At 48.5% G+C, this 63217-nt stretch overlaps 2 protein-coding genes and 1 long non-coding RNA gene across 8 annotated transcripts; 1 reads left to right on the top strand and 2 right to left on the bottom strand.

Moving 5' to 3' along the window:
- Positions 1 to 14940: 14940 nt before the first annotated feature.
- On the bottom strand, positions 14941 to 18299 carry LOC121233618. Its single transcript, XR_005933493.1, has 3 exons — positions 17342 to 18299; positions 16877 to 16988; positions 14941 to 16191 (listed from the first exon to the last, which is right to left on the bottom strand). It is a non-coding gene; the product is annotated as an uncharacterized LOC121233618 (long non-coding RNA).
- Positions 18300 to 25714: 7415 nt separating this feature from the next.
- Positions 25715 to 43070, bottom strand: BDH1 (3-hydroxybutyrate dehydrogenase 1). Of its 2 annotated transcripts, XM_030027900.1 has the most exons (8): positions 42956 to 43070; positions 41516 to 41647; positions 38304 to 38376; positions 36719 to 36829; positions 31405 to 31546; positions 29661 to 29813; positions 27773 to 28267; positions 25715 to 26191 (listed from the first exon to the last, which is right to left on the bottom strand). In XM_030027900.1, the coding sequence occupies exons 2-7, from the start codon at positions 41596 to 41598 to the stop codon at positions 27798 to 27800; spliced, it is 1032 nt and encodes a 343-aa protein (XP_029883760.1). In that variant the 5' UTR covers positions 41599 to 41647; positions 42956 to 43070; the 3' UTR covers positions 25715 to 26191; positions 27773 to 27797. The 2 variants fall into 2 exon arrangements, with proteins under 2 accessions (XP_029883760.1, XP_029883759.1); XM_030027899.1 differs by lacking the exon at positions 25715 to 26191 and having other exon boundaries at positions 26436 to 28267.
- On the top strand, positions 42973 to 62132 carry LOC115347037 (D-beta-hydroxybutyrate dehydrogenase, mitochondrial-like). Of its 5 annotated transcripts, none has more exons than XM_030027901.2 (5): positions 42973 to 43206; positions 47148 to 47258; positions 53824 to 53965; positions 57993 to 58145; positions 59824 to 62132. In XM_030027901.2, the coding sequence occupies exons 1-5, from the start codon at positions 43099 to 43101 to the stop codon at positions 60303 to 60305; spliced, it is 996 nt and encodes a 331-aa protein (XP_029883761.1). In that variant the 5' UTR covers positions 42973 to 43098; the 3' UTR covers positions 60306 to 62132. The 5 variants fall into 5 exon arrangements, with proteins under 5 accessions (XP_029883761.1, XP_029883762.1, XP_029883763.1 ...); XM_030027904.2 differs by lacking the exon at positions 42973 to 43206 and adding an exon at positions 43488 to 43614; XM_041126634.1 differs by lacking the exon at positions 42973 to 43206 and adding an exon at positions 43623 to 46033.
- Positions 62133 to 63217: the final 1085 nt, after the last annotated feature.

The raw sequence follows: 63217 nt of genomic DNA, 5'->3' as shown, positions 1-63217 counted from the left end.
CTCCATGAATCTGCAGAGCTCATTTAAACCTTCTGCTGCCTGCTAGTGGTGTAGTGTTTTGTGTCAGGCTGGTAACTGAAAAGCCTTTTACTATCATAATTTAGCCTTACGTATAAGTGTAGTTAGTCATGGATGTGCCTTTGCAATTCAGAATTACAGAATTAAGCCTAAAAAGCACAGTCCTACAAAGGACGTAAATACACAGAAAGGGGTTTGATCTAAATGGGGCCATTTTGTGTGCCCCCACATGGTCCTGTGTCTGTCCCTGCAGTGCCACAGCAACGGTGAGAGCAGGAGCATTCCCTTTGGTTGTTGCTTCGCCAGCACTAGTACTTTTAGAGGCTGAATATTATAATGCAGTGCTAAATAATAATTAAAATTTCAGCACCTCTGCCCTATTAGGCAGCTACAAGGACACCTAGCACTGCTCAACCAGTTTGGTTTTTGTCAAGGTAGCACTGGGTTCTTGCACTGCTCCTGCAGCTGTGAGCTAGCAGTGTCTGGAGCTCAGCAACCTCTCTACAAAGCCTCGCTAATAATAATGGCACCACTGCCACACTCAGGAAGGAGATCCAAGCTTTCCTCAGCCTCTCCTGGTGTTGCCCACACCAGGTCTCTTAGGTCTTGATTGCACAGGGCAGAAATGGAGAGGCTACGTTTTGCTTATGAAGCTGTTGAGGGATTATCCGCAGGGCCTGAGCAGCACGTCATTTTGCCATTGCAGTGGGGCAGCTCACCGTGGGCACCTCTGGTCTCCAGGCTGTGTGTGCCTGTAGGACTTGACCCTCAGTTATTCCCTGCCTTCGAGCTCTTCAGTCCAAGGATCAGTCCCAAGCTGTGTCCCCCAAGGGCCCTAAGCTGACTATGCCTGTGATACTACACGTAGCTTTAGCTCTCCCAGGCAAAAGATTTAAGTCACACTGAAATACATGGATTAATTCTGCTCCCAATCTATAAACCCAGCAATGTGGAACAAGTTTTGCACCTCCTGAGCCCTGTCTCTTGGTGATGCCCCAGTTCCTGCTGGTTAATGGTCTCCATCCCTTGTGGTCACAGTGAAACTGTCAAAGAGCTCAGGCCTAGGGAAGCAACAGTTTTGGAAAGGATGCAGCAGTGATCAGAAGAACACAAGCTTCCACTGTGACACTACATCCAGACTTGACAAAGTGCTAGCTAGACAGCTAGGGAAGTATTGGAGCAAAGACATTGCTGTCCCAGACATTGCTGCAGAGCAGCACCCACCCTTCAGGAGGAAGAAATGAGCTCAGGAGTGCCAAAAAGCTTCAACAGGGAAAACTAACACAAAGAAACTCGTGAGATACCACCTCTCTGCATTTCTGTAATGTACTTGCTGCAGCCTGTCATGGGGCACAGGATGGAGGGTCCCATCTGCTCCAGCTGGGCTCCCTGGGGACAGGACACATGGGGCAGGGAAGACGATCATTACTGCGGTGACAGCAAACACCAGAAGCCACAGTGAGCTGCCCCCTTCCTCAAACAGGCCTGAACCCTTCTCACAGAACCCTGGGGTAGGGGGAAAAAATGGAAAGTGCAGCATTGTTTCCAAACCGATGACAAGCTTTCTTTCACTTAGAGCAGCAGTTACATAAATGCTTCTTGGAAGAGAAAAGTTTGCTTCTTTTTCAGGAGCCAGCAAGCAGATGCACATGCAGCATTTGGGGCAGAGGAAGGGTTTGTCCAGGGTAATCATGTTGCCCTGCAAGCACAGCAGCATTTTTCTGTTCTGCTGCCCAGCAATCCCTTGCACCCCTTGTCTCACACTCAGCAGGAATGGCCTCAGGAAGAGGCCTCTGGAAACATCTGGGTAACAAACTGATACGTGTTTGTCCTTTTTGCTAAGGGAACACTCTTGCAAAATAATAAAAACCCACTCCTCTGCAGAGAAGTTCACTTTTATATTTATGTCTAGCCACTAGTACTTGTATTCACAGAATTGCACAGTACATCAAGGCACCTTTGTTCTTCTATTTGCCTTCTTGTGTGCTTACTCCAACAATGGTTATAACTCATTACAGTGCCAGCTGAATTAATACCAAAATATTTGTACAGTGTCAAACTACTAAGTCTCCTGGAGAACCAGAAAAATATTCAAATAGGTGATTTCACCAAGTGACCTATTTCTCTAGTGAGAAGTTTTTAATAACTTTCCACATCACAAAAACAAATTTTCATATGTAAATTCACATTAATAACTTCAATTCCTAGCCCAAATTCTCATTTTTATTTTTCTCTGAAGAAGCAATTCTTTGCCAAAAGTGTGACTCTACTCTGGTCTGTAGTACACATGAGAAAGTAACAGGTAGAGAAACAGCTTTGATTTGAATCACCAAAAGCTTCCTGATGTACTTCCTAATAGAAACACAAACCAAAAGTGAGGACCTCATGAATGCATGCAATAGCTTTTCTATCAGCTGACTTTAAAAAACAGAACAGAATCATATTGGTTCAGTGGAATAAATGTTAATGTAGCACCTTGAAAGTCCACTTCTGTAAGTGCATGGTAATAATATTTGAAACATGAGGCCCAGTTCTAGCCATAAAAAAAGGTCCAAACCCCAAAACCCCACAGAGCTGTTAAAGCTAACATGAGCTGAGGAGTTCACCACCTCTCAAGAGCAATGCTTTTAAAGACCACCAAGCGGGCATACGAAGCCAGCTCAGGAAACTCTGCAATTGGCGTATTCTCCAAACAGACAAATTTGAGTCAGCCCCTCAAGACCTGGCTTCACTCCATAGTCCAGCCTAACCTAGTCTTTTTTCACACCAAAACATCACCCCCAAATCCAAACATGGTTCTTCAGGGCCAACGGCAGCAGCACAGATTGTGCATCTGGATTCCTATAGCAGTATCATTTGTTGCCTGTCAGCTTCCCCCCCCCCCCCCCATCTGACACTTCCAGGTTAGACGAATTTCTTCTAAAGTAAGAGTACCTGTGAACAAGGGTGTCCTTTAGTGTAAACCCAGAAACATCAGACCTGTTCTCTGGTAGCAAAGAGGTAGACACAGCCGTTCCAACAAAATGCCCTGGTTACAGGACCATCTTGCTCTTGGAATTTGGTCTGACCATCACATATTTTAAGATCATTTTGCAGGTGACATGCATTTTCTGAATTGCTGTAGGTAGTAGATAAAACATGCTTACTCAGCTGTTCCAAGCACAGAAGGTAGCTGCAGAATGATCCATTGTTAGAAATGTTCTTCTCTGACATGGCTTTTTCATGAAAAATGCCTTTATGTAAACCACAGTAAGGGCTTTTTTCCAATTTATCTGGTTTGTCCAAGCCATGGCCTATAGTATAGCCCTCTGGTTGAAAAATAAGGTCAGCAAAAGTTAACATATCCAAAAAGTATATGAATTTTTTCCATATTGAAATTTGTTTGCTGCTGTACCTGTGCATATTCATGCAGATACCAAGACACTCCTCCAGGTAATGATGCACAGAGGAACAATTCACTGGGATATTTTAAAGTAGTACCACAAAAATAAGCCTTTACTGGAAGTCAGGAGGGTTGCCCAGGATTAGGTTTGAACAGAATCCACAAAATAAGGCGTTCTCCTGGGCTGCTAGTCAATGAACTTTATTTTTTGCAAGTTTTTCTTGTCTAAGGCAAATGCTGCCTGCAGAACAGTCAGCAATGCCCTGGGCACAGCAGCAATTGCTGTGCTGATGGATGGACAGATCTTGTGGGTTGTCAGTGCCTCTGGTCATGCAGCAGGTCAGGACAACCGCTGGGTTATGGGCTGCTCTCTCCAGGTGCCCAGGACAACAGGGCTGCTTCCACCGGCTGTGGTAGGAGACTGATGTCAGAGAATATTTTGAGCCTGGCACCACGAATGGAGGTAATAACTAGTATCATCACGCAGGAGCTAGAATTAGGTAGAAAGAGAAGCTTTGTGTGGGTGGTGAGAGAAAAAAAAGGCAGATTAAGGAGACAAGGATCAGAATCTGCAAATCACGCAAAACCAGTTCTGTGTCAGGCAGGGGATAATTAACTTGCTCTTTTTTTTCCAGACAAGCAGCACTGGTGTTGATTTAGAAACTCCCTTTCTGATACCAGGTGAAACTGGACACCCTTGAGGATGTTTTGCTTTGGACTGTTGGTGGGTTCAGTGCATAGTTTGCCGTTCACTGTGTATCAATATGGCACTATAGACATATGGTAGATGCTACCTCCATTGCATATCCAAACCTGCTGGCAAAGACACAAGGCCTTGGTGAGGGTCAGTTCCTGGGGAGATGGTTCAAGACAGTTATAGTGTCAGACATCAACCCCTATGACAGGCAGGAGAGGTCTCCTGAGAGTGTAAGCAGAAGAGGGAGTTACTCCCAAGAAAATATTTAGTATAAAAGATTCAGTGGTATTTCTGTTACTTTATTCATTCCTTGCATTTTTCTTCCTCACAAGGTTTTTGCACTATTACATTGGTGCAGCCTTGAGGATGGGATCCAGGAAACAGACATGAAGAAGGGAGGATCAGCAACAAGTATATGCCATAGCAAAGCACAAACAAAACCAGCCTGCTGGCAGGTGAGCTTCCCTTTCATGGATCAATACAGGCCTGTTATTTCTGTATTACTGCCAAGGGTTTCTTTCTGGCTGGGATGAGACATTTTCTGAAGCTGTAGTTATGTCCCATGTAAGAAAACTCTCAGTGCAGGCTGTAGTGTTATGCAAACCTTACCTGCTCTTCATGGGCTTGGCCATCATCTAGCCATGATCAGGCTGCATTCATCTATTTTCTGCTAGCTACAGCACTGAGCATAGTTAGTTCTGTTCATCAAGTTGTAAAATAAAAGCTCAGTATCAAGAACCAGAAGTCCCTGACCGACACCTTACAAGCATGACACATCACCAGCATCAGACCTGAACACACACCGCTTCGCTGCCGCATGCAAACCCACCTTTCCCAGGCACTGAGCCTGTTCCCAGACCAGCACAACAAGAAAGCAGCAGCTGTTTGTTCTCTATACACTTCCAACATAAGAATCCCAGTTTCTGCAGTGCTTATTTTCAGGACACATGTGGGAAGAAGGTAAGTGTCCCAGGCATAAACAGAGGCACAAAAAAGATTAGAGGACTTGACTACCTGACCTCTGCAGAAGTCAATTCCAAACAAAATCCAGGAGCCTTTACACTTTGTCCTCTGTGCTAAGAGCAGAGGTGGAAAGACTCATTGCATGTTTTCACACATCAGAGAGGACAAAATCATCCTGCATTTAAAAAACCGAAGATATTCAAAGCCTGCTGTTTTGAGAAAGAAATTGTTCCAGCTCAGAAAAAAAGACACAGGCAGCTATTATTCTGTCTGTACAGGACTTAATAACCCTGTGTCTGCAAACCATAACTCGAAAATTTTCCCTGTCATACAACTTGCCAGACCACAGCTGCATAAAGTAGAGAAAATCCATTATAAGTGACCAGAGCTTTTGGAAAACTGTGGAAATATTGCCTCAGGCTGCAAGGCCCTTTCCTGTGGAAAGAATATTTTGCAATTGTCTATTAATACTGTTCCTTGCTGACAACTAGTGCTCATACATTCTGGATTTCATCAAAAAGGCTTACATATAGGCTGTTCAAAACTCTGAATGCAAATAGAGTAAATTTTCTTCCTCATTATTCCAATTTACCCATTTCTCCCCCTTCTCTCCTACCTCATGCATCAGACATTGAAGAGAATCAGAACTCAAAAGCACGGGAATAATGAATGCACAGGAACAGGATGCCACATGGCACAGAGGCACCATCACTGGATTCTCCATGTAATAAGGGACATTGCTGGATTAGCATATGTAGGAAGATGCTAGAGGAATGCTTTAAAACAATTTTTTCACCATTACAACAATACTTAGTATTATTCTTTAACCAAAGCAGCACTCCACGTAAGTTTTTTGCAATACATTCAAAGACATTAAGTGAATGAGTGGAAATCTGTGACTGTCTGAATATTAGAGCTGCAAAATTCTACAAAAACCTGCAAAATTCAAGTCTATGCGCAGTGCTCCGCTCCCCCCTCCCTCTGCCAGGCTGCTCCCTTCAAGGCTCTAACTCAGCATCCCCTCCAGTGAAAACTGCCCCTTTCCTGCCTCACAGCCCCATCTGTAATGAATTGTCACTCCCCAGGTCTCTTGTCCATTTGTGTGCTGACATTCATCAGCACACATTGCTTTTGAATGAGAATGAGCCAAGGCTTTTGAGCTGAATAATTCACATGCTGATATTTGCAATTACTTTTTCTGAGCAATGTACAACTGCAAGCTAACAGATCTGCAAAAGTGTGGAAACAATTAAAGCTGAGGTTCAGGGTAAACTGAAAGCTGATAAAGGGGCCAGTTAAAGACTTAATATGGACAAAGGTTCTTCTAAAGCTTAAGGATGCTGGTTTGGGCCCCTCCATAGCATCTGGGAGAACACAAGCTCAGCTTGCTTATCACACCAACATCAGCCTTGTCAGATAGTCCTCGCTTTTCCACTCACTGGAGAGTTAATAACCTTCTCTAGGTTCAAACATCCACAGACCCTGCCAGGAAATTCTTTACTAAGCTGAAATTATATTGTTAAATTTTTCTGCCAAAACCAAGTTTGCCAGCAGTCCCCTTGCTGGGGCCCATCGGAAGGAGTGACACTTGCTCAAAGGGGTGTAAGCCAGAAGGGTCACAAAAAACTCAATCCCAGACTGCAAGCCCTCGAACAGAAGCAAGTAAAGACAACTCAGTGTATACAACCGGTAAAGACACTTGCAGTCCTTTGGCTCCCCACATCCACAGGACAATCACCATCCTGTTTTCTGGTTGCACACCTACCAGCAAATGTGCCGAGGAGCTCATGGACATACATGGTGAACAATTGCCTTGTGGTACATAACTCCCTTTCATCGTGACTGCAGTCAAAATAGATGTAGTTTTCCCATTGTGTTCCTAAGTTATACAGCATCGAGGATATAAGCACCAATGGTTTTAATGAGAAGGTTTCTGGCAGCAGATTATAGTAGTCCATATAGGGAAGACTGATCTCACAACTGGACGAAGATAAGCAGAAGTTTTGGGGCATGACCAAATAGAAGAGAATTACAAAAGGTTTAAAAGAGAAGCATTATTCCCAGAGCATATTGTAGCCACTGTTTCAATGTGCTTTGCTTGTCAGCTCAGAGCAGGATTAAAGCAGCAGAGTGGGAAAAAGCAGCAGGGGACAGGAGCTAATGAGGGTCTGATTCACTGAGCTGGGAGGAGATGGGCAACCTGGAAATAACAGGACATTTTGAAGGGTGAGAGCTGTAGCAAAGCCAGAAGTGTCAGGAAACACAAGGGTCTTCACCAAGGCAGCAAAAAGAGCAAAACCAAAAGTTATACAGAAGGCAACACCCATGTCATCTCATAATGGTTGGAAGGCAAGTCACCCACTACAGTATACCCCCCAGACAGCTCTTGTGCTGCCATCAGGGACAGGTTCTCCTGCCTGCAGGACAGCATCTACAGCAATGCAGGAGTGTGGAGGCAGAGGTGAAAGGGCATTTGACAGCAACAGATGTCAGTAAAATCTGAGTAAAGTTTCTGTTTTCACAAGTCTATCGCAGCAACATAGCTTAGATTAGCAGATTTCTTCAATTTGCCATTATTTTGAACCCCAGTTCTGTCCTCCAGCATGCTTGCTATCAGCCTAGCACACTCCACACCATCTCCTGTGAGCCAGACTTCTGATGGAGCCACAGTGGAGAACCAGACCTGGCGCAGTCCTCCCCGCTTGCTGGTATAGAGCAGTGCTCCACACCTGGGCAGCAGGAGCATTTGCAACATCTCAAAGCCTTCAAACACTTCAGCAAAAACCAGCTTTATACCATTCATCAGAAGCTGAAGCACAAGTCCACATAGTGCAAAGAAATCAAAAGAGAAGACCTTGAGATCTTGATGAAGAGGGTTAAAAAGGGAACACTAACTAGTGTGGGCTGCCAAAGGGGCAAGCTCCCGCCCCAGTTTGGGAGCTGCCAGGACCAGCCTGACTGCTACCCAGCAATCAACCATATCACAGCCCCGACCCCTTCCAACAGCTCCTCACCTATCTCCTCCCAGCAAACATCCACCCACAGACCTGCCCACATTCAACTAGTTCACAGGTCATCTTTAATCCCCCTTTATTATGTCTACAGAGATGCTTTTGACTCCCCTTGTCTCACAGACAACCCATGCCCCAAGCCAGCTCCAGCACAGAGCAGGCTCACTGAAGTCCTGCCATGCCCTACTCCCTGGGACAAGAGGGGAACCGCTTGCCTTCTCAGGCAAGGCAGACTCCTGGCAAACCACCAGGAGCAGGGAAAAGTCGGAGTAACACGGATGCAAGGAAACCTCTTACACAGCAGAATTGCAGGCGGCTCCAGACCACAGGGGCGGTTTGCAGCACCGACAGCAGCCAAGCAGCTCTGTGCTGCACAGCCCAGGGAAAACTGAACCCAAAATAAAGAGGAAAACAGACTTGCTGGTAAGACAAGAAAAATCCACACAGCCACTTCCAGCTAGAGGGGGAGGGAGCCCTGTGAAGTTGCACAGCACAGGGCCAGATGGAGAGGTGGAGCAGTGGGCAGTGCTGGGCTTGCAGCAACAGTTAATCAGTAAATAACACCGGGATTTTTGGCCATGCAAACAAAGGAAAGCAAGGAAAGAAGTGAGGCTGTGCCACACTGATGCTGGGGCAGAACTAGAGGTCTTCCAGGTCCACAGGAAAGAAGCATTTTTAATTACTTTTCTCTAGGACAACAGTGGTGGAAATAGGAAGAGGCACAGGCTGCTGGGAATGACCAGTTAAGCAAGGAAATAACCACATCGGAGGCAAAAGGAAAATTCTGAACTTCGGCATACTAGACCAGGGGAGGCCAGGCAACAACCGTCCTGGAGAGCTAGAAGGCAGCATATTGACTCACAAGTCTGACAGCAAGGATTTCCAGCAGAGCCATGAACTCACAGCATGACAGATGCCTAGGAGAACAGTTTTCCAGGCTAAACACAGGTAGATTCAGCTTTAAAGTCAAGGCCATGGTGGATGAGTGGCTTCCGACAAAAGGTCTGTGCTGTCCTGAAGGTTTCAAGATTTGGGGCTATATGGCTGGGGATGAGGGTCTTATTTTCTACTTCCTTAACTCCTCTGCTCCCCCAGCAAGAAGGGGGCAGAGCTGTCACACAGGCAGCCCCCAGTGCAGGGGCTGGACGAGGGGCAGGGGAGGCACAGGGGCACCGCAGAGGTGAACAGGGTAGGATGGGACCCAGCTGGTCCAGGGAGGTGCAGAAGAGGCTCAGGCGAGGGGGATATCCCTGGCACTACAATACATCACTGCCCACAAACTCCAGCTTTGCATACTGCAAAGACGCGTGTGTAACGCAGTTGCTGCCTGCTGGCTGTGAAGGAGCTGTATACCCTGTGCTTTGCTCTCTGGGAGACAAAGGGCTTTGCCAGAGCTGCTGTGCTACAGCTCCCCAGAGTCCTCTCTGGAGAGAGGTAGCCCTTTCCTAGCAAGGAGCTGAACCACAAGGCTCCAAGTTTTGGGCATGCAGCATGGGGCAGGCACAGAGTCAGAGACACACTAAGCATCTCCAGGCTCATGGCAGTTTGGGAGACCCTGAGGAAACAGATAACACCCACAGCACAAAACGGAGCCGAACCCAGCCCCAGAGATGGAGCAGGGGAGAGACTTCCTAGAGACCCAGCGGGCTTGTTTCAGACTTATCTCAGGGCATAATGAAATCTGCTGAAGTAGAAAGCAAGACTGGAGTTAAGTACCTTCTATCACCGCCCAGGACATAGCAAGAGGAGATAAATAACAAGGTCTAAACCCAATTCACTCATGCAGAAGATCTGTATTTAGACTGTTCAAAGGGCAACCTTGCTTTGGTTACAGCAAAGCACTGTTTTAAGGGTCAGAAACCTTTTACTGCCTCTCCACTACACAAGATAGGGCAGTTCTACCTCCAGCTATTGCAGAGACCTTTCTCCCACCTTCTAATGTACTTACAGCACTGCATGATGCTGCTGTCACCCCCCCCCCTCCCCCCATCACGTACTCACCCAGACAGCAAACTGGTAGTCCAGATGAGCTCCCACTAGTCTCACACCTTCACTTATAGAAATGAAATTGAGAGCAGAAGTAATTATATACTAACAGGTACCTGAGCAGCTGGGAGTGAGAAGAGCTGTCTAGGCTGGTGTTGCCACAGGAACAAATTGATATCATCTGGCCACAATTAAAAGTCAGGCTGTGATACTTTTTTTTCTAAAACAAGGTTTCTATCCATCAGAACTGTGGGTCTCTGCAGCAGCTTCCGTATAGGAATAGTACAGGCCAAGCCCCACTGTTTATGAAAGGGGTTACATCATCTGGTTGCTTGAGATAATAAGCGATCACATTTGAGGATCCATGAATTTCCTCCCGACCTATTTTCTCAGATCCGAGGAGAGGGTGTTTTTGCCTTCATGTTCAGAGCTGGCTAATTCGGAGAACACCTGCAGAGAGACCAAAGCAATCTCCCTGTCTGCAAAGGCACTCGTGCAGACTCCTAGACTGTAACAAGGATGTTGTGCAAAAATGGTACAGAAAGTCCTGAGCAGCACCTGGCAGGTGTCAGGTAGGTAGGAAGGGAGAGTTCCACCCTTCCTATGGTTTCTGCACATGGAAAGCATAAAAACCCCATACTCAGCGCGAGTCATTTATTACTGGTGCTGCAAAGCCCTAGACAAAACAGATGAAATCAGCTGGCAGTGGGCAAGCCGACAAAACATCTGCTTGTACCCATGTGGCGTGCGAAAACAGGGCTGCCATGTTCTAACATCTTAATGGTATGAAATTAGAGCAAAACCACATGGTGAACAGTTAAATGGTGTTTTTATCTTATAGAGAAATGAAAATGTATTTATGGCTCTTGTTGTGTACAGGAGGAATCTCTTTGTAAGTTGCTAGCAATTAAGGAAAACACACTCGAATTAAAGAGCCATGTTGGTTTTAATTTTGAGATTTTGTTATTAGATTGCAGGTTTAATTGAGAGATAAGTGCTGGCCTGTGCCCTCTGCATCTCACTGTGTCTGTTGGATCTGAGGATGAGCCCGACGCTTTATTTCACACTTACACAAAGCTATGGCCAAGGCGAACCCAGCTTGGATTTTGGGGTGCTGCTGTCACTGGGGGCTGAACCAGATGGTCGGGAGGGGAGAAATTTCCCTTGTGGGATCTTGGCACTGCCCAAACGAGCTCACCTCCCCTCTCTGCCCAGGCAGATACAGGGACTGCCTTCCTCACGGTTGTTTTGACACAATCAGGCAACAAATGATTTTTATGCTACCAAAATGAAACCTCTTTCTCAAAGTTATTACAAGGGTGGCTGTGATCAAAGGCGACTGGGAAAGCTGCTGGTGGAAACAGCCGTCAACGGTTTGCATGACCCAGGGATGGTGTAGACTAGGGAGAAGATGAAGAAGTTCCCGTAGCACCTCCTGTGGTCTATTGTTCAGGACTTCAAAGAGCCCAGGGATCTGTAGCCACTGCTAATAGCTGTTATCTTCCGGCAACAGTAATTATGAACTGAAGGAGACTCGGAGACAGCGACTGTAAAGGGCCAATAAAGCTACACCTTTTCTGCTTCATTTACTTGATTGCCCCCATTTTCATTATATCCACCACTCTAGGATGTGCCTTTTAATCCTCCAAGCTGATCTATCCCTATGAATATTCACCGTCAATAATACACTTACTACTGCTGCCTGAATATCCTGAAGCTGCTATCAGTCATGCATTAATCTTACACGCAGCTCCTAGGACTTCATCTAAAATGCAAAATATGTAAAATGTAAAGAACCAGAAGAAAACACTGAAGTCAGTAAATGCTGATTTAAGCTTTCCCCGTTCAGCTTCATGTTCATTTTGCCATTCTGGATTTTGGAGTAGTAACTGATCAGGCAGCATTTGTTGAAAGTCCACATATTATATATGCAGAAATCTATAAACTTCACAGGTATGTTGAGCAAAGGAATGTGGAAACAGTCACAGTGAGTGGGACCAGTGCTGCATTGCCCCAGTGTGTGCCAAGGGAAGAGTAAGCGTCCAGGGGAGCTTGCAAAAATGACTCCTGAATGTCCTCCCCATGTCTGCTGGCACTTGATTCAGGCACTTCATAGTGGGATTCTATTTGAATCAGTGACCACCAGGTATTTTCTTCCATGAATCCTATGAATCATTTTTTGAATCCTTGTAAAATTTTAGTAGCCTCTATGCCCCAGAGCAAAGAGTTTCACAGCTTAGCTACAGATTTTGTAAACGAGTATCACCTCATTTGTTGTTGTGAACAGGCTTCTGCTAGTTTCACCTGATGCCTCCAAACCTTGTATGAGAAGAGGGAGAGGATAACCATTCCTTATTTGTCACAGCACTCAGTATTTAGTAGACTTCTAGAATATTCTCCCTGGGTCATTTATTTTTGTGGTCTGTAGAACTGTCCTAACCTAATGAACCATTCCTTGCAGGGAAGCCGTTCAAACCCCAGATCACCTTCGCAGCGCATGACTGTGCCACGTCCCTAATAAGCCACTTTGTTGAGGTGATGCTGGATGACATTTGCTGCTGCAGTCTGCACGAGCAGCTGGTGTGGCACTCCTAGGCTGCCACAGCAGAGCGCTCCTCTGTCTGCGTGCGCTGAGCTAGCTCCCATCCCTTCTGTGTGCTGAGCTAGCTCCGTCCCTTGAGCACTGAGCTACCTCCCGTCCCTCATGGGCACTGAGCTGCTCCTGGGACTGGCCGTGCAGCAGCAGCATCCCTGGGCGAGAGAGGGGCTGGCTGTTTGCACAGCAAGCTGCCCTGGCATTCAGGGTAGACCGGGAGAGCCAAAGGGTGTTCCGTGAAGCAGGGACTTCACTCATCACCATTTTACACATCACTTTTTGTTCGTGTTTCTTCTTCTACAATGAAATGTCATAAGAGGGGCAAGAACGCTTTTGTCATCAGCTGATGGGGAGAAACAATAGCTCTGCTCACTCTGTCACCACCCCGCAGAGGCTGAATCACCATCACAAGGCGAATTATCCTCTTGCCTGTTGCTCAGCTCCTTCATCCCTGTGACTCATCCTGGAACAAGGACGGGAGTGAAAGGCGGATGCTACAACCTCCTCCCCCTATACCAAATGTGAACCAAATAGTAATCTGTGGTTGGGATCATCTCAGGGCAGGGGACAGTGAGCAGAGCTGGCAAGGAGAGCCTGGGAGGCAGCGGCAGGGCTCAGAGGCTGGGGATGCTGCACGGCCGGAGGCAGAGCTGGCGCAGGGCACGGGAAGCAGCAGTTTTGCTGGTTCTGCGGCCTCTCTCAGGGGTTGGCTTTCTCATTAGCTAACTCCACCAGCCATATACAATCCATAAAAGCTTGTCTTCCCTTGCTCAGCAGAGGTTCCCCACAAGCAATAGTATTTCTTCTGGCTTCCTTTGGGGAAGCAATGAAGACTGTTTGGTTTTCTGTACATGGGGCCAGCAGAGCACCAGCTGCTTTGCAGGTAGCATGGAGAGCTGCTCCTCTCTACAGACTGTTTTAAATAGATTTAAATGGGCTGTAAGTGCCCACCAGGAGAAATGAACCCTCTCCTGGTCTAACAAAGCTCTCGTAGCTCATTCTGGAGGGCAGACATACCAGTGAATATCTGACCACAGGCTGAAGGCTTTCCTGAAGGGATGCAAGCCCCATGCGTACCCCCAGGCTGTGGGCAGCCGGGCTGGACCCCGAGCTCTGCCTCACACTTCATCCCCAGGGCACATCCACCCAGCTACAGAGCCAGAGAGGCGGCATCTCACCTGGCACATGATGCGTCGTAAAACAAGCACTGGTGATTTCATGTTAAGGAAGCTCAAAACAGCCTGACGGGGGAAAATATGTCTCCAGAAAAAGGGTACCATATGTGCCTGCCAAGCAGAGCTGCTCTCGCCGCCGCAGCGAGGCTTCTCGTTACTCATCGGCAGTGAAACGCACTGCCAGGCTGGTGGCGAAGAGACATTGCATTACCGAGATTAGACACAAAATGTATTTTACAGGAGGGCTGAAACTAGTCTGAGGGTAATGAATTTTACAGCACGCTGCCTTTTGGAGCATGCCAGAGGGCAATTCCTTCTTCCTGTGGCTTTGCTGTTACCAAGGGAACTCCAAGATCGAGTTGCTGCAGGGGCCCTGTGAGCACCCGGTCACCCCGGGGGTTCAGGTGAGCAAGAGCATCTCTTGCAACAGGGCGAGGAGGGCGCAGGCAGAGCCCTCAGCTGACCCGTGCTGAGGGGCAGCAGCACCTCCGCTCCCTACCCGCCCCGATGGCACTCTGCCAGGGGAACCCTAAAAACCAGCCCATGGGCACTTTTCCGCTCGCTGGGTAGATCGCTCTGGCAGAAGGATTTGTACTGGCTAAAGTCTTCCTATTTATGTCTCTCCCGTGTCGCCGCTCGCCTTCCTGGTCCCCACAGCCACTCCTCCCCCGGGTTTCCTCACCTCCATCACCACCCACGCCGCAGCTCTGCTGTACGTGCCGTGCCTCGTGGAGGCTCGCAGGAGTGCGGCACAGCCGGCAAATGGCCTTTCCTGAGCGCACGGTGCTGAAGGAGGAAGCAGCAGGCGTCACAAGCTGCTATGGGATAAATTAATTGTTGAGGCAAGAAGAAGGTCATTGCGTTATCTCATTGCTAACAGAAAAGTTCAGGCAATTAAGCTTTAAGACACATTGGAGGTACTAGCAGCGATTACAACTGTCAGACAAATATTTTGTGGCAATAAATAACAAATGAACACAGATTTTTACCAGGCTTTTTAAGCTTTGGAGAAAAGAAGGTCTTTTATTTATTTTTTTCTTACCAACCTCCCCTCCACAAAGACAGTCAGTAAATCTAATGTACAAGCCTTTGCTGGGAAGGAGAATCTCTTCAATTTGCAGCCCCGGTGTAAGCTCATCTGTGTATCATCGTACCTTTACTTGTGCCTATTATGCTCAGAAATCAGCTATGATTTCATACAAACCATGTAATATAAGGCACAGAAGTGTCAGAGTGTTGCTGAGGAGCAGAGGGAGCTCTGCAGGCAGCATTTCCATTACAAGCCGACTACTCCACGGCCCGTGCCAGCTTGTGTTGTGCATGTTGGACCAGCCGGAGCAGAGCGGCCTGGTGCAGGACCCAGCTGCCGTAGCCGGGATGCCCCATGGCCGCACGGGCAGAGAGCAAGCATCCCCAACCGGCCAGCCATTGCCCCCAGCAAAGCCCAGCAGCCAGCATAGGGGCTGTGACGCGGCCAGTGCTGCTGTTGGGGAAGGACTTGAGATGCTTTGTCCATGAAGGCTAGCTGTGATCCCTCCTGTGGTGACCACAGAGGGTCTAGGAGCTTCCTGAACACCTAAAAGGCGAGTGAATGTGCTGAGCTTCTCACCTGACTCTGCATGGCACAGCTGTTGCTGCAGGGAAAAGCTCAATGGCAAAGACCCTGCCAGGCAAGTAAGGATTCCCATCGCAGGGTAGCAGGTATTGCTGAAAAAGCCCAAAGCATGGTCCAGCTCGAGTGCCAGCCCCCTGTGAGCTGCAGAGCAGCCCTGCGCCCTCTCAGAGTATTTTCTGAGACACCCAGAGCAGGAGAGAACCTCTCCACAGCATCACCAGCATCGCTGCAAGGCTTGAGCGGGGAGTAGTGTGTTCACGAGGCCAGCTGCCTCCGCTCCCTTGGGGATTAATGGCACTCACACGTGCTAGTGAATCATTAAGCTCAGGAGAAACAGTTCTCCCGCAGTAATTGTCTTCCTGTTGCGCAGTAATATCTGCTAATAGTACTGACAGCCTTCACCTTTGGGAGGCTTATAGTGTCAGAATTAGAAAAAGGGTATTCGTGTTCCTCCTGACCCTGTGCAGACTTCAGCCTCTCTGGATAGCCAACTTTATCCCAATAAATAACGGGCTTGCTTAGAGGTATTATAAATAGACTGATAAGTAAGCATAAATGACAGGGCTGCTATTATAACAGAGGGTTATGTTGACATTACAAACCGATGCTGAAGCTGGAGAAGTGATGTTGGGGTCACTGGGCTCCCTGGCAGGATGTCGGTGATGCCCGTTGCAGAGGTTCACCTTGAGATATTTCACCTTGCTTCAGGATGTGTTTCCATAGCTATTCACTGACAGCAGTTTCCAAGCTATTTTTAGTACAAACAAAATAAAATAATAACGTTTTACATAAAAGACAGTTCCCACTGTTTACAACTGCTGCAAGCCTCTTTAAGCCTTTGAGTACTAAGCATTTTTGAAAGCTGGGAACAGTCTTGGAGGATGCGGAGGCCTTGGTGACAGTGGCAGGAGTTGGAGCAGGGAGCTTGGGAGAGCCAGCTGAGCCCGAGGCGCCCGTCCCAGGAAGGAGGCTCACGACAGGGTGATGGGCAGAGGAAAGGCAGGGAGGGTTACAAAGCAGAGGATGGGGGGACATCTGAACTCCTGCATGGTCACTGGCCGCTGCAGAGCTGGAAGATGCTGCAAACACTGCGGGGCCCAGACAGAGCGGTACCCGAGCAAACCGCGTGGGAGAGCGCATCCAGTGCAGCTGGTCTGCAGGAGCACCAGGAGCCGGGCCAGCCCTGCGGGCGCTCGGTGCTCAGGCTGTGTGGCTGGCTGGGCACGGGGCTTAGGAGGCCGGGGAGCGGAGGACACATCTGGCAGCAGTGCCTTTGTGCCGGGGGACCGAGCTGCAGGTCCCCGCCTTGGCACAGCACCGCGCTCTCCCCAAACACCGCACACCGCATAAAAGGCAGCGGCACGTATCGCACAGATAAGACATTTCCTTTCTGAAGCGCTTTATGACTGTAGCCCGGTCAGGCTTCCTCTCACCTCCCAGATGTTACGTGACCTCTGGGGCAACACTCTGCATACCAGAACTGCTGCTTCTCTCCCCAATGGCGTGAGACAACGCTTGCCGGGAGACCTGAGGTCCTGCGCCGGCCTGACAGACAAAAGGAAGGGTTTGCCTACCCGAGCGCTTGTCTGTGTCCCCCAGCGGTAACAGTCTGCTTAATTAAAAACCCGCCTCTCCCTGCAATCCCGGCATGGCAGGAACTCCTGCTGGTGGAGGGGAGCGAGTTTGGCAGGTCTCTGCGCTCCCCGGGAGAGGCAAGCGGCTCTGCCCACCTTGGGGCCGGGAGAGGGAGCACAGCAGGCGCCAGGCGCGGGCCCCCGGGAGCAGATGCCCCCGTACCGGGGGTCCCTGGGAAGCCCAGCCTCCCCACCCGCCACCTCAGGGGTCTCTTTCCACAAAAAAGAGGAAAGGTCTTCAAAAATAACACTTGAGACTCTTACTTGCTCCTCCTGAGCCTGCTCAGGACACATCCCAACTTCTCTCCACGCGTCCAAGGGCTGCAGATCTGCTTCCTCCGGGCGAGGAGCCTGATGCTGCCAGCTAACCGCTTCAGCCCGGGGAGCCTGGAGTTGCAAGGAGAGAAAAGCCACCAAATCTTCTGTGACTCACACCGAAACCATTGAGTTGTCTGCATTTCCAGCCAGGCCTGTAATCAGGCTGGAAAAGGGCTGATCCTGAAAGGGTGGGAGGGTGCCAAGGACCCGGCTGTCAGGGGGGTGACAGCCCGAGCTAGGTGACCCACAGTCCGTCCCCAAGGGTGCAGACCCCCAGGCTGGGGGGAGCATCTCCAAGCAGCCATGCCTGCATTTCCCCCTGGCTGCTCAGGGGCTGCTGCTGCTGCAGAAGCTTCAGTAGGTTTTGCCGCTGACAACACTCCTACCACCTTCAAAATTAGGTCTTTTAAGGAATGTGATGTTTTAAAAATTCTGCTATGGGGGTGCGATGCGCGCTGGTGTGGTTACAGCTTAAGACACATCCACCGCGTGGTTACCAGCTGGCTAAAAATCCAGCCCTGCTCCTTTGCTGCCTTTGCTTACAGAAGTCCTCCAAAACAGTTGCGATTGCTTTGGGAACGCTGTTACTAGCTCAGAATCTCCTGTCTGCCCACTGCTCGCCGCTGCAGCGCTACAGGAGCTCCTGCGAGCTCTCCCACCGCACTCCACTCGGGATCAAAGCCACCAGCTCAGCTCAAAGCACTGCTGAGAGTAGATCTTAAAGAGTGTTTCAGCCGAGTCCTAAAAAAAGCTCATCTGCTTTCATCCTCACTGTGGTCTAGCCGACATCTACAGGCCCCCGGGTAATTCCTTGCAGATTCCCTTTCTCTCTGCTGTATCAAACCGGAATGAATCCTGTTAAAAAGCACATTTCAAAGATCTTGGTGATCTCGGCAGTCTCGTCTCCACTGGCTGGGAGCTGGGTGGCTGGGAGGGAGGCAGCGCTGGAGCAGTGTTCTCCAGGAGCAGGAGCTCAGCCTGGCAGGCATGCCCTGGAGATGCCAAGCACAAGGGCTGTATCGTGTGTCCTGCCACCTCGGAGACCTGGCTATCAGCTGGGCTGGGAATTCAGGTATATTGTTTCCATCTCTGGGATGGAGTTAGCATGCTTGGTTTTTTTCTAAAGAATTACAGAAGAGGGGAAACAGCAGTCAGAAGATGCAGTCCTTCAGGGTACCAACATTTCTCTGGAATGGGAAAGAAAAATGCCCAGTGTTATTCTCAGATACCAGGACATCTGTCCCACTTCTGCTTCCCTGGTGTGATCCCCTGCACATGCCAGGCACAAACCACCACTGAGCCCAGCCTAAGACCACCTAAGCCCTGTTTACTCACAGGTAACAGCATGAGTAGCAAATCCTCCATCCCATGGAAGGCCAAACAGAGCAGCAAAGAAAACCCCCAATGCTGCTGGGCAGAGCTGTGTACAAGCATGCACCCAGGGTCAGGTTAGCTCCTGGACACAGACCTCAGGGCAATATGAGCAGTTCTGGCATAGGTCTTTGTTAGGGAACAGAGCTGGTGACCCTCAGCGCCACGTGGGACACTTGATGTTCGGATGGGATGCGTGTCCTGGGAGAGCATCACACCCCAGACACCGGCACATGAGGCCTTCTGCCCAGCACAGCTTGAGAGTGGCCACATCTAGAGCAAACCCCAAAAACCACACGTTGCTGGTGCTCTTCTCTTCACTCTGAGGGATTTCTGGAGGATTTTGGCATGGGTTTCAGTTACGGTGCAAACCAGGGCATGACTGCAGCGGGTCAGAAAGTCACAGAAGCATCCCTGTGCAGGATCCTGCCACGAGTGGGGGACCGGGAGTGGAGACGAGCGGTGCAGGGTCCAGCCGCAGGGCCACAAAGAGCCTTTCAGGGCGGCAGGCGGTGGCTGGGGCTCAGCCCGGTGCTGCGGTACCAGCCTGCGCATGGGCAGCAGCACCGGCGCGCTGCTCGGCTCTGTCTGCGCTTTGTGCTGGCTGCTGAATCGTCTCTGGCGGAGGCGTCGCCCCTTGTTCTCATCTCCCAGGGCTGAAAGGGACCTTTTCAGGACCTGGGGACAGTTGCTCACCTCTGCCCAGTGTTCAGGACACACAGTGCTTGTGGCACCCGGCTGGGCCACAGCACCAACACCCATTGCATCTGGGGGGGGACTGCAGGGAGCAGCACAACCGTAAAGCACCACGTACTGGGGCTCCACCGTGTGCCTGGGCTCGCAGACAAGCTAAAAACCCCCTTGGGCTGCACGGGGGGAGGGATAAGCAATGGCTTAACACTTAGAGCCAAGGAGCCCGGTTATCTGCCTACCGCATTCCCACAACCTCCTCCACACAGGAGAGCTGAGCTGATGCACAAGAGGGCCTTTGCTGCACGCTCATCCCTGGAGCCAGGGATGCCCTGCCAGCTCCCCTCTGCGCGCAGGCAGCAGGTGGCTGGAAGGGCCCCGGGGGTTTCAATCCACGCCAGCACCCTGGGGACAGCCCGTCCTCCCACCCACCACCCCACAGCCCTCCCGTGGCAGCCAGGGTGGGAGCCGGCTGGAGGCGGTGCGGCAAATCTGCTCAGGTCGCAGTGCTGTGTTGTTTTCAGCAGCGGGTTAGAGCCAAGTGACTTCTGGCAGTGCTGGGGTGGGAGGCTCTGGTGTCAGCAGGGCATGGGCCCAGAGCTTTTCAGGGCTGCTCCGGCCAGGGGGAAACACTGCACATGGGAAAGCTGTTCTCAGGGTGAGCCTGCTCCCTGCCACCGCTGGCAGGGCTGCTTCAGATTTCCAAACGCCTTGGGAGCACACAGCGACTCACTGTTCAGCCACGCACACCCACACCCATCCTGCGGCAGGCTGCGCCGTGCCCCTGTAGCCTCCCCAAGATGCCACACTGTCTCTCGTGGCACTCCTGCCACGTCCCTGTGTGCCTGTCTCACCCCGCAGCATCCCTGTACCGTGCTGTCCCCATGGCACCCGCACCTCCCACCAGCACCGTGGTCCCAGGCCAGCCGAGTCTGCGAGGGAAACCTGCTTTAAAGAACAACATGGGAAAAAAAGTCTGCCAACCCCTTGAGGTGCTCTTGACGTCCTTGCCGGCGGCTCACCTTCCCCGGTGCAGGGGCCACCAGCTCCGTCTGTGGGTGCATCCCTGGGTTTTTGTGCAGAGCGCTCAGAGAGCTCAGCCAGGGATGGTCACTGTCCCCCAGGCACAGAAACAATTCTGGATGGCAAACTACAGCTGAGCAAAATATTTAAAAGACCCTGGGCACCTGCCTGTGCTTTTCTGTCTTCTCTTCAGCAACGAAATGCAGACTGGGCACTCCCAGAGCCATGGGGTGCTGCAACACACAGGGGCATCCCTGCAAGTGCAGTCACCCCCCGGCCCCCCAAATCCCCAGTCCTGAACACGTCACCCCGCACAGAGGAGCTGGCCTCTCCCCTGTGCCCGCCAGGGCTTCCCACACACCAGTTACCCCCCGCATTGGCGAGCCCCTTGACGCAGTCGGATGTCAGCCTGGCACAGCACAAAACCACGTGTACTGTGACAAAAGCCCAGGAGCCACTTGCTGTCCCCCTGGGACATTCACCCCTCCGAGCCCCTCACTGATTAGTGCCAGAGCACAGCTGGAAGTGAATTATCTGGCCAAGCAATTAACCTGAGGGATCTCCCAGGAGCTGAGAAACAAAGGAAGGGTTCAGAAGGAAGCAAGGGACGAGGAGGAGGAGGAAGAGGAGGAAGTGTTGCACCCTGGGGGATGCTGCCTGGCCGGCAGCAGTACAAGCAGGGCTAGGTTGTGCCACGCCGGGGGTTTGGCCCCCTCTCTCCAGCGCAGAACCCTGCTTTCCATGCGTGCCAGTGGTGTTGCTCGTGACAAGTGCTGCTCCACAGCAGGTGAACTGGAAGAACAGCACGTTGCTCCTTGCTGAGGGATTCAGTGCTACAGAAAACTCAAAAGTAACGCAGAGAGGCAGAGCTGGCCCACAGCATCAGCAAAGGGAATGCAAATCCCTGTCTCCGTGAGGTGGAGGGCAATTCCCTCATCTGCAAATGTCCCTGCCAAGCATGGCTAATCCCCACCGAGCAGGCTCGGAGAGGCAGGAAGCAGGGTGGCATCCAGAGGGGCGTCAGGGAAAGCACTGATGAGCCGGAGGAAAGCAGCTCCCTCCGCTCTTGCTGATCCAGCACCCTCTGCTGCATGCCAGCACCCAGCCAGAGGCACATCGGCCAGCTACAGGGGACAGCAGGGACCTCTCAGCAGCGAGAAGCAGCAGCAGGGTCAAGAAGCGGAGGCAGGATAAGGAGGGAGGGGGTGACCTCCTGGCACCACCGGGACCATTCCCAAGCACAGCAGGTTGAACAAGAGCAGTGTCAGGGCTGCCAGGAGCACCCTTATCAGAGCAGATCCATCCCTTGCCCCTGAGCGCTGCTCCTGCCCTGAGCAGAATCACAGGCTCTGCTCACTGGAAACAGGGATATGTGGGGGGGAATGTAGAGGTCAATCCAGCCCAGTGGGGCTGAAGACCAGCATCCTCTACCCCAACCCCAGTGGGGACAAACAGCCACAGGCAGGGCTGAAATGGGATCCTGGGCCATGGGCGGGGCAGGGGATCGCAGCTGGGGCTGATCAAGTCCTGATGATCCATCAGGGAGTAAGATCCTTCTCAGTGGTTTTAAACTCATTGCAGGTCCAGAGGTGACACACCAACAATAACTCAAAGCTTCTGTTGAACCAACTGGTAAGTTTTCTGGGTCTCTCCTTCAGACCATACTTTCAGTCTCATGACAACAAATACCCTAATTTCACCGTGTGGTGGATTGGATCTTGGTAAGGTTTCCCACAATACCTCCAAGATCTCACGGTAGGGGAAGCAGCAAATACTCACCCTGTCTTCATGGGTACAACAGAAACCTGCTGCTTTCTGCACTAGCAATGCCTAGCCCTGGGTGGGCTGCTTCAGGTGCACCGGCAGCATTCAGACTCCTAAGGGTTGAAAAACTGGCTGGAAGTCTCTGTGGCAACATGTTATCTCACAAGATTTATGGTCCGTCCTGCTCCAGGTGAAGTAAGAAATACCATTGCAGTGATAGCCCCGGATATTACCGCATTTTTTTATGCTAGTGCTCTGACATTCACAGCCGAGGGATAAATGAGGATGGGAACATTTACACTTTCACCCCTGGCTACAGCAAGGAGCTTTCTGGGGGTTTGGTGTGTGGGTATTCAGGGAGGGGGAGAGCAGGCTCCTGTTATTTCCCAACTTGTGAGTCTGGCTGGAAAATAAAGTAAGGTTGTGCTCTAGGATGAATGTCTGTGCAAGCACAGGAAGGGGATTTTAATCTTCTATGTCCTTCTTTCCCTTGGGAAAGGCATGACCGCTCCTCAGTGCCCGGCCCCATATGCTGATGGAGAGGTAAGCAGCGAGGGGAGCAAATGCCCCAGGGACCAGCACATTGAAGCTTGTCAGAAATGCAAAGGGAGGACGGGCCAAAGTCCCTGCTGAGGGCTGCATGCGTCTGGGGTGGCTGCAGTGAGGCCATGGTTCCCAGGGTACAGCTCCTCAGCACCATAGTCAGATCCCAACCGGTTTGCAGGTGGGATGACCCGCTTGCTGCGTGGCTGTGAAACTGGAGCACCCCCACTTTGGGAGAGCTCTGTTTCCCCAGGACTCATGTGGGAGGTGAGGACAGGTCTCCCAAGCTTTTCTGCTAAAGATGTCCCACATCACACAAATAATTACACAATCTTGTGCTAGAGAAGGGAGGGGAGAGGATGACTGAAGGAGCCTGCAGACAGGTCCAGTTCCTCTTCCAGTTCATTATGGTGGTAGAGCCCCAGAAAGACAGAGAGACTCATTTGTGATTGGGGACAGATGCTGACAAAAAGGCATCTTTGAATAACCACACTCAGTAGCAAACAAAACACTGTGATAGCAAAAATTATTTTAAGATAGCAACCTACATCTTAGCCAGACTCCTTGGCCCTACACTTCCCACAGACCGCCATGAGCTGCCTTCTGGCTATGGAAGCAGAGCAGCCTGATCTGCAGTCTTCCAGGCAGTCCTGAAGTCCTGGGGCCTTTTAGAAGGTAGAAGGTGGTACACCACTACCTCTGCCTGTCCCTCACCGGTTGCAGGGGAGCTGCAGAATGGCATCTGTGCCACTGCATGTCCCTCTCTGCATGGTTGTCCCCAGTAACACAGGCCAAGCTGGGACCCCCGTGTTTGCCATGGCCACCCTCACCGCTCTGCTGACAGGGGGTGACGGTGAGCCCGTTCCAGGCACTCAGTCTTTCCAGCTGACAGAGCGTGTGCTACCCCAGCTGACTGCCAAAATTAGGGCACATTCACAGCATCCCTTTCACCCACCACCCTGCGAGGGTTGTGACGCCCAGGTGACGGGTGGTGTCGAGCAGGGGGTGGCATTGCCAGCGCTACCTGCCATCCATGTGACGGGTGTACGGGCTGCCTCTGGCCCTGGCATCTCCCGCTGCTTGTACTCATGCACGGCGAGGAAGAACTCGCTGCTCATTGCTTTGGTGGTACCAGGCTGGCACTTCATCTCACAGAGGGAAGCACCAGTTTAAGTCTGCAGCACCCCAAGGCTGCATGCCAAGCCTTACATCGCTGTTGGGAAAGAGGGAAGAGAAACTGGTGCTGTGCTGCCGAGCGGTATCTCCCCAGGGAGATGTCATCAGATCTTCTGTGAGTTATACTTACGACTCCCTTCTTGTTTGCTGGGAAGATACTTTCTTTTCAAAGCCATAGTCCACAAAGTGCCAGCAGATGCACATATGCTTTCCAGCAAGGCCCCTTGGCTTCAGTCCAATCTCAGGACAGACAGGGATTTGACTCTGTAGCTCAGCAACTGAGCCACTCATATATTTAATAGAGTATCTACTTAGTTGTTATATTTAATTCAATCGGGGAAGGTGCCCTGCGCTTAGCTATTTAACACTGCCTGAACAGGAGTGGTCCTTTCCTCTTTTCTGTTTCCAGAGCAGTCCTGTTTCCAAACTGCCAGCCCAGGACCATGAGTCTCAGCCAGACTCACAGGGCTGAGGCCTGGGAGGGAGCCTCGGCCAGACCTCTGCCAGGATGTGGGAGCTGAGGCACAGGCTTGGGACCAGCTCTCCCAAAGCTGTGTGACTTCCTGGCTGTGAAATTATTTTCTGTCTAACTGGGAAGTCCCTGCACTTCATCCAGATAATGTGGCAGTAAGGGGTCACTAAATGCTGGTCTCAAATGCAGCATTCATCACCCTCATCACTAGGAGCAAAAAGTTCTGAAGTGGGTAGGACTTCATGATTTCCTCATTAAGGCTCAGAACAAGATGTAACAGCTGTAGTTAAAATTACCCCATCATCTCTGCTGCCTCCCACCACACAAGGGAAAGTTATTTTTAACTCCAGGTTGCCCAAGGGATGCTGCTTGGTGAGATCTGTTGCGTCCTCGCCAAGAGTCTTTGCCTGGCAAGCAATGTGGGGAGAGCTCTCCCTCCAGCCAGCTGGGATCAGACTAGAGAACCCAGGCGTGGGCACCTCTGCAGACTGACCCCTCCAGGCTCCCCAGCTGCTCCCGAGGGGGCAGAAGCTCCCACTGAGGCAGCTTTGGGAGTGCAGAGGACCAGGTGCCCAGCTAAGCCCTCCTTTACTATGCTTTTGTTCTTTTTAGTTTGCAAATAAACTTGGTGGGCAGAAGCTATTCCAGAAGCCGCAGGGGCACCATGAAGGCAGGACCTAGAATGCACTGAGTCGCAAGGACAGTCAGACAAAACCAGAGGGGATTAGCTTTTAATGTGTTTCTCAGGGCAAACCCTGAAATTGTGGGATTGCCAAGATCCCAGCAGGAAAACTAGCCAGCTTGCTGCCCTCCTGGCCCCGTATCAGCTTCCAAACTCTCGCAGTATCAGGAAAACTTGCACAGAAACCTAGGAACAGCCGTGATGCACAGGAGCACGCTAGCCATCACCTTCCTATCGTATGTGGCCACACAGTCCCCTGTGAATCACACTGCAGGGCACCGCTACCGTCACATCTCCTCCAGCCCCAGAGTGGTGGCATGGCTTCAGGGCTCCCTGTGGGCACCTAATGTGAATGAGTTCAGAAGCCTCCAGAAGAGATGCTATGTAGATGTGAGTGCAGTTATCACTGTTTGGCTTTATCTTTCTGGGTGGGAATGAATGTGGTACTGCTAAATATCTGCTGCATTTGCTCTCAGGGGTCTCTCTCTAAGCTAAACTGAGATAACTCAGCTGCGCACTCAGTCTTTTCCATACCTAACTTCATTAATGTCTGTATTAAAACCCAGCAGTGTGTAAAATTGGGAGCTAGCATCCCAAGCAGAATTACATGATTTTTTATGTTACTTAGCATCTTGGGGTTAAATTTTTAGACTACAAGAACTTTTCTTGTAAAGGCTTTTCTCTGTCTGCTGTGTCATCTGCAGCAAACATCATTATCCAGGTGTTTTGCTCTGCTTTGCGAGTTAGTCCTTGTGCCTGCTGGGTCTCCTGTGGTTCATACTGCTACATTTTGTCCCAGAGAGAAGTGGACTTACTGGAAAATGAGACAATACTCCTCCCTGCACCACAAGATGCAGCTACCACTGCTAGGACTCTGGAGAAGATCACGAAGCCAACAAGTCTCTCCCAGGGTTTTATTTTGGGTCTGTCAGTGACCTGCTGTGTGCCTGCCTTGCTGAATCACCACCATCCCCCTCCCCTCTTCAGAGCTCAGTTTCTCTTCCTGCTCCCTGGGAATAATCCATAATAATCCTTTGTAAACTGTGGGAGTCCGGTATAGATGCAGGTTTAAGAGCTGTGAATACACAGAGTCCAGGGGTTAGACATATTTGGCACAAGGTGCAGGATACATCTAGTACTCCTATAGAAGTCTTGCACTATCCAACACAGACATGTAAGATGCAGGACTGCAAATTGGCCGCTGAATGCGGTGTGTATGCAGGACAGGCATGAACCTCACCAAATTAAAAAAAACCACCACTAACAAATATGAGTTTTTCACCTTAAATATTAAAAAATAAAGAGAGGGAGCCTCTGAATTTTGTTACCATTCATGTATACATTTATTAAGCCAAAGGAGTTTGATCATACCACCGTATGTTACTAGAGCATGTGAGATCCCTTCTCTTTAACTTTGCTAACAAGGTATTTTAAGTACTTATTTGCTTTTTGCCCTTCAAGCTTAAAAAAATTAATCCTTTCCACATTTTCCCATGAAAGGATCTTTTTTTTTTTTTCTTTTCTTACTGTACAAAACAAATGTGTCTCAGACATGTAAACGACTATCACAGAAATGAAACTGCTGTTAAAGTTAACTTTATAGTTATGGACGTTCTGTTAAATTTGTATTATGTTAGATGTATTTCAGCTCAGTGACTCCTTCAGTGAAAGCTGTTATTGTTATCGTCACCTGCACTGCCATAGTGCCTAGAGGCCCTGGCCAGGATTAAGGCCCTTCTGTGCAAGGTGCTGTACAAATACTTCAGTGTAACTCTGAGGTCCCTGGTAAGAACGGCATTCACTCTGCCTCCCTCTGCTCAGTGGCGATCCTCACAATTAATAGGAGCTGGAGTGAAACTCTTTCCAGACTAAGTCTGGAGTTGATGTTCAATTACTGTTGAAGAAAAGAGAAATGTTACTACAGGCCAATCCTGACGCCTGCAGTCCTGTGCGTAAAGCTGCTCACACTCATGGGAATGCTCATATGAGTAAGAAACTCCTGTGGGAAAGGTCTGCAGAATTGAGTCCCTGGATCGTTGAACTCCTTGCAAGAAAGCATGCAAGAAAAGCAGACTGATTCCTTTTCTCTAAGGTTTCATCAGTATAATTCTAAGAGAGAAACGGACAGGGTCAGTTGCTCAGTTTCAGCACCTCGAACATTTTGAGTTCTGATCCCCAAATTAAAGAAGTCTCTGCTCTGCCTTGGGCTATTGTGGCCAGGCCTGGAAAAATCTGTTGGATGCTCTTTGTCATCAGGAGGCAGCGGTTTGCCGTTACAGAATGGAGGGCCTCTGTTTTATGGTGTGAAGGCTGCATCCTAGGCAGGAATTGTGAAGATTGTGTTTGGCCATCAGTAGAAATTATTCTGAAAACACTTCAGAGCAATTGCAGCTTAAATAATGATTATAACTTGGCATTTGAGGTGAAAAAAAAAAGGATTACATGAAATAAATAGCAAAGAATCAATGTCCCTGCACAAACATAATGTATTCCTGCCTATGAAGCATCCCTTGCAAATTACTGCCCTTTAGGTCATGTCAGATGTTTAAATGAACCCTTTAGAGCTAAAATACAGTACTCTGAAATGAGGTTAGAAAATTTTCAAAAGGACTAATGGGAAGTGTGTACAATGCTCTCTTTAAAACAAATTTCCCACCTGGGTAGCCTAGGAGTGTGAGGCCTCAATAGACATAGAGCCGATCTGAAATGGCAGCAGGCATGTGTGTCATGATCTGCATGCGCAGCCACCAGTAGTAATCCATGGGGTGGTAGCGGGTGTAGGGGGTTGTGGAGGTGAGCGCGTGGGCCACGCTTTCGATGACCGGCGAGGTGTCTGTTGAGCCGCTGTTGCAGTATGTCTCCATCTTGCTGACCTGCTCATCGAAGTACTTTCTGCCATAGTCTTTGCGCACTATCTCAGGGAGCTCGTCCCACATTTTGTCGGCTATGGCTTTGATTCGCTCAGGGCTGTACAGGTTGGTGGCAGCTATGAAGTTGCCAGGCTCCACGATGCTGACCATCACCCCCTGGGGCTGCATTTCGTACCGCAGGCAGTCGGAGAAGGCTTCCACGCCAAACTTGGTGATGCAGTATGGTGACCGGGCAGGACTGCCCATCCGACCCATCATGCTACTGATGTTCACCACACGACCTAGACGGAGGCCAGGCAAAGCACAGCTGAGCTGCGGTACCTGATCCAGAGCAGACACCTGACACACACCACACAACAGATTCCTGAACATGCATCCACCCGCCCACCGTGCATCTGTAAGGGCTGCCTGGCAGACCTGCTCGTGGCTCTATCTGAGCTTTGCTGTCCTACGCAACAGCCTTCAGGCAAGAGAACAAGCCCATTGCTTGTGCTCCTTGGCTCATTATACCTGAGGGAACAGGCACATGATGACACACAAAGCTCAGTGCTACAGGGAACACAGAAGAGGCTGGACAGAGCCTGCATGGTGGGAAACAGGATTGCTCAGCAACAAATCAGGGCTGAGCCCAGACAAGAGGAAGCAGCAGCAAAGAAAGCCTCTGGCACCAAGGCTGAGCTCATTTATTTGCAAGTCAAAGGCACAAAATCCAGAAGCCCAATGGTGGCTTACAGTGTCTGCACCACAGAAGGTCAGAGCAGTCTAAGTTCATTGCACCCTTTTCTGTGTGACAGCTGGATTATAGCTCCAGGCACAGAGCAGGAGCCTTTCTCCTCTCCAGAAGCCATCCATTGCGGCTGGGGAGAACGCTGGTAGGAGACTGTGGATGCTGCAGTCTAATTAGAGGTTGCAGTTCTCTGCACTTTCTATCAGTGCTCATTGCTGAGTTGCGTTAGAAAAAGAAACTTTGACCACAGAAGTGGATACCCTTCCATGGTGGAAGAAATGCTGCCTGGGCCACATACAGCCCAGGTCTGCAGCACAGGACAACACTGTTAATGTTTGTGGATGCCTCAAGAGTAAAAAATATTCTCGTTTAGTTAGGTAGTTGGCCACAGTACAGGAAAGCTTTTGCCCTTTTATGCCGAGACCCACGCAAGCTCCAGGTCTGCATTCTTTTGCTGTACAAACCCCACCTCGCATACGTTACAAGCTCCCAAAGTAACACAGCGCACAGCTGACAAGTTCCCTGCAAGAAGCACGTCATAGTACACTGCTGCTGCCCACCCTGCCAGCACTGGCACTGCTGGTTTTTGTACAGAGGGGAGGATTGCTCCTGACACTGGAATTTATGGTGAGCTGCAGCTTCTGAATAGGTAAAAGAAGGTATGACGGATTACTTCTTGTGTGGGATGTTGCAGAAGAAGGCAGCACAGATGGGAAAGAGAAGTAATAATGGGTTTTCAGGACTGCTGCCTTGCTGTGTAACTCAGAGCGGTTAGGAAATCTGTCATTTGTGTGTATGCTGTGGGTCACATTCTGTCTGTACAGGTATGAAGGTGGCCAATGGTGCAGAGAGAAACATAATAGACCTTTTAGCCTCTAACACAGCAAGACATGGGGCAGGATGAGGGACCTGCTCCAGGGAGTGCCACTCAGGAGGAGATCACTCACCCTTTGACCTCCGGATGAGAGGAAGGAAAGCCTTGGTGGTTCGCACAGTCCCCCACAGGTTCACTTCAGCTACCTCCATGTAGGTGTCCATGCTGGTGAACTCGACTTCCCCGAATGTGGAGATGCCAGCATTGTTAACCAGCCCCCAGAGCCCTAAAAGACAAAATCAAGCAGAAAGCTTTCCCTCTGTGAGACTAATGAGAACAGCTTGGAAAAGGCCTTGCCAATAGATTACTGAACTATACGACAGAGCTTTTCATTATGACTTGTAATGATGGAAGCCAGACAGAAGAGAGTCTAGAGCAAATTTCAGTCTCCTGAGCAAATATAACCACAGTCAGGATCTGCCTGTACTGCCCAACACTGCAGCCACAAAGTATTGTGTATAAGGCTTCCCAGGAAGTTCTGAGCCTGCTAAAAGAGAATTTCAGCCTTGTTTAAGCTGTTTTCCTTACCATTCTCTTTTTATCCATCATGATTTTTTAAAAGAAGCAAAATATAGTCTCTAAATGCAAATAATAAGAATAGGAAAGACCTTGTAAGAAACAAAAGAGTCATTATTTCAAAGTAAAATCCCTTGTGTCACCATAAGAACTAGAATGTGTGCAATGCTGGGAAGGGGGATGTGGGCATGGGTGGACATGGGTGGGCACGCATGCCACAGCCTCTCCCTTTTATTCTGCTGCAACCAAGATAGCAACAACTGAACCTACCAACTCATTTGGCAATGAAAAGAAAGATTAAAAAGGAATTTGGAATAAAATGAACTCACTTCATATAATATTCTAATTGCACAGGAAACAGACTGAGAAAGGTCTGGGATGGCTTCTCTCTGCTGTTTAGAAAAATTCACTGTTATCTGTTGACTGACTGTGTCCAGATCTGTGTTCTCAGAAGCAGCCCAGAAAAGGCAACTTCACCCTGGCCTATGCTTGAGAATACAGGGCTAGAAAACTTAATTTATATAGAAGATCCACATATAAAAATGAAACATAAAGTAAAAGAAGTACGTTTATGCAAAATCCAAAATAAAACATCACCAGTTGTTCTGCTTTTAAACAACCTTCGTGTGTTGAAGTATGGATGTTCTTTAGGGAAAAAATGTAGTTCACCAAAGGGTGGAAAGGTTTCAGGAATGCACGAGCAACTGGGATTTTCACAGTACTGGAGCAGAATTTGCTGTCATCACCTCAGTAGAATGAGGTAGGCAGGCTAAGAAAGTCAGTTACAGCTACCCCCTGAGCTCTGAAGTCTGTAGTGTATGGTAATATCCACAATGTCATTAATGATACTCAGCTGGCTTCATGGGAAATCCTTTGGAAAACCTCTCAATTTTCTTAGCCTTTTTAAAGTTTTGGGGAGACATTTCCTTTGCTAATGCCCAATCTTTGGGCACTGGCCAGGTTTTACAACATAAAAGGAGTCACAATCAACTTCAGGTCACAGGAATAAAGCACTAATCCCAGGGCCTTGAACACCACCCTGATTTCTGCTAATGTCCCTATAGGAGCTAGTGCAGAAAAAAGCAGTTGTCTTTGTAGATGCTGTCTTAAGTGGGAAGCTGCCTTCTGATACAGCACAACATTTAACCAGGCCATTTGCTCTGCACTGCTGCTCCTCAAAGCTTTGTGCGCCCTTCAATCATATGCTCAGCTTTTGAAATATGCCCTGTAAATGCTTTCAGAGCCCAGCTGAGGGAGCTCCTGCCACCTATGTGACCTTAGAGCCTATTGCATGCACCTACCTTTCTCTGGGTCCTCCAGGCTGCTATTCACGTGCTCCACTGCTCGGTCCACTTCTTTGCTGTCACAGACGTTGAGCTGGACAGTTCTCATTCTATCACTGTTCATGTTGTCCAGTTCCTTGGAGCCACCATCTCCCTTGTCCTAGAGGGGAAGAAGGCGCTGGTTTGAATCTGGCCAAAGACCTTGTGTAGAATATCAAACGCATAGCAACCATCAAATTGAGCAAAAGAGAGTGCACAGGGCAGTCACAGAATGATCAGGACAGTCCTGCAGCTCTAAGAGGAAGGGGAACAGACAAGGATGCTCCTGCAGAACACCATTCCTTGAGCATCTCCATCTGACCAATAGCCCTGCCACCACATCAGTTGGTACAAACTGCTTCGGCCACCAAGAAAGCAGCCAGAACTGGATCTGCCCCGGCAAGGCAACCCCTGCCCAGTACAAGCTCCTGAGATCAAGCTATACCCCACTGCCGCAGTGGTGGGAATGGGCTGCCATCCTCGCTTTGGCTTGCGTAAGGGGCACAGCAAATAGCTTGGCAGGGGTATGGTATAAAATAGCCGGTGAGTGGCTGCACATGTACGTTGCACGTGCCTCTCAGTCACGTTGCCAGCTCTGGGAGCGACAGTCCTAGAAGAGGGACTGCCTGCCCACTGCTCTCTCCCTTCAGCTGATCTACGCGCACAGCTCCCACTGTCTGGAAACCTACCTACTGCCTCCAACAGACTCCTACAGAGTCCAATCATCAAGTGCCTGGCCAGCTTCTCTGCTAGCAATTCCCCCCAGCGCCTTTTCCAGCATCTTGCTCTCTTCTTTGCCTCCCCCCATGAGTTCTTTCTCACTCCCATTTCCCATCTCCGCTCCTTTTTTCTCAGCTCAGAACAACAGATTCCCCCAGTATACACATATCCACTCACAGCCCAGACAATCAACTGCAGCCAGCCCCGAGATACCTTTCACATGGGCCAGACGCTGCTACCAACATGGCTGCCACACCCAGACCTAGTCCCTTCACAGCAGTGAAGCCTGCCTATGGTGCTTCCAGGACACAGACATGGGATATTAATATGAGTTTGGGACTATCCCTGAATCGCTCCTATGTTTATAAGCTACTGGACTCTGCTGGCCACTCCAGGGTACTTTTGTAGATGATGGTGAGGTCTAGCTCTGAAAATAATGACTTTTTGGGAACTTCCCTGTCTTTACTGTAAGAAACTCCCTCTGTCCCCCCAGTATCATCCCTCACTAGAAGTCTTTTACTCTCCATTAACAGGCTAGACATGAAGCATGTCCCACAGGACCATCTGATAGCTGCTCAGCTCTTCTTCCCCCACCACTCAACCCTCCAGGTAGCCCGCTCACTGTGTCAGCATCAGCAGGCAAGCATGGGAGTGCTCTTCACTCCTGACAGACGAGGCTTTTTTGGACAGATAGCTTTTTTTCCTCTGACCTGAAACAGACCAGGTCTTCATAGCAGGGCTCCTTCCTGACTGCTGAATGACATTAGATTGTTCTAAACATTTTGAGCCACAGGCGCTCCCTGTCAGAGACTGCCAGCAGTCAGTTGTCAACAAGATGCTGCTCGTCTCTGCAGTCTGAACCCCAGCTGCCCATTTGCCCCCCCCCAGAGCGACAGTTCCCTTTAGACACCACGCTTTAGATACCACAAGAAGGTGGCCATACATCCCCCTGTCTCCGTGCCACCTGTCCTCCAAAACAACCTTCTCCTGGCTCCTCTCATTCCTGGGCTTAACCACTGTGCTCACAGACAGCTTACTAAAGTTAAGTACCTGACATCTCCTCTGTCTTCTCCACCCTTCCTTATTCCACCACAGACTGTTAATACCGGTTAGTGTTCATCCTTAAGAGAAGGCATCTACTCCGCTCTCTTCACACGGAAGCATACTGCATACAAAATGGAGCAGTTAAAAGTCCCATGCACAGCTTAGTGGTAGTTTTTTTTTTTTACAGTGACTGAAAATAGAGCTTCGTGCTAAGTTTGTGGCTCACTCAAAAGCACTGTGGTGCCAAAGCCAGTGTGTATGGCAAAGCATTGAAAAGCATACAAATGGCACATGTGGGAATGCCAATAGGGTATCAGCAAACGCAAGCATGCAACTCCCTTGGAAACAGCAGATACGGCTAAAGGGAAGAGAAAGAACAATAAGGCCAAGGTGCGTCTTTCCCTGATCCCAGGTCTATGAGGTGCTACAAGATCTCTGGGCCACAGCAACACGCCAGCCTCAGAAGCTCTACTGGGACCTTCACAGTATCCTCTTCTTCCTCCCTTACAGGGTTGGCTCAGCAAGGCAATATCCCTCCCATTCTCCCACCCACATGCAGCTGGGTGCTTGGACAGGGACCCTTGGGGCTGGGATCCTGGCTAAGAGTTGGACTCTGGGCATTAACCCAGACCCACAGGGCTATTCCCTTGGCTCTTCAGAAAGGACAGATGGGTGGTGTTTAAGTCAGGCACCCTGTGACTGTGTCATGCTCTCCTGGCACGGGATGCAGCCTGTCCCACAACCCCCAGGCCCATACGCAGCAGAGGAAGGACCTCCTCATGCTACACCGAGAGACCAGGGTCCACTGTCCCATGGCAAGAGGACCCAGCTCTTGCATACAGAAAAAGTACACCACTGCCTCATTTTCATGTTTCCATGGTCACCCTCTGGGGCCCATAGCTTCAGCTTGTATCTTTATCAGCGTGTCCTTGAAGTGGTATGTAACACCCTATTGCTCTGAGTACCCTTGCTGAGCCCTACAGTGATTGGCCTGCATGCTGGCTTGCTCAGATAAACTCTGCCTTCTCATCCCCCTGCAAGCCCCAACAGGCCTGAGCACACAAAGCAAAGCAAACAGGGCTTCCACCACACGCCTGACAGCCGTGACAAACATCACATATGTCCACGGGTAACAGGTACTGATGGAAAAATACCTTCTTCATCTTGTGTCAGCTGACTCCTCCAGCTATTAACCAAAGAGGAAAAAATAAGACAGCTGCAGCGTGATCGTTCATTGGATCCAGTCTACCACTGTCTTTTGGCAATGAAGCATCAACACAACTCTCACATGAATATATTTGCCAGTGAAAACGTTACGAAGAAACCGTGTGTGAAATAGCACACTGTTAGCACAGATCCATCCTTGGGCTCCCCTCAGTCGTGACCCTAACACCTCTCTCAGGTTTCCTTCAGTAAAAATACAGTCAGGCGCTCAGGATCTGGCCGCTCTAGGAAACCTTTCCTGATGAAGAGTCAGCACTGCACACACTTTTAATCTGCAATAAGGACATGGCATTCCTAAGAACAGTGCATACCCTGAGGACACAATGGCTCCCCAAGCTGGAGTACGCTTCTGATGTGCAGGTGTGCTGTGAAAAACAGTCCCATGAAAATAACACTGAAGTTTCTCTGTCAGGGCTAGGACAAATATACCCAAGAAAAGATGATGCTTCTTATTTCTACCTCCACTTCTATCTAGCATCTAAAAACACACCAGGCTTTTTCTGCCCCTAAAATCAGCACCAGCAATAATTACACTCTGATCAGAATTCTGCTTATGGTTCTGCTCATGAAGCCTGTGGCACAATGCGAAATCAGCTCAGTCTCCTGGACTTGTTTTAGTTCTAAAGAGCAGTTCTACATAAAGTATACGGCCTGAAGACACATAGGAGGCCAACCTGTTAACCAAGGAGCTTTCACATTTTACAGTGGTTTTCTGATGACAACTGCTGTTACCAGTCTTGCTATAGTCACACAGATTTTGGAACATGGGATGTGAGTCCAGCTAAAGAAGCAGTATTTAATTACACAGTGCTACAGCAAAGCTTTCTGCTGATTTTTGGCGAGGAAATACATATTGATCAAAGCCTAAAAGAGTTCTGGCATGCTGCTGCACGTTAGCTTATGCTAAAATTGTCAGAAGCCAAGATTTTCCACTAACATGCATTCAGTAGAACGAGTACTGAAGACACCAAAATGGAAGGGAGGTTTCAGTGACAGTTAAAAGACATGCTCACTGAAAATGTGGTCTTTCTGGCAGCTCAGACAGAAGAAGTGAAACCCAGAAGTAACTCTGCAGCTCTGAAATTTTTGGCTCCTGTCAACAAAGAGGCAGGCTATTATTCTAAACAGTGGGTTTTAAGTCTGCAACGTTCTTATATTCTCTAATGTTCATCTTCGGTTACAAAAGCTGAGTGGAAACATCTGCCAAAAAAGTACTCATCTACCATCTCTCTCTGCTTGACACCTTTTGAAAAGCAGCAGTTTATAAGAGGTGTCTTGTTCTGTGAAGCCTGTAGAGGGAGCCCAGGTTAACAAATAAACCCTTGACCCAAAGCTGAGACACCAAAAGGGACAGAGCTATTGAAACACAGACTTCTCTTTTGAAAAAATGCAGCAGAAACACTAATAATTTAAATTTAAAACTAATCATTCAAGCAAAACTTAGTAATAATGGAAAAATTAACAGCAGAAAGAGTATTGATAACATTAAAAAAGACCTGGCAAATTCTCTTTAAATAATATAACTATTCAAGATACATTTATAGTGATGAGTGAGCTAAAAGATTAGAATCAAAATAACTGACCCACCCCAAGATATCCTGAGGAGTAAATTTGTTTCTGTTGGGAAATGGTCACGCAGCTAAAAAAGTGCAGTGCTTCATAAGGAAAGAGAGGCTAAAGCTCTCTCCTATTTTCCATGACCAGGCATCTCTGACTGCCATACAGAGCGCTCCTGGAGAGTATATCAAGACTGCGTCACTAAGCTATTTGTGGCCTGATTCTGCCCTCATTTGCACTAGTGGAACTCTATCGCCTTCACAGAGATTTCAGGAGACCCTCAATACACACTGAGGCACGGCTGTACTCATGAATATAGAAAAATATGCTCATACCACGTGCCATAAGATCACTGGTGGCTTGGTGTATGTCATAATTAATCAAAATAAACCCTGCATAAATATGTATAGTCTGAGAGCGGGGCCAAAGGTCCAGACTGAAACTCATCCCAAAAACTGCTTATGGATAAGCCTATAAAATTAGATCTGGGGTTCCAGTCCATCAGATATTGAACAGACCACAATGTTGTGATTCAAGTAAGAACCTCCCTAGATACCATTCAGTCCTGGTTCTGGTCTAGACCAGGTTATGCTCTATGAAATTCAAGTACCCTTATCTTTCCCTTTGGGCTACCAACCACGGTCCCCCTCCTTGGCAGAAAGCTCTGCAGAGTGGAGAGGGAAGATTGGATTTGCTACGTGTCTGTGCACGTGCCACAGGTGAAGAATACAGTTTTTCTTTTCCCTACCTTTTGCAGGCAGCCAGCGTAAACAATGAAGCCTTTGCCATGCAGATGCTTGGCTAAGGCAAATCCAAATCCTGAGTCACAACCTGTTATAAGTACAGCTCTGCTGCCAATCTGCAAAACAAAACAGAACAAAATGCACTGGAATTGAGTATTTGAGATCAGTGATTTACAGTGCACAGAACAAAACCATGCCCTTGGCCAAGAGCAGTCCGTTCCAGGGACGTTCTCTACACTCATTGCCAGCTACTGCCACCCAGTGCCTCCTGAAGACAGGAAACAAAGGTTTCATACCGAGTTCACTGCAGTGAGGCAGGATCACTGTCCTCTCAACACAAAGAGAAGTTTGGCACCTCTGGCAACACGCTCCCAAGGCAGAGACCAAGCAAACCACCATTCTCTGGCAGTTCACATCCATCTTGTAATCTGAAAATATACCAGACAGTTCCCAAGACACATTTTCCCTTCAGTAGGAACTGTTCCTGTATGTTCAAAGCAAGCAGGAGTCCACTCTTCTGTGCCATGCATCCCGTAAGGCATGGGGAAGATAGCGTGACTGAAGAAAGGATATGGGTTAACCTTAGTGACTGCTCACTCCTCTTTCTCTAGCACGTAATACCTCTAGTGCTGGGTTTTAAGAGCTACACAGAATCAAGTGGGTTTAATATCTGAAATTAAGACCAGTTGGTCATCAGTCTTTTTGTTCGTTCCTTTGTTTTTTGGTCTTCTTATTCTTCCAACTCACAATTTAAATAGAAGTATACCTCCTTCCTTCTCCAAACCCCTTCTTCTAACCCAAAGAGAGGCAGCAGTTAAATGACATGTTAAAAATTGCATGGTGGATCAGACATTCCAGCAGCAACAAGTACACATGCAGCAAGGTGCTGCTGTGGGTGGGATTATTAGTAATTATTACAGGTAATAATTACTTGCAATTCATTCCAATTAATTTCTTAACAAACTAGAAATTTGGCTTTCCCCAGCATACACAGGGACTGATCAGGGTCACACTGGAAGCCCAGCAGTGATGCAGGGGCCGTATCTGAATTCCTCTGAGACTGTCCCAGGGTTATGGAGCAAGACGTGCGTGCTCTAGCACTGCTACAGTGCTGAGTTCTATGCTACGAGACAGGCAAGAGGGCAAAACATCCCCCTTCCTTTTGCCTGGCACTGTTCCTGGCAAGCTAGCACTTTCAAAGAGAGGGCTGTTAAAGAAGAGGGCCACTCTCCAGATCAAGAGGTGAGGATTTATTTACGTCTCTTTACACAACCACAATCTAGAAAGAGTGCTTTATTAAGAATTTGTCATGCAAATTCCCTCCACTTTAAGGTGGAAGATTTAATCTGCTGAGTGAGTTCCAAAAATAGAAAAAACCCACTAGTCTGATTGTTTATTTCCATCCTTAGCAGCATGTACCATGCTACGTCAATGGAAGATCTGTGCTAGGAAAGAATGTGGAGTATGTTGGAGAGGTCCAGCTTGTAGTCCTTCTGGCAAATCAGAAAGAAGAATTTGGTCACCAGGCTTCAGGGACTTTAAAACCCCAGCTCAGCAGAACTAGTTCCTGGAAACCACCATGACACTCACCTGATCGACTTCACTTGCATAAGAGCGGCTGTCACATGAGGACAAGAGAGGGAAGCAAAATCTTTGCACAGGCCTGTTAAAACAACAAAAACCAACAGAACAATCAGGCATGGAATATCTTGTCCGTACCCTGGTGCTGCAGCATATACATGAAAAGGAATGTAGTGTTGCCTATATACATGATGTAGACTGTCATTTGAGAAGACAGAATCCAGTCTACAGTTCTCCTTAGTCTGAGCCTGTGTGTTTCCTACAGTATGAAACATTTGTTTCTCAAAAGACCTTGATGCTATTTCCAGCTGCAGAAGCTGTCTGGATATTACCAAGAATTCTAAAATAGCTCTTGCTCTGGAGGCACAGAGCTCCTTCCACCCACAAAGTGGGCAGTACAATGTTTTCATTTCCAACAGCAACAAGACTCTCACTTAAGAGCTGCACAAAGTTGGGGTAGAGGAAGTTATTAATTTGTCTGATGAAAGTATTCTGCTGTGGCATTGTCTCTGATACCCAGCGTAAGGTTGAATTTCCTTGGATCTATCTCACTGCTTTTACACACAGCTCCACCCTTCTGCCATCTTGGATGACACTTCTTCCTCTGCAGTGGCTACCCATTAGATACTCTTAGATTTTATATTCCCTCTTTTCAACTGTTTCAGCTAAGAGACACTATGTCTTTGAGTAATACCTGCCAAGCAGATCTGACACTCCTCTGCATAGTATGTCTGACTCCTGGGAAGATAAACCATGTTCACAAAGACAGACCAGAGCAAAGCAACAAGGCCTTCCAGGGAATGAGACTCTATTTAGAAAAGCTATGCTACCAGTAGCATCACACCGTCTTACATCTTGCCATCATTCATCAAAACTGGGCCTAGACAACAAACCAGAGTGACCCTAGCTTCTGTCCTTGCCAGCCACCTCTCTGGACTATATCAGCTTTTTCATTTTTGCTCTGGGCACTGACATTGCCCTCTCAGAGCCTCCTGGCATTCCCCTAGACTTGCTGTACTTCATCTACCCTCTGGCCCCTCTAACAACATCTATCCTTCAGCAGAGCTTATCCTCCAGGCTGCTCTTCTGTCTTCTAAGTGAATTTGCATAATCATTCACAATTATCTCCTGCTTAGACATCACAGGCTCCCAGGGTGACCTGTGCTACACCGAACAGCAATCTGCAGACACTCTGGCCACTGAGCTGCACCATGGGAACACAAGGCTAGAAAAAGGGTCTGCTAGGGCAGAAGCTTTGAACCAGATGGGAAAGGAGCTGATTTATATTCAGGCAATGGTGTCCGCTCACCTTTCTGCAACAGTTCAGCACTTTTTCTAACTTTGAGTGTCACAAGCCCAATCAGCTCTTGAAATAGCTACAGCCAATTTAAGTGCTGCAAAGGTCAGTCCCCAAGCAAAGTCAGTGTTAACATCACTGACCTGCAATCCTGGCTTGGAACTTTATCTCAACAACAAGCTCCTCGGTGTGTCTCAAAGTGCCCAGAAATGTTCATAACATTTCTTTTAGTTGCATGAAGTTGACTTTTGTTTTACAGGATTTTTATTTTACAGTGTCATGCCTGGTCCTGTTACTTCACTGCAGAGCACTGATTTGCTGCACTCTATTCACAATAACCTGTAGATAATAACTACTTGACATACTGTCTACCTTGACCTGAAGGTAAGGGCTTAAAATAGATGCCAGCTGCTGATCAGCAGGAATGTCATCAGAGGAAACAGCTACGATGCGTATGTGATGTTAGCCCCCACACAGTACGCTAATGTACCATGAGACATTTTTGTCATTCTGCATGACTGAATTCTAGAGACCACAACTGAGACTTTTAAAATGCACAGATGGTCCTCGAATTGAATCTGTGCTTGTAACCATGCATTTGCTTTTGTTCAGTTACACCAAAAAAGGCAGTCCTCAGCTTGAAGGGTCAAGTATATAAATGCTACCTCAATGCATTAAGATACTGGTATAGTGACAACACTGCCTTTCAGATGAACAGTTGGATTTCCATTTCAGGTTTAGCAGCTTGTGGGTACTTAAAAAAATGCAACACATTTTTGCCCTGAGTACAAGATGCACAAAGCACAAATACAGAGTAAGCAGAACAAAAGAAGAGGAAAAAGAAAAAAAAAAAAAAGAATATGCTGAAAATTCTTTTCTCAAGTTAATAAAGCATTAATTTGTATTTTTAAGGCCATAGCAGATTCCTGCTGGGGCAGCTTTCATGAGTGTGGAGTAAACAGGAGATAAAAAGCCTATGTCTGTTTGCATAGGAAATCCCTAACAGCTCGGCTATCTTTGGTCTATACCACTGCCTATACAGGAGCCGTCCTTGACAGTGATGGTACTGGACATCACTATCAACAGCAGTAGAACAACACTGGAGGTGGCAGTTCTTGCTTAGTAGGCCATGAGCCACTTGTAAATGGCTTATGTACAATTAGTGGTACACACACCATTGTTTGGGAACCTTGCTCTAAAGCAAAGCCAGTGAAAGCACTCAACTTGCTCTGAATTTGGACTAGTAGGGTTCCCATCATGTATCAATACAAAAGGTATTTTTTTCAGAGCTAGCAATTAGAATTAGATAGGCAGTTTTCTGTTCACGTTCAGAAAAAAACAGCTTCATTACTCAGCCCACCTCCATTTCTCACTAAAACTCTCCCTCTGAACTTTCTCTCTCATTTCATGTGATTCATTGCCTCTTTAATGAAGTCATAGAAATATATGTCAGTTCCTTGCATTGCAGCAAGGCCTACTTGCTGATATTCAGGAATAAATCCTTGCGTGACACTGACTTAATGCTCTACTCAACCCCCTTTTGACTACACATGACTGTCCAAGTGTCAAAAAAAAAAAAAAAACAAACACCAAAAAAACCAGGCTGCCAACCCCTCCTTGCATACAGAGTCCATCTCCTCTGTGCTCAGCTCAGTGACTGAGCACTGGCACAGGTTGCCCAGGCAGGTTGTGGAGTTTCCATCCTTGGAGATATTCAAAAGCTGTGTGGACACAGTCCTGGGCAACCAGCTCTAGGAGGACCTGCTTGAGCAGGGGGGTTGGACCAGGTGACCTCCAGAGGTCTCTTCCAACCTCAACCATCTTGTCAGTCTGTAAATAAACTGTCCCGCTGAAATCAAATGAGCCCTCGATGTGTGCTTTACTCAGGATCTTACTCTTTCTTCTTCTCCACCAAGTTACTTACCTGAAGGCACTCCCTGGGTCCTTGAAATTCAGGGCTTTCACAGAGAAGTTCAGGAGAGGCCGGGACAGCTTGGTAGCCAACATGCTTTCAATTAACACACTCTACCAACAGCAAGACTGTTCTCCCTCAGCTCTGCAATACAAGATAGCACCTCTGTTTTAGTTGCTCAACGATTTTGTAGTCATGCTGACTCCATGTATTTCAACAAGAAAATAAAGTCCAAAGGAACTCATCCTTCCCCCTTCCAGTCCCTCACACGGAGATAAACAGCTCAACCTTCAACCACTTCAAGATGCTTTTAAGTAAGGAAAAAGATTATAAGTAAACTGACAAGCAGGGAGGCATTTAAAGAAAATGTCAATTTCTCCTTCTTTAAAGCATCTTTTAAGTGTATTCTCTGAAACAGCTAAAAACTAAGGTACTTACGTGGAATATATTATTTCAAGTGAGCTACATGAAATAATTTTAAACTAAAATATAACTTCAAGTCACTGGTGATGTTATATGTTCCCCAAAACAATCCTTGGGCTTTACAGCTAGTGCAGCCATGTGGTTAAAAATACATTTCTTTGTAATTAAGTAGCTGGCGATGCTGGACTATGCACAGGGAATCACCATTAGACTCACTATGCGGTGAAAAAAGCTCAAAACCAAGAGTTAAGCACAGAAAGTTAATTTCGATCATACTCATCTTGGATAAAACCGATCCAGTGCACAAAAAACATCTCTGCAGCTTAATGCACAGCTTCCTTTATTAAAGCAGAAAAACGGTATCTAACTGTTGGGGTTTATTTGCATCTCCGCCGAAGGCTGGGCTGCTGCCGCGGCAGCTTCAGGGCCCGCTAGGAAACAGGCCTCAACTAAAAAAGAGGGCAATTACCACGAAAAGAGCAGTGGTGGGCCACGGCGCTCGGAAGGGAGCGGTCCAGGCTCAGCAGGACTGGCTGGCTCCGGCAACCCTCAGGAATTCAGGGGTTCTGATCCAATTCGAGAGCTCGGTTGCCGGCCACGCAATTTTTTGGGAGGAATTCTGCAAGGATCGGGCGAGGGGACGGGCCGTCCCCGGGCAGCGCCGGCGGGCCCTGCCCCACGCAGGGGCGCGGCGCCCGCGGCCGCCAAGGGGCTCGCGGCGCTCGCCAGGGGCGCGCGAGTGCGCGGCGGCCCCGCGCCCGTGGCAGCGGAGGGGCGCGGAGCGGGGCGCGGAGCGGGGCGCGGCCTCCCACGCGCGAGCGGCGTGGGAAGATGCCGGCGCCCCCCGCTTCCCGCCGCGGCCTGCCCCGCCCGGCTCGCCCCCTCCCCCCGGGCGGGCAAGGCCACCGGCCGGCCCGGCAGCCACGGGGCCGGCCTGCCGCTGCCGCCGCGACCCCTCCCGGCCCGCCCGACCCCCTCCCGCGGAGGCCCCGAGGCGGCGGCGGCGGCGGCGGGCCACCCACACGTTACCTGGAGCCGCCGGCGGGCCGGGCGCTGCTGCCGTTTGAATGAGGCTGGGCCGGTGCCCCGGCTGCCGGGGCGCGGCGGGGGGCGGGCCGGGGGAAGGGCCGGGGCGGCGGCGGCGATAGGCTGCGGCCGTGCGGGGCGCCGCGATGCTGCTGCTGGCGCTGGGCGCGGCGTTGCTGCTGGCGGGCGGCGGACGGTGCCTGGCCCGCCGCCTCCTCTTCCTCCTGCCGCGGCGGGCCCGCCGCGCCCTGCCCGTGAGTACCGCGGCGAGGGGCCGGGGGGGGGGCTTCGGCCCCTTCTGGGGCTCGCCAGGGGCAGGTCTCCGGAGGCGCTCCCCCCCCCCCGGGGCCCAAAATGGCGCCGCGCCTTCGAGCCCGCCTCCGCCGCCGGCTGCCGTTTAACCGGGCCGGGGCTGAGGCGTCGCGCCCGCGGCAGTTGCAGGCAGCCGAAACGGCGCCGGCCCAGCGGTGGGCTGGGCCGGTGGAGGCTGAGCACGGGCACTGCGAGGGGAGGCGAAACGCCGAGCTGGGAAGAGGCTCGGGCAGGCTGCCGGCCCCTCACAGGGGGCTCGGCCGGGGCCGTGGTGCGGCTGCCGGCCGCCGGCCTGACCCCCGCGCTGCTGCGAAACCCCCTGTTACTTCACGGGCTTCGTGAAGCAGTGGGTGCGTGGATTTTGTTCCAGTACTCTAAATTTGGAAATGAGCATGAGGGAGGAAAAACAGCCCTGCGAGTGGAGCAGAATTGCATAACCAGTCTCTTCTACATGTTTTTAAAAAAACACACGAAGTGTCTGGGGTTCTTTAACTGGACTGGAGTTGACTTAGCTCTTGCTTACGCTCCAGACAGCCCTCCTGCAGGCGCCGGGGAGAACCTGCAAGTGAACCTGTTTCTGCCTCCGTGCCTCCAGCTCAGTCCTGCACCTCTGAAATGGCCAGATAACAGCTTTGGCCCATTTGCAGCCTCCCGTTTCACTCTTCTTTTGTGTCCTCTGCTCCTCTGACATTCCCCATCCCTGTCCCACCTGAGAAAATACCTCCCCTTTAGTGAATATTTTCAGTTCCCTTTCCTGGGATTGAAAACCTCAACTTCCTGACTCTGGAGAAAGGGAACAAGCGAAGTTTACTGTGTAACTGCTCTCATCTTCAAATTAATCTGTTTGATAACAAGCAGATGGTCAGGCAGGGCATAAAAGGGAACAGGATCCAGGAAACGAGCAACACAGTAGAAGAAGCTAAAGTCTAGGGAAGCATGGTGGGTTCCCTCATTGTCCAGAGAGACTGAGGCTGACAAGGTAGCTTCACTTCCCTTACCTTCTTTTCCAATAAATGTGTATAATTTTGAAAGATCACCTGCATGAGTAAAATAAATTCTACTATTTAACAAAGCGATCGTATCTCAGCAAGAAAAGCTAGTGAGGTGTGTGCACCTGAGCTGGCTGCAGGTTAAAATTGGGCTGCCTCGCTGGGGTTGTTTGAACGGTGTGGAAGGTGTATTACAGTGCTGTGGATCACACGGCAAGGATACAGACAGCATTACCCTGCCCAGATGCCACAACAGCACCTCCAGTACAAGAAGTTATTCTGCGCCCTTAGCAGGTCTCAGGTGCCCTGGCAGCACTATACGCGAGTGCCTCTCCTGTGCAGTATTTCCTGAGAGCACGGTGTGACTGTTAGTGAGTGAGGCACCTGAAATTCCTCAAAACGATGATTAAGGTCACCGTGCTGCCTGCTAGAGAGGTGATAGCTAGTCCTCTCTGCCTGTCTCAGCACTGTGTCAAGCTGTAAGCTGCAGACTGACCTTATCAGACTCTGGGAATGAGGCCCATTAGGCCTTAATCTTGGGACTTCCGAAAGATAAGGAAGATCAGGCTTTTCCCTGTTCGGAGGATTTTTGGGAATAGGATCTTTTTGGCTGGGAATGGGATCGCTCCCTGTTCTCATCCCTGGGAGCTCTTTGTTGACCAGGCATGGCACAAAGATGGGGGCAGGTACAGATGTGAGATCTGATACATACCTTGGGCTTTTGCATGCTTAGCGCTGCTGGGGCCTCAGTCTGTTGTGAACCATGCTGCTGTAGTCACATGTTTTATTACCAGCAATTAGGGCAATAGCAAATAGTTAGCAAATAATCACAGGAACTTTCTCATATTGTAAGTTGTTCCTCACTTTTCTCCCCATTATAGACAGCTGAAAGGATTTTTAAACCTCCTCCTTTCTGTCTACATTTTGGTGTTTTTTTTTTTTTTAACCAGAGAAAGCAAACCAGCTGCTGAGAGCTAAAACTAGATGCACACAGGAAGGCAGCCCAGCCATTTGCTTTTATTTCCTGCAGCTGTGCTCTGTCCTTATCAGACTGGCTGATGAAGGAGCTAATGATGGTTGAGGATGGCGTATCTTTGCCTCCCGTGGGTTCTGGAAGTGATTGCAAGTCCTTAGCTCCTGCACAGTTCCTGCTCTTTTGGGAAGTCCTCTGTCTTCAGAATGCAGAGGCAAAGGGTCTAGGGAGATGAGGCAGAGAAAAGAAGTCAAATCTTTCTTTTCTATGGGCCAGCTTGCTGATTTATTGTGGGAGGCAACTGTGGCAAATTCTGTGATCTGGTTCTTACTTGATCCTCATCTTTCTTGGATTCATGTCATTGTAATTAAGACTGAGCACAGTATATTTAATTCTCACTTATCTTTTGTCCGTTAGCTGTAGCTGCCTTCAGAGCTTTAGTAGAGCTAGTCTGTAGCTGGATGCTCTTTGAGTGTAGGAATCAGTGTTAATGTGAGTGTTTGTATGATAAATGCAGGATAGACTTTTGATCAGTTCTGATTTCAACTTCAGATCATGACTCCCCTTTGAAAGCAATAACTTCAACATGAGTTATAGGACAGGACAGGGTGTAGCTTATTTGCCTGTTGCTCTCTGCTTAGAGTCATCCTGTGTTTGTACAGTAATGCTCTGATCACTATCACCCTGCAATTATTCCTTGTTGCTGCTTCCCTACTGTGCATGTCAGCAAAACAAGACCAGAGACAATTGGTGATTGCCCCATTTCTGTCTGGAAAAAGTGGCTGGACAAGCCAGTGCAATTCGTACGTACGTAGTATAAAATACTAATGTTCAAATTCCAGCTATTGTTAATACAGGAACAGGGAGTATTAGTTGCAGATATCTCCACAGAGATGGAAGTGACCTCACTTCCTTATTGCATTCTCTAGATCTTTATTACTATATGGCGTTATTGCCTCACAGATATGGTTTCAGTTTGGAGCAGTGTGCAGCACTGCAGCTGGGTGCCTGCTAGTTGTATTAAGCATTAGGAGTTCATTGCTGCACAGCTGTGGTGAGGAGAGCAGGGGAGAGATGGCTTTCAAGCAAAGAAAGAGGGTGAATGGGCAGTGTTTCGCTACAGACTTCTCTTCAGGGTTTGGTATTCTGTTTTCAGATCTGTCACAAGCCTGTTGTGTCATACCAGATGGAGTATCAAATCTTCTCTCTCAATTTTTCTGTCAGTCAAAAGATAATAATAACGTAGGAGAGAACTGTAGGATTTGATAAGTTGTTCCTGTTAAGACTGCAGTGTTTCAGAAGGAAACCCTAACCTGTAGTCACATTCCTCCGTGCTAAAATACGGCACGGAAAGTACCGCATAGAGTGGGAGTAGGTGGGGAACAGACAATAGAGAGTCACTCTGCAGTTAAAAGAGCTGCTGTACAGGTCAAGCTGGTGACATACTATCATTTGGACGTTTTCTATGCTGCTTTTTCTACAATGCCTGTGAGCTGGAAGATCACTAACTTCTTTTGAAATGTTTCAGTTCTGCTTTGGCCACTGATCCTTGAAAGAAAGAGTTACTGTTCTAGCTCTGGTATCAAGGCAACACGAATCATTACAGACCAGCAATTGAATAAATTTAGGGTTTCACAGTAGTTGGGAGCTGGTTGTGTTTCTATACAGGAATCTTGTCACCTCATTTACGCTGGTTGACCCAGCAGAAGCTCCACTGAAATTGCTGGGTTTAGGCTGCGGTCAGGTTAGTGTGCAGACAGGTACATGGCCACTGTGACTTTCAGCTGGAATTGTACCTCCTAAACACTGGCTGGCCCTGGCTGCAGGGCTGCAAGCTGCTCCTGTGCTATGTTGCTGGGTGCTGGTGGTGCGTGCAGCATTGCAATATCTGATAACCATGTTACTGCCTTTCCCCACACAGGCTGAAGGGAAGGCAGTGCTAATAACAGGCTGCGACAAAGGTTTTGGACATGCCTTGGCAAAACGGCTTCATGCAAAGGGATTTACTGTTTTTGCTGGATGCTTGCTCATGGTGAGTAGTAATATTGATCAAAATTCGTCTCCGATTGGAGGAAAATGCTTCTCAAGTGACAGCATCTTCATCTGCAGCCTTCGTTTACCCTAGTCCAAGACCTGAGGGAAGTGCAGTGGGCAGGGATCGTTATATCTTCCATTGCTTCATCTGCCTGTTGCATCTTGTCATTCCTGTAATTCTGAGCTCTTTAGGGCAGGGACTGTCTGTCAACTGCATGTCTGTACAGCAGCTTGCGCAGCAGGGCACTGTTCACTGCTGGAAGCCTCTCAGCAATACTGCAACACACTGAATAAATCTGATAGTCCAGGATTGTGGCACTGTGGCTTTTTGTCTTCCCTGGCATCTCTGTTGCTGTCTTTCGTTTTGTTGCTTTCCTTTGGGGACGCTCTCCTCAAACATCTCCAAGCTGCCTCTCCTGCCTTGTTCAGGTTCTGTTTCCAAAGTGTCTTCTAACTGCACTTGTACAGCTTCTGTAGAAGCTATTCAGTTTCTGGATAGCTGAATAAACAAATTTAATGCAGCTTTCTGATATCTGTAGGTCTCACCCTCTGTCACTTGTGTTTGGCAGATGGCATCACTTGTTGTTAAGAGATCAGTTTAGGCACACTGAATCAGAAGGGGTTGCAGACCCATCACCCCAGTCCCTGCTCTTGCAGGTGACAGTGTTGTGTAATCCTCTTTATAAACTGGGCCAGCTCCACTTCCAGCTCAGCTGGGGTTTACCCTTACAATGCTTTTTTGCTGTTTTGATAGTCAAAACTCATGTAATTTCCGACCTGAATTGTTCAAAATCAGTTCATACCCACTTGTTTCTCCATTTGAAGATGGCCATTTCAGCATAGGTGCTCAGTGAGTGATGGTGATGACTACAGATTCTTGAGTAGTGTGGAGGGTGACAACAAACAAAAAAAGGTGGGCCTCGTTGCCTGTGTGATCTCAGCGGAGGTTACGTTCTTCCACCACACCAGAAGGGAATGTTATTATCAGCTGACATATTGTGTAACTTGAGAGCAAGAGAGTCCTGTTGGAAAATTGCCACTATTTGGAAATTTCCATGTGGAGGCTCTGTAAATCCTTCAGTAATCATGTCATACGCTGCTTTGGGATGCTTGTCTCTGTGGTGATAGCAAGTCAGGCACTCACTTTGCAGGAGCAGCAGGTGTAGGGAATAGAAAGGAGAGGGGAGATAGGGTGGTCTGAGAGGCTGTTCAGAAGGCAGCACGCTAGTGCTGAGGAGAGGGGGCCAGACTCTATTTGAAGCCACATAAAGAAACTAAATGTTCCTGAAGTGAGCCCTGCTTGCTTGTATTATTGATGAAAAAACTATATATTACTTTTCAATCACAGATAATATTACCTGTCCCAGAATGGTTGGGCAGCTCTCAGCATCCCCTCTGATCTGGCTCAGCAATTTCTTACTCGGAGCCAAAATTTTTGTGGTTCCATACTTGTACTCTGTATGGAAGTGGAAAATGCATCAGCAGTCATAGTTGATCTGCAGGTGACTTTCAGGAGATTAACTGAGCACTTGACCATGAAGGGGGAGAGTGGGAGAATGTGACTTTTTTTCCTTGTTCTGTGTGCTAATAAATTTTCAGGAGACCCAGACACAAAGCCCCAGGATTTTACTTGTGGTTCCTTCCCGCCAGGTTGTTAGTGTTGTCTTATCTGCTGTTAGGTGCACCTGAAGGACAGAGTCTGGTGGTAACACAGTTAGCTGGATAGCTGTTGCGAAAATGTTACAGCCGAATGCGTTCTACGATTCTTGGGACAGCCAGCATCCTCATGTCGAACAGCCTCGTGTTTTAGATGGTGAGGGAGATAATAGCCTAGGAATTTAGAATTTGATGAGCAGGAGCTTACTGAAATCCTAATGATAGTAATGGACATGGGATGAAAATGGTTATAAATCTAGAGCTGACTGCTCCGAGAAAAGGAAGCATATAGTGTGACTACAGAAAAGGATGATGGATGCAAAAGAAGCAGGAAACACCAGTGAAGGCAGGGAGCTGTTAGGTCAGATCACTTGTGAAGAACAAAGTATGAGCATATAAGTGATTATTGCTGATGAGTGAAGGAGTGCACAGGCAGTGTCGCTAAGGATGCAGCTACCCTATGGTAACTGGCAGTGTGCATTAACTGCTCATGACAAATGCAAGGAAACTTACCCTGTCAAGAGAGAAGCGTGAGCTGCTGTAGGTTCACTGCAGGGTCAGAGCAGGTATGGGGACAGTTGTCATAGAGCAGATGCCAGGCTATTAGTTCACACATAGTTACACCATCATCACTTACTTGCATGCTTTTATACAGAGAATTAAAGGATCCCTGATGTACTAACCACCACTGAAAGCTCTTGCATTAAATACAAGATGGTACACTGTCAGGTGCATGAGGAGCTCTTTAAGGATCAGACAGTCAAAAATAAAGTTACAGGAATAACAAGAATACTGCAGGCAGGCTGGGATAGAACTGGAGAGGATCAAGTGCAAAAGGGATTTCATTTAGCAAGGACATGTGAGTCCACAGAGAAAGTTTCTGTTAATATATTAGGGTTAAGATGGAAAGACACACAGAAATTGATTACAAAATAACCTGAGAAGTAGAAAGTACAGAAAAAGTTGAAATAATCAGTCTTATTTTCTTTGATCTTACTGAAAAAAAAGGATAAATTGTTTTCAGATGCCTACTGCCAGCAGTTTTCGTGAGGACTGCAGGCAAGAAAAGAGAAGGAACAGGGAATGTTTACATAAATGGGTATGTTCAAGTTCACCAGGCCTGACATAAATGTACTGAAGAGCATTTAAAGGATGAGCGATTGTGATTTCTGCCCCATGGGCGATATTTTCAGGAGCACTTGGAGGCCGGGGGATTTCTGGAAGGCTGGAAGAGGGCAGACATTGTACATCCCTTCCCAAAGGAGACAGACCTCTGGAACTGACAGCCAGGCAGCTCGCCTTCGGTGCGCTAGGTGAAATTGCAACACACTGATATGTCAATTTTACAAATGTCTAGATCATAGCGTGATAGACACTGTATAAGTTTACATGGAACAGACTGTGCCATATCAGTCTAATCTCATTCTGGCTAAGCAGCAGAGTGGATAAAGGGGAAGGAATAAATGCATCCTGAATAAGGGTTTTGACACAGGCCCTCATGATAGTCTCATGAGCAAACTTGTGCTCTAAGCCTGTGACTGCTCTTCAGTCCCAGGGAAATTTTCTTGGAAGTGGCCCCTGGAATAGAGAGTTCACTTGGAAAGAAATGTGCATGGTGCCAAGCAGGGAGGATTGCAGGCCATTTGGGGAATAGGGTTCAAAATGATCCTGGTAGATAGGATGGAGTCTGAAATCAATTGGGTGGAACCCAGTAATGACAAGTATGACGTGTTCTGCCCAGGAAGCGCAGGAAGGGAGCGGGTGGATAGGCAGCAGCGGGGTTGGGGGGAACTGGTGCAGACGGAGTAAGCCAGCCAGATCCACGGGTGTTCAGCATTGTGTTTGTGGCTTCCTGATTCCCACTGACATCTCACTGCAGGTGCCCAGGCGCTTGCCTTGCCAGGACCTAATCCTGAATCCCACGAACTTCCCTGGGAAGAAGCCGTGGCTCGGTCCATTATGGGAGAGCTCTTTGCTAACAAGCCCCTGTGTGACCTGCCTGTCCTTCAGCACCAGCTGCATTGGGATCCTCCGAACCAGAGCAGGGGAGTGGAGCAAGGAAGGGGGGGCAGCCGAAAGCTGGAGCAAAGCTCCTCTGCTCGGTGGAGAGGGCTCGTGGGGCTGTTGGCCTCCCTGCCCAGGAGCAGCCCCTGCTAGGCAGAGGGTGGGGTGGGCAGCCAGAGCTGCGCAGGGCTGCAAGGGCAGGATAACCGGGGGAAATGAGATAGCTGGGAGGAAACAGCCCCCACTGAGGGCCTCTCTGGAGAATACTTGGGCAGCAGGCTGGGCTGGAGCAGCGCAGCTTTCAGTGCTGATGAAACTGGGAAAAGGAAGCTGGGAGAGTCTCTTGAGGGGACAAAGATCAGACAAAAAAAAAAAGTGATAGCAAAGGGAGGGGGAGAGAGGTTTTGCAGGAGCAGTTGGGCGATTGCTGCCAGGACCTCTCTTGACTCACACTGCTGCGTGGCTCCTGCTGGTGAGTCCCAAGGCCACGAAGGCCATCCCAAAGAGGACAGCCTGGCTGCTGCCATGGGAACGCCTCCACGTATTTTCCCAGCCAGCAAATCTACCATTTAAAAAACAAGGAGGAAGTACCATGTGGGTATCTGAACAGGGAACGTGCTTACAGCCCCTGAAGACCACAGAACATAAGATGATGTTCACTTCTTTCTATAAAAGTACATGGCTGCTTCGTTTGTGAAGTGGTTTTCTGGGCATAAGAGTTAAGCAATTTGTTTTACAGTTAAATAGTGGCTGAGGTGGTGTCTGCAACTATGAAAAGTGGTTCCAGTTGATATTGCACGTTGAAGTCAGTCTTCCAAAATCAATATGTTTTGTCAACAGTGCATGAATTGTAGCTGGGAAGGTAACTTTGCAGATTGAGTTGCATTCATGATAGGGGAAAATTCATATCAATATGAATAATACAAACCATTTATACTAGAATTTTAAGTTGCTGGCCTATGACTTTATTTCTCAAAAAAACAGTGGAAATATTTCTTACTGAGTTTATGAGGATTATGAAAGATTAAAAAACATAAGGGAAAAGTGTTTTCAGTGCTCTGAAATGACAACTGGTACTTGAGTACAGATATAGTTAAGTTTTTGTTTCTATATAGATACAGTAAATATCTCTCTTTACAAGCTGAATTAGCTCCACTTCAGTCACTGTTAAGTAGCTGAAAGTTGCTTTGTATAACTCGGTGAGATGCAAGAGCATCTGCCAGAAACATAGTGAGGCATTGCACAACCCTCACCCGTTTCAAAGGGAATATAGTGTTTTGGTGACTATGTTATTAACTACTTGTAACGCCACTTTCAGAGATTCTTTTTGTGGCTAGATAAGAGGGCTAGACACAGCATGTCACTGTGTTTGATGTGCATTAGAAAAGCTTCAAGTCTTTATTTGCTGTTTTTGTGATACCTGGAAAAAAGTCAGTGGTGAAATGATATGCAGCCATGGGGCCAGCAACTCATTCCTACTATTGTCATAATGCTGGTGTAACTATATATTGATTTTTAAGAGAACTACCTTGTTTTGCTCATGGCTGTGATGAACATTTCAATTCTTTTCCTTCATTACATGTCATTGTTCACTGGGCTGAAGGTGGAGGTAAAATATTGTATACTATATTAATTAAATAGCTTGAGATATGTATAGAAAAACTAAGTGGTTACATGTTTTTTACGTCAGCCTGGCTACAGAGGCAGCTGAGCAGGTGACTGTGGGAGGGTTGCTCACCTTGTTTGCCCTTGGGCTGTGGGAGTTGGTATCAAGTGCTAAAGGAAGAGTGGCAGCCAGGCATGGTGACTCACTAATTCATAACTTCTTCCTCCCTAAGGAGGCAGAGCCTGTGATTCAGGGAGTAGTTTGGTGAATTAAATCTTGAGCCTGCTGTGGAACCGCATGGCAAATCTGTGCTCTTTTCACTTTTATTTGTTATTTACCACCTGAACAAGGCTGTAAGGCTTAGGCAGCAATCTTGTCTGGAAGTAACCAGGTAAAATTTGGAATTTGAGCTGTGTTTATGTTTGACTACACAAAAAAACCCACAGTAGTAACAGAATCTCTAATGATAGCAGGGAGGAGGGGGAAGAAAGGAAAAGGGTAGAAAGGAAAGCAGAGCCATTGTGTTCTTATTACCTATAGTGTGGAAGAAAAACAAAACCAAAAACTTGCTCTTGCTTCCTCAGCCAGAATCTCCTCCTTTCATGCCTCATGTCTGTAATCTTGTCGTTGTGTGGCAGACCTCCACTGTACATGTATTCCTGTGCATGCTGTTCTGCTGTGTAGCAAGAGCAAAATATTATTATATAGGTTCAGCTGTAAATGTTTCCTACTGTATCTTGTAGTGTCAGACTATTTGCTGTTAGGCATGCCAAAGATGTCCCTGCTGTCTTGTTTTCAAAGTGGTCTGACAATACTATTTCATTAGAAGCCAGGCGATGTTTTGGTATGACGTGAGTACAGTGCCTAATTAGCCTTTCGTTTTTAAGCCTGGAAAATCTGATTCTGTTTTCTGTAGAAGTGTTTGCTATGTTACCTGCAGAGTATGGAGGCTGAGGCAGCGGAGAGTCACCCACGGTTATCCCAGGCTGGCACAGTATTTCATGGTGTTACAGATGTGAAACCCTTCATGCGAGGAGCTAACAGCAGGGGCTTTGTGGCCCTTCAGAGCAGTGGGTCACTGATGCAGATACAAGAGCTGTGCTGGAGGGAAAAGGAAGACGGCTGTGGGTTGCATGCTGGTTTGTGTGGCTCGTGTGCTTATTTGTGCACCAGGTTTACACTTCTGTGTATAATTTCAATAGACTCTATTTCCTGTCCATGTGAACGTGCCTGGCCCCAAGCTGCATTACTGTTCCTTGTCCATCTTAGCGGGACATCTTTCTTTGCTGCTGAACAGGACGAGAATGGAGACGGAGCCAGGGAGCTGAAGAACATGAAGTCAGATCGCATGAAGGTGCTACAGATGGATGTGTGCAGTGACCAGGAGGTGGCTCAGGCTGTGGATTTTGTGAAGAGGACCCTGAAGGAGCCAGAGGAAGGTATGTGGGGATCTTTGTATTTCCAGCACAGCTGGCTCTTTGCTCACAGAATCCCTCCTACAGAGCAGGCCATGCTCTTGGCCCTCTCTGCACCACCAAAAGAGGGTTAACAAGCCTGGAGGCCTGTGATAGTGTGTGGCTGGCAGTCAGGCAGTGCTGTGAGGAGAATTGAGGAGAATTGTCTTGCTGTTGATGTGCCAGCCACATGGAAAGAGACCAAGACTGGCTGGAGGATTAGGTTCTAACTCTACATCCCATAAAAAGTGATGAGTGGCAGCAAGCCCACAAGAGCCTGTGTTTTTCTCCTGGAGTGTCTGTGAAGGGCATAGGATGGCCAGAGCCTGATCCCTTCCTGGTGCTCCTGCTGCAGCCTGGCTCACACAGACCTTTCTGTAGCGACCCTGCTAGTAAAGAGGTGACGGGCCCTGGCTGCTTACTGCTGTCCCCTCTGCTGTGCTGGTACAACCTGTTTGTGTAACTGAGTGCTGAGCTGGAGCACAAAACTGACCTGCCCCCAAACCTGGATTATTCTTCAGCCAGGTCAATCCATGCTTTCAGTTTGCCATGCAACATCCCAGAGGTGATGTGAGGCAGGATCCAGGGTGGGCTTGGCATAGACCACCTTAACCCACATACCACCTTAAGTGCAAGTCCAACTCATGGATCCTAAGAGCATGTGAAAGAAGATAGGAGTCTCTTCTGCGTGCTTCTTTCCTTCTTGGAAGTGGTTTGACAGTGGGATGTGAGCTTACAGTCGGAGCCTGGTGTGACACCACATAACCTCTTCCCATGTGGTGAGGTTGTGAGGCTTCTTGCCCTGTGTAGGTTTCTCTGCAGCCTCTGTGCAAGTAGCAAGCTGGACAGCTGTAGACCCAGGCTGAGGGTGGACTGAAGTTTCACATCTGTGGCTCCAGGACTTAAGGGTTGTGTGGCTGGAGGGTGGTTGCTCCTCTTGAAGCTTGGATGAGAGTGTCATGGGCCTGTCTTTGTTCCCAGCAAGTATAAAGCTAGTAAATAACAATAGCTCTAATCTTCATGCAAATTACATGAGCACACCCTTCCTCCTAAAACGAGCATATGAAGTGCGACAGAGTTACGTACAAGCTCTGATCCCACACATGTTCTCTGTGCATGATTTTTCTTCCTACACAATCACCCAGCCCTCATCACATTTCACAGCTTCTCAAGCCTTTCCTGAAGAGCCCAGCAACAGCAGTGGTGGCACAGAGCCATTTTCCACTGAGTGAAAGCTTGTAAGGGAGCAGCTCTGTTGCTTCTATAAATGCAGCAGTGTTTGCAAAACCGTGTGTGTAGCAGGGACAGAGAAGTCTTGCATCCTTGATCAGCAAGTTGGACTGGTTCCTCCTGCTCTTGAGCCTTATTCTGTAGTTGTTTGCTCCAGCACAGTGTGCAAAGCAGCAAAGGCTTCTTTTTAGGTCTATCAGTGTGACTGAGGTTTGGGGCTTGTGAATAAATAGTACTCAGTAAATAAGTGCTGCAAAGTAGAGACTATTGAGACTGAGGAGCCTTGCACAGAGATGCTTGTTGCACACTGAGTGTGGCTCCAGAGGAGCTAGTGCAGAACAGTTCTTGCACTGCACATTTATACCTCTTCTCCCTGTGCTGTGTACATAAGGCTAAACTCATTTCGATAGGAGTGCCCCTGTTTGTTTTCAAGCAGTTCCCACTGTACTGTTGACACTAAAGAAATAATAGTGATAAGACTGTTCTCAATAAACACACCGCTGTCCAGCAAACAAACAGCCCGTGACCAGGTACCCATCAGCACTTTGTTCTGTATGTAACTGATCTGATCAGTGAGCAATGAAATTCCAAGAATCAATTATTGTAAATAATGTTTTCATGAACATCCCTGAATCTAACCTCGTAACCCAAGAAATGGGAAGTTGTTGTAGAGAAATTTGGGATCAGGAATACTCTGTAGAGGTTAGTTTGGGACTGACAGTTTAAGTCTTTTGTGGTCTTTGGTAAATCCCTTCCAAATTTGCTCTGCATAGCTTCATGTTACTGGTGAAATTACACCATCAGATGCCCTGTTTCCTTGGTCCTTCTGCTGGCGATTAGAGCCAGCTTTGCAGCAGCACAGGGGACCCCATTCAGGCTGAGATGCTGTGCTGGCTGCCAGTTGAGTGTGAATTTCAGAGTTATCTTGACCCATTAAAGCTGACAGCTTCAGTAAGCGCAGAAGTGACAGGCGGGGGTCTTGGGCAGAGGAGGAGTAGAACTACCTGACTGCAGCATTTAGAAACTTGAATTAATAAAAACAGAAGTAAGGATAGGTGACCAAGATGTTTTCTTGGCTTTTGTTGCAGGGCATGGTTTAGCCGTTATCCCAGTGGCCTGATGGGGGTTGGGAAAGGGTTGTTCTGGAGGAGGATAGAGCTGCAGGCCAGTGAACTGGAGCAACGTTCACCACTGTCTGTCTGAGACAGGTGTGTAGGGCAAAAGGGGTGTTGGGATCACTGTGTGAGAGCTGTGAGATGCGGGAATGTGGCAGCTATAATAGGCAAATCCATTCCGGGACAGACCATGAGGGAATGGTTAACGCACTGTTATCACAGGGTAGGATGTGACCTTCTCTGGTCTGCTGTACATGGCTGGTCAACAGCCTTCAGGAAAGATGAACTTAGCTGGGAACGGGGCAGGGTTACTAGGGCTGGTGTGAGTAGAGAGCCAGTCTAGCAAGGGTGTGTTGGTGTTTTTAAATGCACCAGGAGTATAAATTCCATTGGTATTGATTGGGCAATGGTAGAATATTGCAATTTGCTTAGGGGGCTGTGTTTGGTACAATACATGGTTACTATCCAACCATGAATAAATATAGGTTGGAAGTTATTACAAGACTCATACATCAGGGCAGGGAAGCTATGGAGCAGAGGGAGGGCAAACAGCCCAAAAAGTTTAGAGAAAGAGCTTGATAAGTTTTATCAACAGGGTGGCATGACGTGGGTGCTTTTGATAGCAATGTCAGAGCTCCCTGGACGTGAATACTCCTCCTTAGCCCCGTGTGTGTTCTTGGTGGTAAGAGGAAGGTGAGGGAGTTGAAAGGAGCCCCAACTCCAACTGGGTACTTACACAGTGAAAAATAACCATGGCGTATGGCAGGACATCTAATGAGGAGCAACTCTGTTACCTTGTTCCAGCTCTTCTGTTTGTTCCTCCTGCAGTTTATGGCTGCATAGTCCTATGCTTCAACAAATTCACAAAGTATGGACTCAGTCCTACAAATGTTTGCCGCTGGGACTCCTGCAGTAATTGCTTCAAAGGGTCAAGTCCTCAGTGATGTGCTAAGTCCTGGACATGTAAAGGGCTTGGTGCAGAAGCTGTTGGTAAGCACAGTCAGTTTAATTTTAACAGGACTGCAGGCACAAAAGACGTTCATTTTTAAATTCTAGTAGTTTTAAAGGTTGTTTGTAAGTTTGCCATCTTCTGCTAGAGTTAGGATTGAGGGAAACCAAATACCTAAACTAAAATACAGCAGCTGTTAACTGGGCCATGAACCTGCAGATCAATGCCATGCACTCTCCAAAACAGGGAGTCAGAATTGTGAAGGGGATTTAGAACTCCAAGATAATAATTTTCCTTCCTTTTTTTTTTTTTTTTTTTTTAAATTCAAGGAAAGTCCAGCCCTCTCCAAATTGCAAAAGCCATGATAAAGTCACTGAGTGAATACAAACCTGGGACCAACAGGAACCACAAAAGAGGGTCAGCCAGATCCAGCCATACAAAGCCTCAGGACAGCATTTGACCTTAGAGGAGACATTCAGGGAGGCAATGCTTGTGTGACCCCATCATTCTCCCTGGCGCTCCAAACAAGCCCCACTGGCTTCAATTCTGGTGTACCAAGAGTGTATTTCATCTGCTTGCTGCGTTTTTCTCTACAACTTTTTTCTACAAAAGTGCCCAGTTCTTTGTCAAGGGGTTGGGTTACTTTGAACAACGAGGAAAGCCGCTTCTGTGTGACACTCTTCCTCATTCCACTCTTTAACCATGTGTTTGTTGGCAGGTCTGTGGGGCCTGGTGAACAATGCTGGCATCTCGACCTTTGGAGAGGTGGAATTTTCAAGTTTAAACGACTACAAGAAGGTGGCAGAGATCAACCTGTGGGGCACCGTGAGGGTGACGAAGGCTTTTCTGCCCCTCATTCGCAGAGCTAAAGGTACATGCTGGGCAGTGTAGCAAGACTTGGAGCTTTTGCAGCACAGCAAAGAGATGTAGCTAAAAATCATGACTTGGACTGTGCTTCAAGGAATGCCTGTGCAGTTCAACGAGGGTGTCTGAGGCATGCAGACAAACTAGACAGCAGGGTTCATCATGCTGTATAAGCATTTGGTAGTACAGGCCACCCTTGGGGCAGTCCAGGCACCTACACAGCAGGTGCTATCTTAAACATCCCAGGATATCAGAGACCTTTGTGCAGTGCTGGCAGATATGACCCAGGACTCCAGGCCACCTTTAGAAAAAGTGACCAGAGGCCAGACAAGATAATCCTGGCTTCCAGAGTCCACCAAGTACTTATGTTTGGATAACTGAATCTTCTCCCTTCATGTTATTCAATTCACAGATGATTGCAGAGTGGTAGTGGTGGAATAAATGTGACTCAATAACAGCCATTTTAGGTATCTTACAAGACAACATTATTATCAAAAGTCTTTGGTTTATATTAAAAAAAAAAAAAGATATGTATTAGCAGAATTTCTGAAGAGCTTTCTTTAGGACGTGTGGGAGAATGTTGGCACAGCTGTGTGTTCTGTGAGGACAGAAAGGGGTTATATTGAGAAGATTGCTCAGATACCATTTCCAGAAAGCAAGTACCCACTAAACAAGCCCCATCTCACTACAAAAGGTAGCTTACCCATCAGGTTAGCAGGTGGTTCTCACAGTCCCTCCAAGCTGCACTTAGGTCTGGAATGAGAGAGCAGAGCCACCCACTTGTTTCTCAGCTAAAATTTCAAGCTGCAGAAGGGTGTCATGCTCCACGGCTGTGAAAATCCTCACTGTAAAAATAGCTGGTGAGATTTCAAGGACCTGTTTGTAAGTGCATCTGAAAACGTAATTGCACACATCTTGTCTTGGGGAAGGACAGAACCACCCACAGAGGAGTGACCACTGCTGTCACTGCCCCTAGGCAGTGCATGATCTAATACAAGCTGCCAGAGCTCTGCAATTGGGCTGGGCTGCTGGTGGGAGTTAGGACAATTGCTCGTCACTGCCCCGTAGGCCACAGCACATCAAGTCTCCTCCCTGTTTGTCCCAGGCATGTAGCACTCTAGGCCAGCCAGCTGGGTGAGCAGGCTGTGCTGCTTATGCTGCAGGTTCAGAGAAACCTCTACTGGTTCTCTGCCATCCAGCTCAGGTCTAGAAGCATGTAGCTGTGTTAGGCAGAGTGGATGCAGATGAGCTGTTGTGCTTACAGAAAGAACCAGAAAGCTTGTATGGCATCACGCTGTGTTTGTTGTGTGCTTTCCAACTCATAACTGCTAGCTGGGAGCTTGAACGCTTCTCTAGCAAGATGCAGGAGCGGGGCACACTGATGTGAGAGCGCACAGCTGGTCACCTCAGAAGATCTGGGCACTTTTCTACTTGGAAATTAGGAGAGGAATGTCTTGTATGATTTGTAAATCCTTTTTAATACAGAGGCAGGTATGTGTACCATCCATGGAGGAGGTCAGAGCAGGGGCTAGCCTTGCTTGGTCAGGAGAGAAAGGCTCCTTGACAGGGGATTTGGGTGCCTCTTCAAGATTCAGATTTTACAAATCAACCAGGCACCTTTTTACTGGGATGTTCTGGCTGCTGCTTCTGTGGCCCATCATCTCTCCCTGCTCTTTTCTCTCTAGGCCGTGTGGTGAATATCACAAGCATGTTGGGACGGATGGCGAGTCCATCTCGCTCCTGCTATTGCATTTCCAAGTTTGGGGTGGCAGCCTTCTCCGACTGCCTACGGCAGGAGATGTACCGCTGGGGTGTCAGAGTCATCCTCGTTGAGCCCAGTAACTTCGTGGCAGCAACAGGCATCCTGACGGCAGACAGCATCGACAAACAGGCTGACGCACTGTGGAGAGGAGCCAGCGACACTGTGCAGGAGGACTATGGTAGGGAGTATTTCACTCGCCACGTGGCCCTGATGAAGTCCTTCATTAACAGTGGCCTGAAGGACATGTCTCTGGTCTTGAATGACATCACCGATGCGCTCACTTCCCCAAGCCCAAACAACCGTTACAATCCCATGGAGACCTACTGGTGGGTGAGGCTGCAAGTCGTGACTCACCTGCCCACTGCCATTGCCGACTGGCTTTACATCCCTGGAGCCGCCCTGTAAATGGCTGTCCTTCAGGCATCCGTCCAGTGCTCGTATATATGCACAGGTTAGAGCTGACTTAGTCAGGGCTGTCTGCACCCGTTGCTGATGCATCTCCCCTGTAGATGCATGTGCTTTCACTTTGGGTTATGGCTTCAAGTCTTGTATTGTGGGATGCTGAGAACAGCATGGCTTTTTTGTTTGGTTTTTTTTTTTCAAATTCTTGCTCTTTGTATTCCCTGCTGTCCTGATTAAAGTTAAAAGGTGTTTTCCTTTTAACTGTGGAGGAGGCAGAGGAAGGTTAACATAATGGGTCAGATATGTGGCTAGTGTAATTAGGTCAGCAGAGTTCCCCCAGTGATAAATTTGGCTCATTAATGGTGTCTTGCTTTTCCTTACAAGGACAGGCTGCTAATAGCAGAGCAAAGCTGTTGCTATGAGATGTCTCGAGGGGAGAAACTAAAATGGGAAACAAAAGCAGAGTTTTCCATTTGATTGAAAATGGGTCAGTCACAGCCTTCCATTGTTTCCATGATACTGCTAGGAAGCTCTGCTGTGCTATGACTGTCTGCTCTTTTCAGGAAAACACCAACACTGCCTCTAAACAGCCTTATTACCTAGCTCGGGGGCTCAGATCCCTGCGAAGAAGGGTTCTTCCCTCCCAGCTCTGTGGCCAGGAGGTGCCAGAGCCAGCAACTGTGGAAAGGCTGGGCAGGGAAAAGCCCTTCTAATGATGAGTGAGGTCTGAGCCATCCCTCAGTTGGTCCCTGTGGATGCTGGGACTTGTAGCCTCTCTCCACCCACTGCTAATGAGTTTTGCGGGACAGTTGAATCTGATGTAGCAAATTTGGCTCCTCTGACTGCCACCTTAGGCACTGGTGCCTGAGCTACTCGGCTGTGGTACAGACACTGTCCAGCTGTCCCCCTGTTTCCCTCATGTCACTGCCCCATGCTAGGCTCCCTCTTGCAGGTGAGGGAGCTGCTCTTGCTTTCCCAAATCAGTTTTTTGGTTTCATCTTCTCCGCACCTGAACAGTGATGGGGCACTGTGCAGCCAATGTGGCCTGACTATGAGCTCTGGAAGGGTGCTTTAAGTGACGTGTTTCTTTTCTTTTTAATATTGCACAATGAAATTTCCATGTCACACGTGATTGTCTTCTCAGAGAATCTCCTGATGACTGGTATGAGCTACTTTTGCACAGTATCCCCGTGGGTCTTTCCTGTTGGCTGTATACAGGGATTTCAGTCATTTTTCCAAGTGCTGGTGCTGCCTGGCTTCATGCCCCGTTCCCTCTGTCCCAGTGGTGACCACTAGCAAAGCAGCCAGTGGGCTGTGGGTGCTGCTGGCCAGGCTGGGACCCTATCATCTTGCTCTAGGGACCAGCTTTCCCTTTCACTGCTAAACTTTGTTCTGTTTTGTCCTATGTGAGATTAAGTGGCTATGAAAAGAGCTTATCGTTTGCTCTTTCTTCATCTGTCTCTGCTAGCTCTGACTTGGAAATGGTGCCTTAAACTTTTTATATGCCACTGGCTGTAGATGCTTAGAGTCTGCATGCAGCTGTGAATGCTGTGATGCCTGAGGAGCAAAGCAGGCTTCCCTTGGAGATGCTGTGAAGGTAGATTGTATTGCAAGTAACAACTATTGGAAATGCTGGCTGTGCAGTTCTTTTCTATTCCAGATCATCGTCACATGGAGATTGCCTGGGATCCAGGACCCAGAACAATCCCACTGAACTGCAGCTTAAGCAGTATTGTAATCACTTCTGCCCCCTGCACTGTGAAATATGAGTAATGTTAAGTAGCACTGATTTGCACAGAGAGAAAAATAAACTGTGACATTTGTAAAGCACATGTCTGTGTCTCCAGTGCTCATTTCTACATTGGTTTTCCCATCCCCTTTGAATCTGAGGTTGGGATTTAACTGGGCTCAGTAATTAAGGAGGTAGCAGTGGTTCAGCAGGTAGTGGGACTGTGGAGGATCAGTGAGAACTGCCTGGAGTGGAATGGGCAGCATGACCCATTTCATCAGCAGAAGACAGCTGGAGAAGCCTCTCTGCAAACATGCGCACCGTCAGTGTTTGTGTTTTATGTGGTTTCCCTCAAATGACAGTGTTGAGAGAGTGGTGCTGTGCGTTGTTCATTGCCTCAGCGCTCTGCATGTAACTAATCCAAATGCCACAGCTGCCTGGTAATAAGGATCAGCTCTTCTCACAGACAGAACAGAGGCTTTCAAGCCAAGAAGTGTCTAAGGCCATGCAAGGACCTCATGGCCAAGTCGGGGTTAGGATTTCACAGCATGTGAGCCCCAGTCTCCTTATCTGACCCCTGAGAAGTGCTCAGGTGGGCTCTCAGTGCCTGATCTGGTTTCTGCCTAGGTGGGGAGCTCTGGATGGATGTCTGGGAGCGAGAAGAGCAGAGTGCTGGTGTGGGAAGAGCAACTATCAAGTGTTTCTGTATGGTGCAGATGATCATGTGAACTCTGAGCCAGTGGAGCAAAGCCAAGATGACCAAGCAGGTCCCTTCCCATCCTGAGCTTCTAGCTGCCATTCAGTGTCTGGTGAAAACTTGGTTCTGAAGTCTGTTCCCTGAGGCAGTCAGACCCTTGTTTCACACCATAGTGTTGCATTAATGCAGGAATTGAGGGCAGATTGTTGTCTTGCTGGTAACAGAGGGAAGAAAACTCAATTCCATTTGACAGTGACCTTCAAAGCCAGAGGATGGAGGAGACAGAAGGAAGTTCAGTGAAATCCCCTGGAAGTCCATGCTCATTGCTGCTGTGGTATCCTATGAGGAGTTAGGCTGCCAAAGGGGGCTGTGGCTTTTTCAAGGCCAAGTGCTGAGGCCATGGCAGCGTTCTACCTTTTTCTGCATGTTTCTCACAATGCTTTGGAAGACAGTGATGGTACAGCTCTTTGGTGTACCCTTTAGCCTTTG

The sequence above is a fragment of the Aquila chrysaetos genome, chromosome 10, assembly GCF_900496995.4.
Source record: "Aquila chrysaetos chrysaetos chromosome 10, bAquChr1.4, whole genome shotgun sequence".
Lineage (NCBI taxonomy): Eukaryota > Metazoa > Chordata > Aves > Accipitriformes > Accipitridae > Aquila > Aquila chrysaetos.
The sequence above is the reverse complement of the archived record's forward strand: the minus strand, read 5'-3'. Positions and strand labels throughout refer to the sequence as shown.

What these genes read in the sequence shown, in the direction of transcription:
- BDH1 (XM_030027900.1), bottom strand. Translation starts at nt 41,598, where the DNA reads ATGTTGGCTACCAAGCTGTCCCGGCCTCTCCTGAACTTCTCTGTGAAA. An exon ending in ATGCAAGTGAAGTCGATCAG is followed by an intron (nt 36,830 to 38,303) that starts GTGAGTGTCATG and finishes TTTGTTTTGCAG; the next exon opens with ATTGGCAGCAGAGCTGTACT. An exon ending in TCTCATCCGGAGGTCAAAGG is followed by an intron (nt 28,268 to 29,660) that starts GTGAGTGATCTC and finishes GCCTCCGTCTAG; the next exon opens with GTCGTGTGGTGAACATCAGT.
- LOC115347037 (XM_030027901.2), top strand. Translation starts at nt 43,099, where the DNA reads ATGCTGCTGCTGGCGCTGGGCGCGGCGTTGCTGCTGGCGGGCGGCGGA. An exon ending in GGGCCCGCCGCGCCCTGCCC is followed by an intron (nt 43,207 to 47,147) that starts GTGAGTACCGCG and finishes TTCCCCACACAG; the next exon opens with GCTGAAGGGAAGGCAGTGCT. An exon ending in CCTCATTCGCAGAGCTAAAG is followed by an intron (nt 58,146 to 59,823) that starts GTACATGCTGGG and finishes TTTTCTCTCTAG; the next exon opens with GCCGTGTGGTGAATATCACA.